Source organism: Martes martes (assembly GCF_963455335.1).
Source record: "Martes martes genome assembly, chromosome: 9".
NCBI lineage: Eukaryota > Metazoa > Chordata > Mammalia > Carnivora > Mustelidae > Martes > Martes martes.
Window position 1 is genome coordinate 6,044,099 of NC_137896.1, and position 71,851 is coordinate 6,115,949.

The following is a 71,851-nucleotide window of genomic DNA, read 5'->3' on the forward strand; positions in this document are numbered from 1 at the left end:
ATTTCCCTTCATTTAGAATATTTTTGGAAGTGCCTGTGCCCTGTTAGTAACCCAGTTGTTCTGCAAGCTGTAAATTTAGATTAGGTTAGCTACTGTTCTGTACTAATACAGAATGCCAAGGAAAAATGCAAATAAAGCCAAATGCAAAAATAGTGCACTTATTTTCAAATCCATCCAGCTTTTGTTTTTGACATCTTTGTAGCTGCACTTTGAACTCTGTTTTCCCCATCTTGGATAACCATTTGTGAAGTTTTTATTTTGGCATAAAATAACTTATGAAATTATCTTCTCATCAAGAAGATAAGAGAGAATTTCTTAGGCCAGAGAGAATTTGGCTTGGTGGAATAATGTCAAGGCACTTATCCTCCCTTCCGAGCACACTGTCACCTCCCCTTCATTCGTGCCCATTCCCCACTTATGGATCTATAAGAAAGTTGTAATATATGCATGAGGAGGCTTATAAATAATACCAATAAGAAATAATAGCTAGTATTTGTTGAATATGTTTCAGATGTTGTGATATGCATGATATGCACTCTATGTGTTGCCTCACTTAATACTTACAACAACATTGAGATAAAGTTTATATTGTTATCTATTTTATACATTGAGACAATAAGAACCATGCAGGGTAATTAAATTATTTATGGTCACACAGTTAGCAGTGGTTAAATAGGATATTAATCTTTATAGCTGTGATAGACTATAAGAATGAGTCCATAAACATTCTCCATGCTGTATCCATGTCCTTGCATTGTGACTTTGAAGCTCCTCCTCATCATGGGGAGGAGTCTGTTTTTCCGCTCTGAATCAGGGTTTGCTTGGTAATTTGCTTTGGCTAATAGGATATGATGGACATGACTATACACCAGTTCAAGCTTAGGTTGCGGGAGGCATTGAATACTTTCAACTCAGTCTCTTGGATCCATGCCTCTTATATGAGAATGAGCCCAGGCTACCTCCTCGAAGATAAATATCCATATAGAAAAGAGTCTTGTCGCTTCAGTTAAGGTCATCCTAGTCTAGAAATGTGTGTGAGAGCCCAGTCAAGGAGCACCACTCACCTGAGGGTCAGTTGATCTTAGAAGTAGAAGTAAGCACAGCAAAGACCAGATAAACTTCTGAGCTGACCCTTAGATGCATGAGCAATACTAAATGCTTGTTCTTTTAAGTCACTAAGATTTGGCATGGTTTGTTACACAGCAATAGCTAACTGCTACAAATATCAGTAAATTATAATGTTATTAATGGGGAATAAAGGTGAAACAGAGCTTATTTTCAAGATAATTTCATAAATCATCACAGGTAGATGATCCTATAAGTGACCTTGTCCCTGATTTGTGTTTAAAATTGTTTTACAATGCACAAATCTTGTGTTATATAGTCTTTAGGAAATAAGTTGTACGTATGCTATTAGAGCCATGCTCCTGGTGAAATAAAGCCCTTAAATTACCTGAGTTAATTTTGAGGATTGTCTTAATATTTAGTCTGACCCTTGGTTTTATGTGCCTTTTTCAGTTTCTATTTTATGTAACTCTGAACTAAAACTAAAAGAAACCTTTAAAAGAACAATGAATATATTGTGCTCATTTTTGAACTGCATTCCCAAATCATGGAAGTTTGAATTCTTACTATTTCACCCAAAATACTTAGAGCCAATAGGTAGAAAATTCCAGACACTTACAGAATGTTCAATAGCAAAGAACAGAAACCCAATGAGGTTAGTTGGAAAAACAAGTTATTTTATTTTATTTTTTTTTCAAGATTTTATTTATTTGACAGACAGATCACAAGTAGGCAGAGAGGCAGACAGAGAGAGAGGAGGAAGCAGGCTCCCTGCTGAGCAGAGAGCCCGATGCAGGCCTCCATCTCAGGACCCTGGGATCATGACCTGACCCAAAGGCAGAGGCTTTAACCCACTGAGCCACCCAGGCACCCCAAGATATGTTATTTTAAAGGCATGGGATACTTACAGAAGCCAGTGTTAGGGAAGAACTGAGAAACAGTTCTGTCTCTGATTCTTTCTCTCACTTGAGTACATGGGCTTCTATCTTTGCCATGCTCTGCTTAATTCTGTCTGTGCCAACTTCCTTTAGGCATTTCAAACAGATCCTGTAGTGGCTGAGGTGGTTTGTCATCTGGGTCCCCCTTTTGGGACTGAGGCATTTTTTTTCTTCAGCAACTGGAAGTGCTGGTGGTCATCGGCTCTCAGTTGAGTTGCTGTCTGGGTTTCCTTTAGCTTAAGAGAGATTCGTTGCCTGGGACGGGGCCCGATTCCAATGACTTGTTTTCAAGGAGGTATAAAGGCTTGGCTCCCTTTTCTCAAGGTGGGAAACTAAATGGGCATCATAATTTCAGAGCTTCCAGCAGTGAGTAGGGCCCAGAGCAGAAAAAGGCCCTGTAAGAGATCCAGAATTCAGTGCAGTTGTCCTGCTGCTGGGTCATATGACCTGACAGCCCATATGGCATTGGAAGTATTTGCTGTAGGGAAGGATGCAAAATGGAGTTTATGGCAAATGCCAGTAGAAAAATAATAATGCAGATCCCTAGGTTTCTGGAGAACAGCCAGGCTGTCCTCAGCAGAGAATGATACACCATTTAAAAAACAGCTCCTGACCCTGGTACAGATGAGGTTCCTGATCCTGGGATAGCAAGTGACTATGTGGTCAAGGCTACCCATTATGACCCAAGATCTATCAGGCTCAGCAGCAGTGCACTGTAAGATGTGCCTGGAATGTCTAGGATTGGGGAGGAGCAATGCCAGAGGGCACAAGTGAACTCCATGAACAGGTGGCCCAGTCCCCCATGTCATTCCCCAGGGCTGTACCATTGATCATCCATCACACCTGTGGCTACTTGGAGGTTCTTTTATGACCAGCTGATAAAGAACAAAAGGGACCAAATTTGTTTCATGGATGAGTTGGCCCATTTTTATGGGAGCAAGCTGTTGTATGCTCTCGGGTGTTCCAGAAAACTGTAGTGAAGAGAAATCGTCCTAATGGTAGAGCTTTGGACAGTGCACTCCATTATCCACTTTGTGTTCAAAGGACAGCATAGGGACTCTGGGGTGGTGAAGATTGGTTTGGATGGTTAGTTGGGGGCCTGGAAGGAGTAAGACTGGAAGAATGGGATCAAAATGATTTGGGGATATGGCGTGTGGATGGATTATGGGAGTAGGTACAAAGTGTGAAAATCCTTGAATTGTATGTTAATATCACCAGAGAGTAACCAACAGGGAAGAAGCACTAAATAATTGAGGGGACAGAAGAACTCAGCTAGTTGACGTCAGCCGGTATCTGTCATCGGCCGCCCTGTGCTGGCATGAGTGCGTGATGAAGTAGCTACGGTGGCAGGGATGGGGAGTGCATGGGCCCAACAAGCAGGGCCCTTTGATCAACAAGGCTGATGCAGCTGTTGCTGCTGCTGGGAGTCTACTCTGCCGGCATCAGGCCTGCCGAGCCCCGGATGGAGTCCCATGCCATGAGAAGCCCAACCAGCCACTTGGGGTAAAATGATTACATCAGTCCCCTTCCTACACGCAAGGCACAAGATTTCCTCTTAATTGACTTCAGTGTCTATTCCAGGATGGGTTTTCCCGTCCTTGCTCACAGGGTCTCTACCAGCACCATGTCCCAGGGCTTTACAATATTTGATCCATGCGCACGGGAGCTTGTATAACGTGGTGGCGGACCACTTTACAGTAGCAGAGGTATGGATCTGGACATACTGCTCTCTGCAGCCCCTCACGCCGCCAGTCTGATAGAGTAGAGAACACACTTTCGAAGATGCAACTCAAGATGCTTGAGATGACATCCTGAGAGGATGAGGTGCCATCATCGGGGGTCCACAGACACCCTAACTCAGGTCCATCATATGATGCTGTGTCCCCAGCAGGCAGAAAACAGGGTTTAAAACAAAGAGTAGAAGGATGAGTGATTCCCCTTGGCATGATTCCCAGTGACACACACGGGAGATGGCTAGCTCCGTCCCAGCTGCCCTGGTTCTTCCTGAAACTGAGTGGCTCATTGGATTTTGCATTGCAGACACCTTGTTTTCCTCATCCCAGCCCCAGCCCTCATTCACCTAATCTCCTGGTTCACATTTTTACTGTTAATGGAAAATAGCTCTATGTGACTATGAAAACATACTCTTTTCAAATTCCAAATTCCCAAGACCGTAGAATTGAGTTATCAGGAAGTAACCAAACCCGGTTCCTGTCTCAGCTCTCCTGCATGCAGACCACCTAATCTTGTACTTGTTACTTAGCTCTCCGGACTGTAGCCCACGTCCTCTAAAATGACAGTAACTCACAGAAAATCATTCTAATCTTCTAGGTTGGCTAAGGGCGGGGGCTAAATGAGGTCGTGTATGTAACGGGCTCCGTACAGTGCCAGGCACACTAAGTACACAGGGAGGTGTTATTCCATTCTGATTACCACTACAATTAGTACTATTATTACTAGTACAACCACTATTATTTCTCAGGGTTATTGGGATGATTTCATAAGCTTACTTATACTTATTGCATGCTTAATAAATGGTAGCTATTAAATTAAACATAAATGCCACCAGAAAGCATGGCACATTAGGCTTATTGACAACATGATTTAATTTAATTTATTTTTTAACACTATTTTACAAAGTTCTGAGTTCCTGACCTTTGCAGACAGATCTGCTCTTGTTCCTCTGTCACTATTGTCATGAGAGTTGATATTCTTTGAAATATATAAGGTGTGTCAAGTTTCACATGTATTAGCTCATGAGATCCTCATGCCAACTCTAGAGGTAGGTATTCTGATTACCCCCATTTTACATATGAGGAAACTGAGGTCGAGATTAACATAGAAGCAGTCTTCATCCAAGCCTCTGCATTTGACTGCTGCTCTGCTGTCTGTGATGTCCCCATCATCATTCATTAGGCATTTGCCTCGGGCAAAGAGGAGAGAGGGCTTTAGCATGGCTGGGGCAATACTGGAAGGAAGGATGGATTTTTAAACTAGTTCTAGAGGAGGACTATGATTTATCTAAATCCTGAATCTTAACAATAGGCCATTAACTTAGTATTGTGTGCGAGACCCTTGCCAAGCTTAAATTCATTATAACCTTGTCAGGTTCAATGTAGACCTGCCATCTTTCCACTCTTTATACTATTTATTTAACAACTTGGCCCAAATGAGCCCTTCTGCACTTTTGGGGTGGTTTGTTTTGTTCTGGAAGAAGAGTGTGTGATACTAAAACCGTGAAAGTTATTACCAAAAGTAATAAGAAGTAAAAGATAATTATAAATTGATATTAAATCTCCCTGATCCATGTTTTATTAGATGCTTGGTTGCGTAAAGCAGAGGTGAAGTGATTATCAGGAGTCTCTCTCTCATTTTGAGGCCCCAAATTTTAACTTACAGTCTGAAAATCTTATCAATTTTGACAAAATAGAAACGGTCACTTCACGGAATTGTTTCAGTGGTCAAATATGGATTGTGCAGATATTGTGTGCCTTAATGAAGTGGCAGAAATATGCTTTGATAAAATTTCAGAACATGTTTGTTCTGAAATTTTAATTTAATTTAATTTATTTATTTGACAGAGAGATAGAGCACAAGCAGGGGGAGACGGGCAAGAAGACCCCCCCACTGAGTGTGGAGCCTGATGTGGGTGCCCTCCCAGTACCCTGAGATCGCAACCTGAGCCAAAGTCAGATGTTTAACTGACTGAGCCACCCAGGCACGCCAACATATTTGGTTTAAACTATAAATTCTGGTCGTTTTCTGAAAGTCCTTACAGAAAGTCATTGTGGTGGCAAAATGGTGTTAAGTAACACCTAGAACTTTCTATCTAGTGCCCCATTTCTGTATTTTCTACACAGTGCATAAGCGTGAAGGGACCCATAGACTTTATAAGGTGAAGTAATCGAGTCTTAGAAGTGTATGATTTTCTGAAGTCATATAGTCACAAAATCTCATTCATTCATTCACAAATATTGTTGTCTACTCTGTTCCAGGCACTTGAACGAGGCCTTATGGGCCACTGTGGAACAAGACAGACCTGCCCCTTGACTTCATGGAAATTGCTGAATAGCAGGGGAAATTGAAGATAAACATAATCATACTAATAACATATGGAATTTGTGTGATAAATCCTTTGATTAAAAAGCATAGTTAATCTACATATCTTCCTAAAATTGAAGGGTGAGGAAAGGCATCTGAACTAAATTCTAGAGCTGCCCTGTCCAGTATGGCAGCCACTAGCTACATGTGGCTGTTTACATTTAAATTAATTAAAGTGAAATAAAATTTAAAATTGAGTTCCTTAGTTGCATTATCCGTATTTCAAGAGCTTCGTGGCTACCTGTTACGACCGGCTGCCGTACTGGACAGTGCAGATCTAGAACATTCACATGGTCACAGAGAGTTTTGTTGGACAGTGGTGCTTGGAAAAGTGAATGTGATTTAGACAAGTGAACGTTCAGTGCCTTCTTAGTGCAGTAGGCAGCGCGTCAGTCTCATAGACAAGTGGGCTTTCACACAAGTTTCCAGAGGTGAGGAGTGTGGTCCACATGGGGACCGGATGGAAAGCTGTGGTATTGCAGCATAAGGATGGAAGGTGGGCAACGGAAGTTGCAAAGCCTTGCAGTAGCGGGTTCAAGGCTTAATCTTTCTTATTCTAAGCATGGGAGTATTTGGCTTTTTAAACACTTTGTTTTTGTTTTGCAGCAAAGAGAATGGAGTAGAGGCAGCAAAACTGTGGAGCACATGTGGTGTCTGATTGAAAGTTAATCACAGGGCAGATGTTGACTAGATGTCATTGAATAAATGGCTCTTCTAAAATGAATCATGTGTGGGGGCACCTGGGTGGCTCAGTTGGTTAAGCAACTGTCTTTGGCTCAGGTCATGATCCTGGAGTCCCGGGATCGAGTCCCACATCAGGCTTCCAGCCCCATGAGGAGTCTGCTTCTCCCTCTAACCCTCCCCACTCTCAAGCTCTCTCTCACTGTCTCTCTCAAATAAATAAATAAAATCTTAAAAAAAATAAAATAAAATGAATCATGTGGGACCCAGACCACTCACATCAATGTTTTAATCAGCACTATCAATCAGATTTAATTAATGATCAGTATTAATTATAACAATCAAGTCATTTTTTAAAAAGATTTTATTTATTTATTTGACAGAGATTACAAGTAGGCAGAGAGGCAGGCAGAGAGGCAGGCAGAGAGAGAGGAAGGGAAACAGGCTCGCTGCTGAGCAGAGGGCCTGATGGGGGGCTTGATCCCAGGACCCTGAGATCATGACCTGAGCTGAAAGCAGAGGCTTTAACCCACTGAGCCACCCAGGCACCCCAATCAGGTCATTATTATCAGAATAATCAGCATTATCAGTTGGATTCAATGATTGAATCCCAGAACTTACCCTTTTCTTTCATTACTTCATCCAGAAACATTAGGAGCAACCAACCAATGTCATTATATTTCTTGGTTTCCCAGAAATGTTAGAAAGCGTCATATACAGAATCACTTGGCTCCTTGCTTCTTATAAGGGGTTGATTGAGCATATCCAGTGAAGATATTTAGCATGTCTCTATAAACAGTTCATGCCAAGGACTATCATTCTCTCTTTACTACTGGAGATAGAGTCTTTAGACCTAGTCATAATAGCCAATTCCAGAAACTCTGACACTAACCCAGAAAACTCATCTTCAGAATTCCATTCCTCTAGAACAACTCCTGGTGCCAAAATCTCTACTAGTCTGGGTTCTTCTAAGAAACAGAACCAAAAGAAATAATGTTTTGCTAGCTATCTGGTCATCCCACAGCCCAGTCAAGTTGACACATGAAATTAACCCCACAGTGCTCTAAAGTGGGAGATCAGGATTCCATTTCGCATGTGTCAGGCCCTGCACTCCTCCGTGTGATCGGAAGGAGATGCAGATTTGAACAAGATGACCTCAGAGCGTTCCCCGGCTGGCCAGAACACCCACGGGGGGACCGACCTGAGCCAGAGTGTGCTGAGTGCAATGAAGGAGGTGCGTGTAGGCTGCTCTCTGTCTTTGGAGGAGGAGGGATAAAGGAATCAAGCAAACCACAGGGAAAGAAGTCCATCCCTACAGGGCTCCTCAGAGCTCGCACGCCCCCAAAGGGTGTTTTGGGAATTAAGTGAACATTGCCCCAGTTTGAAAACTCTCCATTCCTGGATTCAGTTCTGAATCACTCGTCACAACCTCTTTCTCCACCTGCTATTGATACATGTGTCGTCCATTCTCCCTTATCATCCCTGATCTCATGCTGGACTTGAGCCCTGTGGTCCTTCTGCTCTGACCTTGACTGCCTTTGCCAAGGTCAAATCTGCTTTCTAACTCCAGGGGGATTCTTCAAGCTTGCTTGGCCACCATCTTCTCTTGACATGTCTTGGTGTGGCTTCTGGAATCCTTCACTGTCAGCTCCTAAATACATCTGCAAAGACAGTTTTTCCTCCTTGCTTGTTCCCTGCGCCTGCTCTCCCCTGCCTTCATCTTGACAGCAGAAATCTGGACAATATTTAAGTTGGGACTTAACAGATGTGTTTTGGACAGGTAGAGATCTGGCTCAGGACACTTGCTGTCATGCAGATTCATACCTGCACAGTATGCTATATACCACAGCAGGCTGAAACCAAGATGTTATCCCTTAAGGGATTTATGGCACGGGTACCAATTTCCAGAATCCATTAATTCACTCATTTATTCAGTAAAAACTATTGAATTCCTACTGTGTGCTAGGCACTGTGTGGAGTATAAGGATTTTGAGTCTGAACAAGACAGAGGTGATCACCGGTCTCGTGGAGTTCATCAACTACCAGAAAAGAAAACACACTGATTAATGGTAATTGTGACAGTTACCCAGAAAACAAAACCTAGTGGTTGTAGGAGGTGAGCGAATCCGGGATGGGGGTGGGGTCCCAGGAAGAAGTGAGATTTAAGCAGTCTGGAGAAAATGCAGGAGTGACTCTGTGGAGTGGCAGAGGCAGGAGGAGGGATTGTCTCTGCAGAGGTACCTGTGTGCACATGGGCCTGAGATGGAAGGGTTCAGAGTCGGATGTGAGGCGCCACTCGCAAGCTGCGGCTGTACCTGAAGGGTGGAGAGCAGAGGAGAGACTGTGCCAAGGCTGGTGGAGGCGAGCGGACATCATAGGACAGGGGAGGACTTTGGATTTTCTCTGTAGGTAACGGGGAGCTAGTGAAACATTTTCACTAGGGAATGATAGGGTCGAAGTTGTGTTTTTAAAATCCCTCTGGCGTCAGGGAAGAGAAAGGAGGGGAATCCCTCTGGAATCAGGGGTGACCCGTGGAAAGCCCTCCAGGACTCCGGAGATGGTGCTGCTTACCCCCAGTGGCGGTGGCGACCGTGCAGTGGAACTGGAGACCCATCTTCCAGAAGGAATTGTAGGGGATCCTTAGAGAAGTGCCCACTCCCACTTCCAGACAACTGTTCTCCGTTTCTGCCGACTTTTCACTTAAGAATTAGATGCTGTGTGGTAGAACCGTGATGCCGATGCCTATTTACTCCCAAGAAAGCTACAATTTCAGAACTTTCTGATGGAAGGGGGGCTTCAAGCACTTGAGAGGAAAGGGGAGTGCAAAGCAGTGAAGCAGGTATGGAAAACCCAGGAAGGGACCGGCGAGGGGCGTTTTTTGGAAGAGCGATGGAAGCTTTATGACCCTTTTCTCTTCCACATTTCATCGATCAGACAGGACCCCCTCACCCCGGACCAAAGCCAGATGATTGCTGTAGATCCTCTTGGTGAGGAGAGATTTTCAACCATTTCCTTTTGAAAAGGAAATGCACAGCTGCGGTAGGTGGGTTGGAGGCGGAGCGTCTGCAGGCTGCCTGGGGGAAGGCGGTGGCGGGTGCGGGCAGTGCACACCCACAGCTCGGAGAGTTGGTCTAGAACTTGAGAATGGCTCCTGCATATATGTGTGTGTGTGTGTGTGTGTGCGCGCGCACGCGCACGTGTTTTGTGTTTGACATGACGGTGTTTCCATAGCAATGTGAACTTAGAGTTTTCAAGAGGCTGTTTTGATGGAGCTTTGGCAAACCACGGAAAATCATTAATTGCGCTTCTTTGGCACCAGCTTGTTATAAAGGAAACTCTGGGGAGACTGAATTGGTGGGCTCTGTAATGACATCGTTAGGTCCCACATCCATCTGAGAGGGAAACAACACTTGTCTTTCCCTTCCCTCTCTGCGGCTCGGCTCCCTCGTCGGGCTGGTCCCGTGCCAGGCCGCAGAACGACCAGGGCCCAGGCAGCAAGCAGTGGCTTCTTCAGTCCAAGACCTGGGCATGTTATTGATTACTTAATTGTCTTAGTTACAGGCATTTCCCCCCAGCTCACTGGGGCCGAAGTCCTCACTTAATTGCCCTCAAAAGGTCACTTTGAGCCACTCAGCCCTTCCTTGTCACCGTATCCAGTCAGACTGGCTTCTTATTAACACTTTCTTCTACACTCAATCAAGGTAGCTTCTTGGTTAGAGCTAAGAATACTACAAAATTAGGAGCCAGGTGTTCATCTCATGGTGATTTGTTTGCCCCTGTATCCTCTTACTCTTTACTACTGAAAGCAAAATACAACTCCAGAGATTTCGGTTGCCAAGGACAGACGTCCAACTTGAGCCACTTTAAAGTTAATTAGGATGTACCGGATGTCAGGCAAATGGCATCTGTTTTCTGTCCCACTGCATCTTGGTAATCAGAGTTGCTAAGAAAAACACAGTGCCGTCGAGGACTGGATGGAGCACACTTTCCTTACATAGAGAAGAGACGGCGGGGTCAACTTCGGTCGGGTCCCTCCCGGGGGCCAACCCAGGGCTGTTGGCCTGCACGCACCCTCTCGTGTTCAGCAGAAGGACCCTGTCTTCTACCCGTAGGGGACAGATAGAGAAGTGGGGGGTGGGTCAGGGGCCGTATGATGTACACAAGCAGAACAAAGGAGTACACATTGCATCTGAAACAGGAAGATATTCCTGCTCAAGGAGATAGGCCCAGCGCAGGCTGTGAGGACTCTACCTCTTGGGGAGGAAGTGTTCCAGACCCATGACCAGTCCTTGTGAGGCTGAGAGGTTGAAGGACTCACTCATGAGACCGCCTTTCCCAGTGGGTTCCATTTGGCCACGTCCTGATAGGGAGCGGCTCATGTGAGTGGGCAGAGACATCGTAAGAACATTTTTATCTCCATCTCTCTGTTGTCTAAGCTTCCTTCTCTTGGCATCATTCTTTACCATTGCTGTCAAAGACAGCTGCCACTAGCCGGCTGTGATTCCTGGCCACCCAGGTGCCCAGCTCTGACGCCAAAGGCAGGGTCCCTTCTCCTCTTCTTCCATATAGAAGATCCTCACGGGACTCCTCTGCTTGGTTTTGCTTGGGTGACATGTTCATCTCTGGATCAACCACTCTGGCAGAGAGCTTGGGGAAGAATGGTTGTCTAGGCCAGGGTCACCAGCCCACTCCTGGGAACATTCCTGGCAATGATCAGTATTGCCCCTGTCAGTCGCAGCATTGACATGGAGGGGAGCGGATTTCCAGTGGAAAGACATATGCTTGCCTGTAAAAACAAGATGGCCACCCACCACGCTAAGTGACCTCCACTTAATCCAAGGATACTTCCTCCATCTTCAAATGTGGAAGACACCTGCACTAGGTGGATAAATTAAACATTAAACCATTAAACATCGATCACTATCACATTAAAATCGCCAAGGAAGCTTTAAAATATGGATTCCCAGGACCCCATCATTGGAGTATTTGATTCAGTGGGTCTGGACTTACTCCCTGGACCTATAAATTTTTTTTAAAAAAATTCATTTTTAAGTGATCTCCACAGCCAACATGGGGTGCGGTTTGAACTTATAGCCCTGAGATCAGGAGTCATGCGCTCTACATCTGAGCCAGCCAGGCATCCCTGAATTTATAGCATTTTAAAGTTTTCTTGGTTATTCTGGTAAAGATCCTACTTGGGGGACACTAGTGAGTACAACTGCAGTACAACTGCAAAGTGTAGAATCTTAAAAGAAAGAGGAAATCGAGCCAAGTATACTTTCAGAATGTCATATGTAATTTCACTTTAATTCTTAAGAAACCATAGTCCATTTCTGGTGGCTATTGTCTGATTCTTCCTCTGCTGATAGAAGGGGCAGGTGGGGAGTCAGGCTTGTGGGATAGTTTTGGCCACTGGCATAGAACCCCTCTGTTTGGGGAATTGCACATCTTATGAGTCTTGCCAAGAGGAAGGATCACCCCCCACTTCAAAAGCTGAAATTGCCAGGCTCATGTGTGTCCAGCCTCCCTTGCAGCTGTGCTTGGATATAGGTCCTGCCAAGGAGAGGCACTACCCTAAGACCTCGGCTTGGCGGACTGGGGCACTACATGGAGCCTGTGGCTAAGCTCAGACCAAGGCACCCAGTTATGGCACCAGGGACATCAGGAGATAATTCGGATGCTTTTCTGAGACAGAGGGCAGTATCTGAGGCTGCAGATTTTACATGGTTGGAACATTTTGATTGGCTGGTGGCTTGGTTCGGGGTGCCATGAGCATCTGTGGTCGTTGGACATTAGTCTTCGCTCTTCCCATTCACACCATCCTCGTCCTCCGACAATGTTCTATTTAAAGCTGTGACTTACCTGAGTTCCTGTGAAATGTGGAGCACAGAGGCGAAACAGGAAGCCTTTCTATGACAGGTAATTCTGAATACTTCTTAGAAGTAAAAAGTTGAAAGTAAAGAGGTTACACACTGGCCATCCTTGAGCTCCCTGTAGCTCACAGCCACATTCTGGGCACAGCTCACAAACATTTTGAACTAGTTGCTAACATCTAAAAGTGAAGCTTTCACCAAAATAGCCAAATTTATCTTTCTATTGAAAGATCATTGCCAGGTTCATCTGGTTCGAAGTTTACGAGCGGCTGCCTGCCGGAGAGGTGGCACAGGGCCTCCGGCTTTTTACAGTTCTCCCCTGCTGGGGTCGCACCCGCTCGTGGTTCCGGACCACCTTCAGGATCCTGTATCCAGCTGGAGTCTTATATTCAGGCCACCAAAGCTGACTCTGACTCATTTCGGTAGAAAAGGAATTTAGTAGAATTTATTCAGTGGCTCCTGCAGTAGAGAACGGGAGACGTGGGTTGGAGGTGATGCGGGTGGGGGTGATGCCTTGTCCTGGCTCCCACTGCAGGACTGCGGCCACCCAGATGGGGTGGGGGCTCCCAACCGTAGACCGTATAGCCTGCTGCTCACGTTGTCACCTGCTGTGGGTACGGGATGCTGGTTACTGCCCCAGAGCCGCTGCCCCTGCTGCTGCTTCTGTAGAAGTGGTTCTGGGAGGTCCCTGCTCCCTCACACACTTCAAATTCAGTGTCTGGGGCAGGTGTGTCTGATTTGCTGCGGGCGGGTCCCACGCTTGCACCCGAGCTGCGAGAGAAGCTAGACTATGAGAACCTGGCACATTCAGGTTCTGCGGTGGGAGACGGGCTCTGTTCCATAAAGGAGGAAGAGTCTGTGGATGTGGCGAGGGGTTTCTGAAACCCAGTAACCAGGAAGAACAGCGAGTACCCGCCACAGCCCCCGGAGACACTCAGGTTTGCCGCTCTCACCTAGTACACACCAGGCACTAATTAGATTTTGGTTGAAGGGAGTATAAGACTAGGAACTTCAGGAGAAAAAAGTGATAGGAAGGCAGTTAGAAAAGAAGAAGACAGGCAAAGGAAACATGGAAAGGCAAAGGGAGAGAGAATAAAATACAGCCACAAAGGCACAAAATTTAAAGTGACTCATGCCTTCAGAAGCTTTGCTCTAGAGCACAGCCCATCTATTCCCTTGCTCATTTGGCTTTTCTTATCTATTTTTGCTTTATAAAGACTCCACAAAGCCCATGGAAAGCTCTGTGAAATTCTTTTTTTTTTTTTTTTTTTTTGTGGTCAGGAAATATTGGACCCAGCTCAGTCAATCGCCAAAACACCAGCTGCCTAAGTGATGAGCTGGACTATCCAAGAGATAGTTCTTTAGCCAACAGACAGATGGCCAAGAAAGTCAAGTTAGCTGGTCTACCATTTGTCGTTCGGGATGCTCTCAGCCGGCTGAGACAGCCAGAAGCCAGCGGACTCAGAAGCCGCAGCCCGTCACCTTGGACTTGTTCCTAGAATCCTGCAGGTACCCAATTAGCAGGCAGAGGACAGAGCAGGGGAGATTTTGCTTCACTGAGGCCACAACCTAGCAAAGGAGGCATTTTCACAACCCGCGAGATAGATAAGAAAGAGGCTGAGCCGGTGGCGCGGCCAGGAGTGAGACGCTCATACCTCAGCTGGAGGAGGGCAAAACAAGGAACAGCTGTGGAAATGGGTGTCCGCGATAGGAAGGGCCACTCAGCAGTACTTTTTCCAGAAACATATTAAATTCCAAGTATGGAAGGATGGTTTCTTACACATCATCAATAATTAGAGAGAATTTGAGGAAAACCATACATTGATTTTTGCAACTATCTAGTGTTATAATTGGAAGTACACTCAGAGAAGGTAGCCAGAGTTGGATTCTGTGCCCCAAGACTTGATTCATGAACTTCCACGAGTATCTAAGGTGCCTGTGCTCTGCGCTGTGAACTGTTCTGGGGGAATCGATCACGACAGGGAGAAGGCAGCCCACCTGTGCCCTCGTGGAACGTCTGGCGTAGTAGATTCTCTGACTCACATAGCAAGAGCGAGGAACGTAAAACTCCCATTTTCATTCTAAATGAAAAGCACAGAAAGCTTGGAGAAGGTCATAAGATGATCTAACCAGTTATTTAATTATAAACATAATATTTCATATATGTTTATTTAATATATTTAATACATATAAAAATAAAAATATAAATATATTAAATACATATATATTTAACACAGTTAACATGTACGCATATGCTTCTCTACCTTGCGTTTATGGTTGGTAACTTTTATGAAACATTCTGTGATTTCAAGCCTATCTTCTTCCTCTGCCGTAAGGTTCATTCCCACATGCCCTCTACTGATATTAATAATTCTAGGAACACAAGCAATTTCTCTCCTGAATTTGGTGTCATTCAACTGGCAAAAAAATAGTTCTGAACCTACTAGAAGCCCCTTGCAATTTTGTTTCAACCTTTCTCGTATGCTGTAGGGGAACGAGCTCTGGGTGTGAAGACAGGCGTCCCGCAGTCCAGTCCAGCCCTGCCACTCACTGGCAGAGCATCCTCTGGCAGCAGCCACTCAGACCCTCTGTCTCCCCATCTGTGAAATGGGGGTCATAAGGTCTGTTTCCCCAATGAGTCATGGCAATTAATTGGGAGACATGATCAGCAATTTTTTTTTGAGGTTTGCCCAAACAAAAGAAAATAACCAAGGGAGTTATTATGTTCGAGGATTAGATTATATTTGAGGATTAGATTCTCAAGTTAGTGCATAAGGGAGAGCGACTGCTTGGAGTCAGACTTACCCTTGAGACTCTGTGGAAGGCTCACCGTGGTGTCTGAGCTCCCCCTCTCAGGGAGCCACCCCTGCCAGCTTTTCCTTCCGAGTACAAACAAGTTGCTGTTCCTTCCGCCGGGCATCAGATAAAGCGGTTGGCTGGCTTTTAGTGGCCATGGTGGCGGAAGGACTTCTCCATAAACACTAGAATCATTCTCAGTGATGCGGGATGCTCCTATCAGAGAGGAAGACATCTCTGCAGAGATGAGTGTCTCACCTCACACTCACTCCAGCAGGCGCCCCAGGAGCACAGTCGGTGGCGAGGAGAGTCGTCTTTGGGACTGAAACTCTCCCCCGCTTCCTCCCTGAAATGCACACCATTAAACCCAGAGCAGTTCAAAGTGTCTAGGACCCTCCAGTTGCTAAATAACTAGCTGGACTCCCAGCTCCTTAAGATACCTCCGTCCGGCTCTGAGGAGCCCGGGCATTTGACACCTGCAACGTTTCTCTGATCCCACTGTTGCTGCGATGACTGTTTCTGGCCAGCTCTTCTGGACTTCCTGCGTAATTTTCACTTCGGGGAATCTATTTCTGCTAAATGCTTCTTTCAGATACTCTGAGGGATGAGACCCATTGCTTAAGAGGATGGGGAAGAAAGACAGAAAAAGAAAATCGGGCTCTTTGTCCCTCGCTGGGAACTCTCAAACCTGCCTGGTGCCTTGAGCCCCACCGTTTGGCCTCATTGCCCCCAGGCTCCCGTCCCGTGGCCGTGCGTGGGTGCGCTGACAACTCGGCTTTGCTTCCCGTCTCTGTCCGGGGTGTCGGAACCTCGGGTCTCTCTCACAGGTGGGCATGCGGTGGCCTTCCCTGTTACAACGTCTGTGGGGGTGACTGGGGGCCAGGGCAGCTGGTGCACCTTGGCCCAGGGTGCGTGGTGCATCGCTCGCCTCTAGTCATTAATAGATTCCATAAATTAATGGTAATCGTTGCTACATCTCATTAAGTGCCTCCGGCATTCCCAATACTCTGCTAGGCGCCCTGCAACCATTTCCTTGTCCGGTCCCCACGGGGAGCTAGGAACCGGATATTATTATTATTATTTTTTTTAATGTTTTATTTATTTATTTGACAGACAGAAATCACAAGTAGGCAGAGGCAGGCAGAGAGAGAGGAGGAAGCAAGCTCCCCGCCGAGCAGAGAGCCTGATGCGGGGCTTGATCCCAGGACCCTGGGATCATGACCCGAGCCGAAGGCAGAGGCTTTAACCCACTGAGCCACCCAGTGCCCCCGGATATTATTTTTATGATGGAATTTTTCCCGGCTAAAGGAAGCTTTCTAACTTTCCCCGTGGACGTTGAACTAGTAGGAGATGAAGATAATTCTAAATACTCTGTTTTCAGCCAAAAGGCTAATCAGCCTGACCGCAGATGGCCCCTTGGTGGGTGCACCCCACCAGCAGCGTCTACAAAGTCAAAGCACCATCTGCTTCATGGTCACCAGCTGCTAGTTAATAAACATATTCCCAGTTCGTGGGCAAAAGCCACCATCTCAGCACAGGGACAGAGAGTCTGCCTTGATGATAAGCCTCCCGGGAGATGCTGACAAGTAGGGCCCGTTGGTTGGGACTCTACATGCAGACCTTCCTTAGGTATGCGGCAGAAACTGACGGCGGGCAGGCACACACCGTGCGCCGGGCTGGGGCTTCCCCTGCGTGTTCTAAAAAGAGCCGAGTTGAATCTGAAATGTGATCAGAGCTTTCTTCATCAGTTGCAATGTAATTATTTTTCTTAAATGTATACTGCGAGGCATTCTATGTCTGGGCGTCTTCCTAGATGTTGAGTGAATGATTTCTTAGAGTTGGATCAATATAACAAAATAAAGAAAATTTCTGTTCAGCCAATCCTGCATATGAGAAAGCATGTTAGTTCCTTTTCTTCCCAAACTTGAATTCAATTTAAAGGATTAAAAAATACGTATTTTAAATGCAAACCACAATATCGTGTATGTTTTCTGTGGCCGTTCTGGTAATAAACGTCTGAACCACATTGATAGGGGGTTTTCTTTCCTTCTGTCCATTCCTCGAAAGCCAACAGTTTGCTGTCTAGTTTTTCATATTTTTCCCTCTGCTTATTCAAGCATATCCATGCCTACACGGACTTACAGACCACTAATGTGGGATCACACCATACAGATGAGTTCGTATCTTTTCTTTTCCATGCCGCTACATACGGCTTGCACCCCTCCTATGAGGGAGGGTTTGTCCTCTCCCCAGGACGCCACCCCAGTAGCACACCTACTTGCAGGAATCAGGGGTGTGCACTCAAACTCTGCTTCTCTGGCCAAGGTGGGGGGGGGGAGCGAGCATTTGCTATCAGATGGAGCAGTGAGTCTCTTCCCTGGGATTCTGGAGCTTCCTCTGGGTAGATGGATCTGCTGTGTGTAAATTCGGGAGTGTTTGCCGTCATTGTCCATCATCCAGGCTTCAGAGGAAACTAGCTTGCAGTGAGCAAAAGAATAACACAGATGTGCTGAGGAGAGAGGGAGAGAAAGACAGGGATAGAGAGATGGAAGGAAGGGGATAGAGTGAAACGGAGGGGGAGGGGGCGAGAGGGAGGGCGGCGGGGGCAGGCAGTGTTTTGGGTTGTCTGTAAGGCTTCATTCCATTCCCAAAGCTCAGTTCTGCCCTTGGACTCTGTGGGGGTCTTTCCAGTAATCCTCTTTTGTGCTCCGTTGGCTTTCCGTTCTTACTACGTACAGGTGGATTAAACATTCTAAGCCCCTCAACATTTTAGAAAGAATCTTACTTTCCCTATCATACTTGTATCATAGACAGCGAATGATGTATCATTGCCTCCATGAGAGAGAGGGGCAGTGGTAAGTCGTTACTTTTTCAGTAACCCCCGCCCCCCCCCCCGCCCCCAACTTACTGACTCGCTGCCAAATCTGGGCTCCGGAGGAGTTGATCATGTATGGGTGCGTGGAAAACACAACAAATAAATCAACAAGTTCAGAAAATTGTGAAACGTATAATGAATGGCATGAGCACAGGGTATGACGCAAAGGCTGAAGAGAGGCCGTGGGGTCTGTCTGCTTCTGTAACCAGAAGCCTGCCTGGACCTTGTTCCTGTGGTGACTGGAGGGGACTGCAGAGATGAAGCGTCTCAGACAATGCTTAAATCGTAAACTTAAGTAGAAACAATTTTTTAATCACCCATCGACTCTCCCCCAGAATACCCTCTTCATACAAAATAAGTCAGTGGTCTGGCTTCTCCAGAGGGGGTTCTGAGGACTTCCTCAACACTGCTCCGAAACTTTCCGGATTCACGTCATACACATTATTCCCAGAGCCTTTTTGTCCTCAAGATACTTATTCTCCCTTGAAGAATCATGTTTGCTTGGGCTGATAACTATCACTGTGGAGAGTAAAGGGTAATTAAGTGTCCCGGTGGACCTTAGTCTGGTGATGATGTGAAAATCTCTCCCTCTCTCTCTCGATTTTCCACCTTCCGCCTGACCGAACTTGGGGTGCTGTGCGCGCCATGCTGCTCAGAGACGTCGTGCATTCAACCACGAGGTTCTTTTCCAGGTGATGTCCTTCGAGGGGAATACCCTGTGTCTACCTTTGCCTTCTTTGAGACATTTTCTTCCGGAACCGAAAATCACTTTTGATTTTTACTGTCTTGGGCTTACTTGGAACTTGGTTTCTCCGAGGGATGGTTAGACAATCAGTCGTGGAATTTACTGACCTCAGGAGCGGTCTTTCCTAGGGAAGACCAGTTCAGATTCTAACATACGTTACCAGTTTACTTCAAGTTGAGCCCAGCTGCAGAGAAATGAAATCATTAAAGGTCTAGGAACGAAATTTGTGGGCATCAAGTACAATCAGAAGATCTCAGAACAGGGACACTGAAAAAAAAAAAAAAAAAAAAGAAAGAAACAGATCTGTGCTGTGGATTTGGACTTGATTCTGCTTCTTTTCTCCTGGGGACGCTGGGCCTGGAGGCGAGGGTGAGGAGCAGGTGATGCTTCCTTTCTCCAAATGTTAGGACAACATTTCCCATAGGCAGGGGACTGGATTTGTTAGTGTCTTTTGGCAGGAGAGGCGGGCCGGACGTGGTATGATTGCTGGGATGTTGTTCTAACGGGGATTTGGGATGGCGAGGAACAGGAGTAGCCTATTAAAATGAGCTCAAGTGAAAGGGGTTTTATTGCAAGGACACAGGCTGTTCTCAAGGAACCCAAAGTTAGACGAACGTGTTGCCGGGCTCCTCGTGGGTAGGAATCAGGGCTGGAGATGCACTGTTCGCTCCCCCACACCCCGCGGTCCCACCCTGTGTCTCACAAGTGCGCAATCTCCCGAACCGGCCTCTGTCTCTAAGTGTGGTCAGCTCTTCTGTTTCTTCCAGCATGTTCCACTGTGTCAGCCTGCATGTGGCCCTTGCGTGGCTAGTTCAGGAGACTACAGTCCTCTCCTCTGCAGGACCCGGTGCTGACAGGAAGGCATCTCAGTGTCTCATTCAGATCCCAAAGAGAGAAAATCTGGCATCCCCGGCTCAGCACCTCAGTCAAGCTCATGGGCTTCTGGTATCAAATGGCTTGACAGCCCTAGAGCCCACAGGCTACCCCTGTTCAGTCAGCTGTGGCGGGAAGGGAGACAGGACCCTATGATTCACAACGCCAGATCACCTCTCTCAGTAAGAGTCAACAGGAAATGCAGTGTTCCTCCTCGTCACAACATCCTGAATAGGGGAACATCTTTCATAGAAAACCAAGATTTTCATCTCTGGTTATCTAGGCGGCTTAGAATTTTGAATTTTACTCAGAGTGATTCCTTTATACCCACTTATACTATAAGGTAAATGAAGGATAATTACATTCTCTCTGGAAGCATCCAGTCATTCCGTAATCGATTAGTGAGTCCGCAAGATGATCAGTCTGCTAGATTTGGGGGTTGTGAAATAAATTTCTTTTGGTGAGGAAGAGAGGAGGAACGGCAAAGGGTTTCTTTAAATCTGAGTTCTTGCAGGAAGGAAGATGCCCAGAGGAGAAAAAGATGCAGAGAATATATCGGGGTCGGTGGGGAAGATAGCGTGTGGGGTGTTTAACAATTCTGTCACCGACAGAGCTTTTCTTCTCAACCCCTTTCCAGCCGGAAGTTGAATAAACCAGGTCCCAGTCACCAAGCAGCTGTCCTGGAAAAGGAAGGCAGGGCACTTACCCCTACAGGAGAGAAAGAGACACCAAATTAGATCCAGCCTCTGCTCTCAAAAGACGGCCTCAAACGAGAGGAAATTGCAGCTGCTCTCCAGGCTGACTGTGGTAAGAGCCTGACGAGAGTTAACTCAGGGTAGGAAGGGTTGATGTGAAAAGCCGTGCTGGGCTTAGGGGCGGACCTCTGTGCTTGGGGAACTGGTGGCCGTCTTCGAAAGACCTTTTTGGTTGTAGCTTGGATTGGTGATAGTCAACATTATGACAAAGGGCACTTGCCAATCAGAACGGATACTGGTCCCAGTGGAGGAGCATGGGGGGGTCCCTTGGGCTGCAGGCATGGACTGTTCAGCTGCAAAAGGGGAGCATGGCCCAGGGAAATACCAACCAGTAGAAATAGTTCTGGCTTTAACAACTGGAGGCGCAACGTGGTGTTTGTGGCTCAACACTCAGCCCTTCTGAAGGACCTTCTGAGGGAGGAGACTGGAGATACAGGCCTGGCTTCTGCTGGGGAGGGGCTCGGATCCATGTCAGTGCAGATGCCCTCACTCCGGAAGGAACAGGGGAGCCCTCTGTCTGGGGGGCATTGTTCAACCAACATCCCTTCGATCAATAATTAGTCAGGAATGGCAGGTGGGGATGCTGTATCCATTGAAGACGCGGTGCCTGTCCTTTGTCAGCTGGAGTCTGAAAGGCATTTGGGAAGAGAGTGACAGGCCCCCGAAGCATGATAGAACTGGAGGGCTGACAGGACTTCCCATAGTGGAGTCCTGCCTTCACAGATGGGGTCAGTGACTTGGCCAAGTTCACGCAGCCAGAGACAAGCCCTTCCCACCCAGGGGTGGCTGCGGAAGGAGAAGAGAAGTCTTGCCAATCAGAGGCCAAGATGGCAGTGGGGTGGTCCAGAGGGGCGGGTGGCCCGTCAAGAAGGTGCTCTATTCTCAGCAGTGGAGTTGTTTTTTCGGGGGGCGGGAGTACGATTTCAGAGGACTTATTCCTGCCGGGTTCACTGTGTCTCACTCTTCCCCTGGCCTGGCTTGGGGTGGCTTCGCGCTGTGGGTGGGAAGGCGCACGCCCCTGCAGCTTCCGAGGCTCATCTTCCCCGAGCGGAAGGCATCAGGCACCTCCTCCCGGCGGCCCCGCCGGCTTTGGTCCGCCCCGAGGCTCCCCAGAGCTCGCCAGGCGCCAGGGCTCCTCGGGGCCGGCTCTGAGCCAGCCGCGGTCGGGACTCCGGCGGGTCCCCAGGTCCTGGGCCGCGCGCCGCCGCCCGCTCGGCTGCACCGCTCGGCCGCGGAGCCCCGCGCTGGGGAGGGGCGAGGAGAGCCGCAGCCCCCTCTGCCCGCCCAGACCGAGGAGGGGCGAGCAGGCAGGCGCGGAGCTGGGCGAGCGCGGGGCTGTGCGCGCGTCTCTCCGGGCACACACTCTCCGCGCCGCGCGCTCCCCGGGCAGGGTGGCCTCGGACCTCGGCAGACAGCAGCGGTGTGCGCCGCGCTGGCTCCGGGGCCCGTTCACCGCCGGGAGGGAGCCGCTCGCTGGGGTCACTCGACTGCTGCTCCCCCTCTCCCGGGAGCCAGCGGGGTGAGCTGGAGGCCGACCCGGCCGGACGCCGCGCTCCTATAAATAGCACGCGTGTGCTCGCCTGGCGCCCTCCCGGCTGCGCGAGGACAGACAAAGTTGTGCGCAGGGACTCGGGGCGCGCGGCAGCGGCTGGAGAGGACCCCGCCGCCGAGCCGCCTTGCGCCCTGGAACCGATCCCGCGACTCGGTACTCTCCGTGCCCAGGACCCGGCCGGCTGCTGCCTACCTGCCGACGTCCGGGAGGCGCCGAGGTGTGGGGGATTTTTGACGAGGCCAAAGTGGGAGTCGCTAGAGTCCTGGCCATGAACACAGCCTCGCGTTCTTCTCAGTCCGGGAAACACCTTCTGCTTCTGTAATCCGTCCCTGTCGCAAGCCGGACGCTTACCGGACCGACATCCGCACCGCTCGGCACCCACCTACCCCCGAGGCTTTTCTTTGCGTCTCCTTTGTTTTTCCTGCTCCGTCGCCCACCTGGGGGTGCTTGGGTTTGGGGTGAGAATTTACTGCCGTTTTCCTGTTTGAGGTGTGAATGGGAGGGTTTGCGGACTTTTAGATGTCCAGGAACAAGGGTGGGTGCAGGGGCCCCGGGCAGGGCTGATTCTTGGGCGGAGGAGGGTGGGGTAGGGGGTTCTGCATGAGCTCCTTAAAGGACAAAGGTAACAGAACCAGCGAGAGAGCGCGAGCGGAGACTTTGACTTCAAACCACGGAATTGGGGGAAGTGTGCGCGCCGCCGCCGCCGCCGCCGCCGCCGCCGCCGTTCCCGCAGCGCTGTCGATCTAGCCGGTGGCAGCTTCCCGAGCGCCGGGGTCCCGGGCTTGGAGGCGAAGCGCGCGAGCAGGAGCGCAGCCGGCTGCGGCTGCCCACGCGGCTCACCATGGGCTCCGGGAGCCGGGCGCTGTCCGTGGTACCGGCCGTGCTGCTGGCCCTCACCCTGCCCGGGCTGCCCGTCTGGGCGCAGAACGACACGGAGCCCATTGTGCTGGAGGGCAAGTGTCTGGTGGTGTGCGACTCGAACCCGGCTACGGACTCCAAGGGCTCCTCTTCCTCCCCTCTGGGGATCTCGGTCCGGGCGGCCAACTCCAAGGTCGCCTTCTCAGCGGTGCGGAGCACCAACCACGAGCCGTCCGAGATGAGCAACAAGACGCGCATCATTTACTTCGATCAGGTCAGACCCTGAGGGACGCAGGGCACCCAGTGTGTGTATGGATGGTGGTGGTGGGGTGGGGGGTCGATCTCCCTGCAGCCCAGACCCAGGCTGCCTGCTCAGGCTAAGTTGGTCTGACTGGGACGTGGGGTATCATTTTGGCACTCGCCTTCCCAAAGATGTCTGGGTCTGAAACTTCTGTCTCTCCCACCACCGCCCCTGCCCGCATTCTTTCCCTCCTGGCCTCTGGAGAGAGATGACGGGGAGAGGCTGGGAGCGCAGAACCCAGCTGCAAGAGGTCCGGACGAGTTTCACAGCAACAGGTCCACTGGAGCTGGCAGGAGTCTGGTCCCTGGACCTCGCAATCTCTTGGCGAGTGCTTCCCCCCCCCCCCAGACCCCTCTGCAGGTGCCGCCCAGGCGGTTCCCGGTGCGGTCCCCTCGGGGTCTCCTGATAAATGATTTGTTTCCCCCAGGTGGAGAAGCTTCTCCCCAAAGAGAGCTTCGGGGGCCCACATTCTCTGCAGAGGTCTAGCAGGTGGCCGCAGACAGTGGGCAGTGATGGCGTGGGTTGAGTCGCGCCCACCTTTCTGCTGCCAGGATCCCCACACACGTTGCAGGCACCACTGCAGCGGAAAGCCTTCCTGTGGTACTTGGAGAAAAGTTGTGGAGGGAAAGGAAGGGCAGCTGCGGGGAGCTCCCTTTGGGAAGCGCAGGGGGAGGCTCCGTGCTCCCAGCCCCTGCTCTGGTCCTTTCAGAGAATTGCAAATTACTGGGGAAAGACAGACTTTGGGGTTGAGGGTAGGGGGTGGGAAGGAACTGATGAAGTCTATGGCTTCTTTTGAGTGACCTGGAGCTCTGGGGTTTGGCTGGTGAGAAACCCCAGAGCTATCAGCTTAGCTTTAGCGGGGAGTCTTAAAACTGGAAACTGATTCTGGGGTTGTAATTTCAACCCTAAGAGCACCCAGAGTATTTTAAATTACAAAGTCACTTGTGTAGTTCACAGTTGTATGCAAAGCCACATGTGTAGGAACACAGGTTAAGTGGTACTGCAGTGTGTGCCAGGGAAGGGAAGAGATGACATTTCCATTCCTTACTTAATTGTTCCTAAGTAATGCACTCTCCAGCTGACCAGGCAGAGAATGCTTCTCTGGGGCTTACTATCAGATAGCCATAATTTTAAAGGAATGAAGCAGTCCCTTTGGGGTTTTGGTGCAGTGCTTTCCATCCTGATGGAAATAAAGTCGAGCACCACCCCTCGTTTATATTTCAGTGCATTAATTAAATGTTGGACCATTGTGGACATGGCACTGTACAATGCCTTCTTTTCCATGACCTTTCTGTCAATTAGAAGAGGAGAGGATTTGTTCTTCTGTTTGGGAAGACATGCATCTCAGAGACCACAAGACACATTTAGTTATAAGTCTCTATGTGCCTGGTTGCTCTAATTACAATATAGAGGCAACATCCAGCCTTGTGTGTAGTCAACACTAATCAGACGTTTCCATTATTGCTAATGAATTATGCTACTCGTATCCGAGTCAGAAAGTCCCCGCTAAGTACCTCAAATTATTTTAAATATGCTTGAAAAAATCTTTGTAACACCTCTGCTGGGGATTATTGCAAAGCTGGTGATTGGTTGTTGAAAGATCATTAATCATCAGGTCAGAGAAAGAAATCTGAGGATTGTTTGGAAGAAGGTGAAATCTCAGAATGAAATCATACACATACATGTACTTAAGTCGAGGGTTGAACCTGGTACATTAACTTGACCCGCTATGATATTCTGCTGCATTGCTCAGAGGTGATAGTATGTTTTTAGGGAATCATGCAAAAGGCCTAATATTGGTGCAAATGTAGAGTTTGCAAGAGATGGTGGCAGATTGCCATTGATACAGTGGAAATGTATCCTTACCGGGACATCTGATTTTTTTGAATGCCAGTTACAGATTTATTTCTTGGAGAGAAATGGAATAAACCCCAGTTACTTTACAAACTTCCCACCCCCAAACTTTCTCAGTCTCCTTCTCATAGAAGGGACTGACTTAAGTGACATTTGCAAATTTGGTTTAAGAGGTCACATATTGAAATTCAGAGTTAATTTCATAAGCAGTAGAAACAGGCTGCACATCTTGGAATACAAAATGCTTTGCTGCTTTCTTAGGAAATAGTACCTTATTTTACTTTTTATTTTTGACCCTTGAGTTTAAATAAAGAGCAGGTGATTGATAAGAGAATAATGGATAACACTGGCAGGAACACAAGAAAGCCACCAGTTTCACAGTCCGTCCTTATTCATGCTCTACTTTTTGGCAGCCTGCAAAGGCTGAGTCATTGCCAAAATATTATAATTAAGGCCTAGATGGCACAGGACTGAAAAAATGGCCATGGATCTTAGGAGAGGTTTGGCGGAGGCTCAGGGGAGGGCCGGGTATTCACATCAGTCTGTTCACCGTTCAGTGTCATGGATTATGTCACAGGGTGGAGGGGGTGCCTAGGCCTCTGTGTGATGTGTCCAGGAATGACTGCAGAGAGCCCACGGATGCCGATTGGCTGTCTTGGAAACGTCATCTCTGGACATTGCAAAGGCTTATAGAGGATGGAAATATAAATACAGGGCAGATGCCTTTTATCTGGCTCTCAAGGTAAAGCTAATATTTATAAGCCCTCCGTGTTACCTAGATGTTTCCAGAGCCATCAGGCCTTGCTGGAAATTGAGGCATGAATACAAAGCAGTTATTTTATTTTATTTTTTTCCCCATACCATTTAAAAGACAGAAAAACCTTCCATTCCACAAATCTATTTCTGAGTCACTAAAGAGGAAAAGAGTAGAATTCAATGTTTTATTCTCTATGGTTTCTTAAGCTACTTATGAAAGAAATAAAGAAAGCTAGAAGGAGAGATGGAGAAAGAGACAGAAAAAGAGAGAAAGAGACAGAGAGAAAGAGAGAGAGAGAGAGAAAGAGTGGTGGGGGAGAAGCAAGCGAGGAAGGAAAGTGACTTACAGAAGAGACTATTGTAATAATTTACTGTTACTTATTATTTTTATTTGTAGATCCTAGTAAACGTGGGCAATTTTTTCACCCTGGAGTCTGTCTTTGTAGCACCAAGAAAAGGAATTTACAGTTTCAGCTTTCATGTAATTAAAGTCTACCAGAGCCAAACGATCCAGGTACGTGTTGTGAACCTGTTCCTTCTCTACCCCCGAACGGCAGTGTTTGATCGGCAGTGGGTTATGTATTTAAGTGTTTAGCCAGAGATGTGTTTTCATTATAAAAATAAACAACCATCTTTATAGTTTATTTTTAAAGCACTTAATTTCCAATTTTCTTCTTTATTACATCCGTTAAAGCCAAGACAAGAAACATATAGAAAAATAAACGGTTGAATGTATTACCTTCATAACAACCAACCATTTAAAAAACATGTCTTAGTAAAAACTCAGTAGCACCAATCTCTTTATAAGATCTTGATTTCATTTAATGCCTGTGCAAAAATTATTTAACCTTGTAAGGAAAAAACTTCTAAGACTAGCAGAACTTTACAAGTACATATTAAATAAAACAAATTTGCCATCATTGTTAAAAATTACAAGCTACCCTAGCCATTAGAACAAATTTATGAAGGAATAACTACTTAACATACTTTTTACAAAAGGGTGTTCCCCTGCATATGCTTTAAATAATTTATGCTCAGTTACACTGATCCTAGTGAATTCTAAAAATTTCAGTTCCACAGTTAGCAACATATTTTGTGTTGTCCTTTCTCAGGTAATAGGCTTGACCTTACACTCAAAGACTAGTTCCTATACTATTCAAATATGCTAGAATGGAATTCTAGCATTCTTTTTTATCTTATGCTCAGTGTGTGTGTTGTAGACTGTGGCCATAGCGAGGGGGGATTACCCTTCTACCACTTTCACAGATCCTAGCGGATGGGTAAATTGATGATCCTCAGATTTAATTTAGGCAGTACTTTTTTTTTGACATAAAAAGAATGAATATCTAGTAAACAAATTTACTAGCATGGAAAAGCTTTTCCCAAGCTCTGATATTTAGAAATTTATGTAATATTTAACATAGTAAAATCAAAATTGTAGTGGGGAGAAAATTTTGAGTTTATGATTTGTTAATAATTTTGAATTTATTAATTGTGGCTTCTTTGCTAATTATTCATCTTTAAAATCTTCACTAGCGGTGGTGATTATTATTTTTAATACACATTTAATGTACATTTATTATTTTTAATGCACATAATGAAGGAGAACAGAAAAAGAAAACACAACACCCCCCGCAACACACATAAACACATTCCGTAGTTTCAAATGGTCTTCACCGCTATGACTGTGGCAGCCAACCAGTAACCTGAAAAAGATGTTGGTATAATCATGCTGTATCTGGGTTTATCAGAGTCAAGGGCCCTGGGCTTCTTTTTACTAATATACTGAGAAGCCTCAGACTTGCTTTTTTTTTTTTTTTAAGATTTTATTTATTTATTTGACTGACAGATCACAAGTAGGCAGAGAGGCAGAGAGAGAGAGAGAGAGAGGAGGAAGCAGGCTCCCTGCTGAGCAGAGAGTCCGATGCGGGGCTCGATCCCAGGACCCTGGGATTGTGACCTGAGCTGAAAGCAGAGGCTTTAACCCACTAAGCCACCCAGGTGCCCCTCAGACTTGCTTTATTACCAAAAGATTGCTACTGAATGTGAGAAGTAAATAAAACAGTGAGCTCGATGTATGCGTTGAAGGGAGGCCAGTTTTCCCAGGAGGCTCTTCATGGATAGATTTCTTTTGTAGGCATTTCAGGAATTTCTATGGGGGAAATTAAAAAAAAAAACAACAACAAAAAACCAGCCCAGTGGACCTACTAAGTGTAGCCACTGCTATTGGCAGTAGACCTACTAAGTGCAGCCACTGCCACTGGGATGAATTTACTGAACATCAAATATTTTATCAGGTCTGTCATCTCAGACATTATTCATTAGCCATGGTAGATGTTTTCAGTGATTTTTTTTTTTTTTTTCCTCATAGGTTAACCTGATGTTAAACGGAAAGCCAGTGATATCTGCCTTTGCCGGGGACAAAGATGTTACTCGTGAAGCTGCCACTAATGGTGTGCTACTCTACCTGGATAAGGAGGATAAAGTTTACCTAAAACTGGAGAAAGGTAACTTGGTTGGAGGCTGGCAGTATTCCACGTTCTCTGGCTTTCTGGTGTTTCCCTTATAGGATTTGATTTCTCCGTGACGTTCCGACCCCTGAGTTGTTGGAAGATCATTCTCTCATCGTCCGATTGATGTCTTTGATCGGTTTCTCATGGGTGAATATGGATTCTCTTTAAGGATTCTAGGCCTGTCTGAACCAATACACAGTCTCACCGATTATCTTGTGTGTGTGCGCGTCTGGGTATACTTGGATGGGGACTCACAGCAGACATCGTATGTACCAGTGTTCAAGTGTAACGGTTAAAAACTGTCTGCAAGGTTTATTCTGAATTTAATTTCCCGGGATCACTGAATCCGTTGCAGATGTGGAATTTTATTTATTTGTTTTTAGAAGATTGGCAACCGGGTCTAAGAATTAGAAAACTCAAGTTCTGACTTCAATCAACGGTTCGTGCGATCCTGCCAAAGAACTCTATGCTGTGTTGGTGTATCGGTTATACTCTTCTTTATTCCTTTGGAATTAGTTTGTTCTGTTCTCTTACAGTAAGTGGGGAGTTTTTTTTTTTTTTTTCAGTGACTGGCTTTGTGTCTTCTCTACGAATAGGGTAATGGATGGCTCGCTCGCAGAGTTACCCTCCGAGATCACCAACATGACTTCCCTTTACAAAAAAGAACGCTTCATAGTTGTATTTTAATTATATATGTGAAAGAGTCATATTTTCCAAATTATATTTTCTAATAGGAAGAATAGATCATAAGTCTGACAAGGAAAAAGTTGCTTACCCGAGTTCTAAGTGCTCAGCCCCCAAGCCCCCCCCCCACCCCACCACTGCCAAAATGCCCTCCTCTTTGGGAAATCTTATACTTTCTTGCTCAGCTTGAATTAACATGATGGATAATAACCACATTATTAAAAACCTAAGGGATTTTTTTCCCTCGGACGTGACCACTTTATTAAATGGAGATGGGATGCCCTTGTTTTTAATTATACCTATTTTTCAAGCCTTCTGTTGTGTTTGAAAGTATCATCTGGTTTTGCCTTAATTCCTTCAATTGTATATATTTATCTGTTTAGCTAATATTAAATCCAAATATCCCATATCTAAACTTAGTGCAATATCTTATTTTGTCTTTTGTACAGGTCATATGAATTCATAAAATTATTTATGTCTCTGTCATAGAATAAAAGTTCATATATGTTAGCTGAATTGTTTTGTCCTTTCAGTTTGGGGAAATATGTATTCTCCGTGGTTTATTTCCATACCTTCTCTCCTTCCCCTTTCTCGTTTCCGTTTCCTGGAGTTTACGAAAAGCTTTCTGAATCCGGGGTGCGGGGGGGATGGGGAGCCTTCTCTGAATTGGCCTAGGGAGCCTCCCCTGTGTTTAATCTGTTCAAATCCAGGAGTTGTCGGCCTGCCAGAAGAGAATTGAAGGACATCGTAGACTTCTTTCAGAAGGGACTTCCTCGGAGGTAGTTAGGTGAATTGGTTAAAATCTCCGGAGGGTGCTCAGTGCGTGGCCATGGGTATAAAGACCACTGTTTTCAGTATGAAGTCTTGTGTGTGTGGGGGGGAGTTCCACCCCCTTCACAATGCTAAAAGACAAATAGAAGGTCACAGGTTTCGTTTGAGGAGGAACTGTTTCTGTCGATGTCTCATCTGGAGCTTTGGCTCAGTTTCCCGGTCTGTTGTCAACTAAAGCAATTTGGGAGAGCCCCTCCTGTAGACGGTGGCAGCAAGGAAGGTGTTAGAGGACCCCGTAGGAGGGGACCTGTAGGCAGGGCTAGCGTAATTGCGATTAATCACCAAGTCAAAATATTCCTTCATCACAGAACACTCTCCTTCCGCCCCAAGAAGAATTATCTGGAGATGTTGGCATTGGATCTTCAGTGTTTTGCTTGGCAAGTTATTCGTTCTCCAGCTGGCTTTCAGTCAGAAACTTTCCTCCTTGGTGATTGCGTAATGTGAGAAAACAACATTGCAGAGGGGACTTTCATCTAAATAAGAATGGCAGCCTCTGCAAATATACGTGCTCTAACATAACCTTCCCCTGGCTCTGTGTCTATATTCAGGGTTTGCGTGTCTACCTTGCAGCAGGATTATACTTGGATAAAGACACTACTAGTCATTTTTTGGGCAAAATGACTCAGGGGTATTGGAATTATTAATAGACACCTATGATGGAACAGAGAAGATGTGGGGCTTCACACCATAGACCAAGGTAGAAGTGCCTTATATAAACATGCTTTGGCCTTCCTTTGGGGCTTGCCCTTATTTTTCTTGATTTTTTTCTGAACATCAAAGAACATTGGCAAAGGGCTTGACTGTAATTCCTAAGCTTCTGTGTATATATTTTGGAATGCAAAATCCATTCAAAACCTCCCTGAAAAATTCGATATGAAAAGGCACTGAAGCTGTAGCTATCAGATGTGGGAGGGGCCTTGCAGCAGGGAGGAACCCCAGTGGAGAGACGAGACATCTCATCATTGAGGTGCGATGAATGGGTTCTTCTTCCGGACTGGGTCTAGGAAGTCAGAGCGACGTGGACCCAATGGCTGGAAAGGTAAGGTTGAAGGGAGGGAACAAAAGGGATAGAATGATGTAGTCCGGGGAGTCTGGATTTGGGACAGACATAGGATGGAATGCTGCAAACTTGTCTTACCAGCTCTGTGACCCCGGGCAGGTTCCCTCACCTCTCTGAGCTTTCGTTATTTCCTTTGTCAACAAGAAATTGCTGTGAGAATTTAACAAGACACGTGAAGTGCCTCGGACTCTGTAAGGAAGGTCAGTGAAGGGTTGGCTGTTCTTCCTAACGTCTGAAGCCCTAGTGCAGTAAAGAAGCAAGAGAGGCAGGAGCAGGATGTTAAGATTGGCATGACGAAGGGGCAAGAATTGATCGGGAGGGGAACCGGGTGGACAGGCGGAGGCGGGCGTCTCAGAAGTCCTTCCAGAAATGGAACCAGGTGCTCCCTGTGTATTCTATGATGTGAAAATAGTTTCCAGAAATTGCTCGGTCCACAAAAATGCTAACTGAACAGAGTATTTGCATCGGCCCTGTCCACATTCATCACTGCCAACGCCGTCTCTTCCGAGATGTTCACCATCTCCTTTGACTGTTCCTTGATCTATTGATCAACAAATACAAGCAATTGTCTGTGGCAAGCCGAATCCCAAGAAAAACACAGTTGAAGGAAAGAAAGAGCTTGTGCATAGGATCTCACTGATTGCACCGGCTTTTGGGGTGTTCCCCGTGACCCCAGATTCTGTTAGATGTGATTATCTAATTAAAATTTTGTTTTAATTCCTCGTTTTTGAATTAAGTCTGTTTTCCCCTTCCTTTTTGGTTTCTGGAGACCTATAGCCGCGTGTCTTCTTTTGGCCTCTACCTTTTAGCAAACTACTGTTTTAAATCTCGAAATAAGTCTCTTCAGCCAGCCTGGATGAAATTATCCTTCTAATGTGCCACACACTTTGTTAAGGTGCTGAGTTCATACAAGAGGTGACATCTGCCCTTTTCAGACCTCCCCAAACATTAGACACAGGGTCTCTGCAGGGAGCAGCAGAGGTTTCAACGTGTGGTTCCATCTCGCCTCCTGACTGATCGTACTAGGCTCTATCAGTCCCCCTTTATTGTTGAATCTACCTGTCCTCAGGACAGTGGTAACCCACTGGTCACAGCACGGTCCCCAGGTTGTTTGACCTAATGCCCATAGAGAAGTGATGAGCAGAGGAACGTGACAGCTTATGATAGCCGATCACATTCAGCGTGTGGAGCTACAGTAGAATTCTTGTGCTAAGTGGTTCCCTTGGTAGGGAGAGGGTGGGGTTTAAGAGGCTGGTTTTTATAGGTTACTCTCTCCCCTCTACTGCAGGCCTACCTTTAATATGGGTTTCAATGGCTTTAGAATAAAAAAGATGCATTTTTTTTTTTGCCCCCATGCCCCGGCCCAAACTGACCTTTCTATGGAGAACAGCTCCTTTGTGAATTTGATCCTGAAGTTGTCTTATGTCTGCTTCTCAGATGAATGTGCTTAAGAACCATCTGGGAATTGGGATAAAAAAATGTAGGTTCCAATGTAGTAGGTCTGGGGTGTCTTTTGACAAAGCTCCCAGGTGACGCTGCTGGTCCTGGCCCAGGTACCACATGCTGAATGGCGGGACTCTCTGTGGTTGTTTGTTAAAGGCTCATTAGTCACTGTGTGGTCTTTGTGTCCGCGTCACCTGGGGCTTGTTGGAAAGCCCAGGCGGGGTCTAGACTCACCCAGACCCACTGAGTCAGAATCCACCTTTTTCAAAAGGTCTTCTTGCCACTCCCCATCGTTTTAGGCCCGGGAGTGTTGATGAAATCTTGTCTTTAAGTAAAACCTGAGCCCACCAGCTTCAGTCTCTGGTGAGCTGGGCTTCGGGCAGCTGTGTTTTCGCCACGTCCCCAGGCGATTCTCTGAACCTCAGTCCATCCAGGTGCAGGCATTTCTTCGAGGTGCTCAGAACTACAAATGCTCCTGTGAGTCTCCCTGTTTGTAACGCAGCCGCTGAAGGCCGTGCGCCCGCCGCAGCTCCCGTGCGGGTCCACACGGGGCTCTTCCCTTGCGAGGGGAAGGGGCTCCGCACAGGCCGGCAGCCGGGCCCGGAGCCCCTTCCCAGGGCTTCCCTAGAGCAAGACCTTCCCTAGAGCAAAGATGTGGGAGACGCTTGCGTGGAAACGAAGGTAAGTCAGCCACAGACAGTGGCTTTCTGGTGAAGAGAGAAAACCCTTAGCGACTTTCCTCATGTGGTCAGCATTTGTTCTGAAATAAAGATGTAGTTACCTCGCGTTTTTCTCTCTGTAATTGAAGGGATCCTTCTCCAGGGATGGCCGTGCCTTTAAGCACACGTGGTGTTTGGCTTCAGAAGACACTGCTCCATTGAGTAAAGGGTGTGTGTGTGTGTGTGTGTTTGTGACAGAGATGGTGAGAGAGAACGAGCGAGCGTGTGCTCAGGATGAACAACATGTTTCCAGCAGGTCATTCAGTACATTTAAAATTCATCCAAGGGCAGAAGTCTTTCCCAACAATTCTTGGGACCCATTGGTGATATTTACAATGAGAAACACATTGTACTGAGCTAAGGAAGTCTCCGTCTTTATTTCCCCCTGGGTTACCTTGAGAGCATAAATTGTGACCCTCTGACTTTCCAGGAAACCCTGGGGGGGCTTCGGTCTGGCTGTTCTCGGGGAAGCTGAGGGGCTCACGGAGATCTGCTCCGTGCCTGCGGTTTAGGCGTGGAGAGAGGCTGCGGTTTGTTATTATTTATTTATTTATGTCGTCGGTCATGTTTCAGCTTCACTGCCGAGACCCGCCAATAAGAGGGAGAAGACGTAGGGACATTAGTGCAGATCAGCTGGCTGTTGTCACATTACCTCTTTTTGTCCCCTTGGGCTAGGACAACATGGCTTAAAAGGACCTTTCTGTCCAGTGGTTTTCTTTCAGAGGGTTCCAGAGAGAAGGGGCATGGAGAAGCAGGGGCAGGCCCCGGGCCCATTTCAGGGTGGGAATACGGCGCTCTGCGCATTCCATGTGGCCAAAGATCATTAAGCTGGAAACCGGTTCTGGTGGGTGTGGAGACGGCTGTGCGATGACAGGGGACACGACTGTAGCCCGTGGTTAGGGTGGCACTATATGGGAATGAGGGCTGCTCCATTAGGGAACAGGTTGAACGCTTCCACACTGCATGTGTAGGTCAGAAAATATCTCTAGGCCCCGAGTGACACAGCAAAACCCTTCTTCTGCAGTCTGTGGCCCCCTGTTGTGACGGGGCACTTATCCCGTGTGACCCAAGACGACGGCCCGTCTGCATGATTCAGCGTCCCGGATGGAGTTCAGGAGCTTTGATCCTTTCCTGGGTTTACACGACATGGGTCCGGCTCCCTTTACAAGCAGTGTGGGGCCGTGTTTCTTCCAAGTTCCTTAGCTATTTAGCAATGAATAGTCAAGAGTGTTTCTTCTAAAATAGCTTGGCTTTTACTTGGAGTGTTAGCATTTTTAACATCAGTGGAGAAAGCGTCATGCCCCACCCCCCCATGTAAAAAAAAAAAAAAAAAAGGAGCAACCGCTGACATGAGAAGCATTCCAGCAAAGAGGTAATGCACAGGGATAAAAACAGATTCAACGACAAACTAGGAGAAAAGGATGATACAATCTCATTGATATCTGACATGAATGGCAAGTGAATGAAAAGGAGTCAAATTGATTCTGGTTTCTGTTCAAGTTTTGTTTTTTTCTTTTTCTTTCTCTCTGAGCGCTAAGGTCAGTTCTCGGCAGGTAAAAAGGTGCCGTCTCACCAGCGAGGATCTCAGCTTCTCTTCATTAGGGTGACATTGTGAACCGTGGCTCAGAAAGTGTACTGGATTCTGCCCTTCCATTTCTTGGCTAGCCTGATTGGAAGGAGAAATGCTGTTGAAGGAGGCTGGTAACTTCTCTCCAGGGAGAGGAACGCCCCACATTTCAGTAATTCAAGGAAGCTGTGTCTGAGCTTGGAAGGAAGCCACGTCCAGCGCTCTGCCCGAGGAGAGCTGCTCAGCGTGCGGGAGACTTGAAGATTTAAGAGCAGCACCAGAAACGCCTGGGGCTGGTCTCTGGGGAGATAGGACTTTGCCCCTTTTCCCTCTCATGAGAAGATAAGACAATATTTTATAAGTATCTGTAAAGGGAACGATGGAGCCCAAAAGCCATTTAAAAAAAGCCCTATTTTGCAAGATTTTCTTTACCTTGACTGACTTGGTAGTTAGAGATTTAAGAAAAAAAAATATCAAGTCCTCCTTTTTTGTCAGAGATTGGTGCAAAGTCATGAGTTGAGTTTGGCAAGAATCACACAGTTATCCATGACTCTCTGAGAGTTAGAGACCCAGTCTGTTAGGAAAGTAATAAGGCAAGAACCTTCTCTTGGAGTTTGGATGCTTTTTTTTTTCCTTTCTTTTTTTACTGACTAATCGATCACGTGCTTATTGTACACCTACTATGGGCCCCACATTCTCTAAACTCAGAATCTGCTCTTTCATCTTTCTTACAAGTTCCAAACCTCTGCAAATGCTTCTTTACTTTATGGGTGGAAATTCTGCAGTCTAGAAAGCAGAGCGGGGTGTTGTTAAAACCCTAACGATAAGGGTTTTAAAACAGCAACCTGGTCTGGAGGACCTTATCACTGCTTTCACCATAATTGTCTTTCAGAGTCCAGCCTTGCTTAAAACAAAGAGTGATACAGGGGTGCCGTGTACAGTTGTGGGTGTTGTACACTGCACTATCTCAGGGGTGTGCCACTTGTAGCATAGACATCATAGAACTGTTTTTATATTACTACAGTTTTCTAGCAGAAGGTAGTAAACTATCGTATTCTAACAAAAAGAATGTTAAAACAATCCTCTGACAGATGAGAGTAACTTTAGTGAGAAGGTCCTTTTCTGAATTTGCATGAAAGTGCCTCAGAGGTTAGTGGTGGCCTGGGGAGAAGGAAGTGGCTTGCTTTCCTAAATGGGGCCCATCATCCCTTATTTCTAAAGAATGTCAGGTCATGAGAAGTCAGGACAGCAGGCCTATATGCCACTGCCTCTGTATTAGATGACCCAGTTCCCATCCAGACTTACCTAAACCAGTCTGGAGCTCAGGTCTCTGGTCCGATGGAGTCCGGGGGAAGTCCCTATTGACACTAGAGTCAGAAGGTGAAGGGGACTCTCTCTAGGAGAGCCAGGCTGCTGCTGCTGCTTATGAGCCAATAAACACAGCTTCCTTGAAAGTGTAGCAGGTTAAATATGAATCTATAAATTTAGTTTTGCAAGGAAAACAGAAATCTTCCAAAATATTCTATAACTCAACTTTATTTCTGCTTTTAAGACATCCCTCCAAATTTAGACTGGCTGGTAGAAAATTTGTTTTTCTTACCCTACCCCATTGGCCATGGATTTAGCCCGTGGTTTGGGGCCTTGTGGATTGTGGGTGGGGAGTGACCTACTTGGTCAGAGGGCCGGGTAGATCATGGCCCGAAGTCTTACAGTCTGTCTCCTGCCACGGAGTGCGCTTGAGGAAGTGAGGAAGCGGTGAGTCATCTGCTTGAAAGCTGTAGGAGGGAAAGAGAAGAGCACAGGAATGTGTTCACTGTCCAGATAATACACCGCCACGGGCGGGTGCCCAGCCTGGGGAGCTCGCTCGGGAGCACACGTGGTACGTGACTGCCCACCGATCTCTCCGACTTCCTGACCCCGTTCGGAGCTCGGGGACCCGCCGCCGTGCTTCCTGCTCTGTGCACGTACATGTCTTCCTAACTGCTGGCGTCTGGGCTCACAGCACAGAAGTGATGAAATGTTAGTTGCCGTGGGGAGCCGTCTCACAAACCATTCCCGTGGGGCCCTGGAAAGGCTCTCCCTCGTGATTCCAGGGGAACATAACTTCTAGAAGGATCTGGCTCCTGCTGGGTCAGACGGAATCTGCTTCCTTACCTCCCTCAGTAAGTGTTTAGTCTTCTGTTCCTCTGGGACCTGCCTCCAGCGCGCTCACAAGGAATTCTTCTTCCCTGTGGCCTTGCAGGTTCTTGAAAGGGGGTGCCGTGACCTGGGGCAAGTGACCCATCCGATCTGCCTTGCCTACATAAGAGGGTTAGAGTGCTCTTCAGTTGTTTTTGAATGTAAGACCCCCCCCCCCCCCCGGGGTTCTTGTTGAAAATGCTGTAATGTCTTTCCCTGTCCTCAAGAATTCTGAGTCCGGGGGCCGGGGACGGAGCCCTGGAAAGCTGCGTTTTTGACCAGCCCCATAGGGGATTCGGATTCTGGTTGTTTCTATACTACCCTTTTGAAGAGGTAAATGAAAATCCATCCTGGGGTTTTACACACCATAAAGCGCCATGCTACATGGAGTTTGTTCTTGCCTCTGTGATGTGGAACGTCTGACAGATCATTGCTCGTTGTCTTTTGGATGCAGTTACTCAGTTTACACCAAACTGATGAGTCTTGACGTGTGAAGCTGCTTTTTGAATTCCCAACCCAAGCAGTCTGCTCCCAGTCATTTTCATGACCGTTTAATTTTCCCTCATGTCTTCTGAATGACCAAATGAAGCCATGTCTGCTTAAAAAAGTTGCAGACGATGCTGCGTGTGTGGGGGCAGTGATCAGAAAGATCATTCTAGGTCTCCCTGCTGACGCCGCTGGCATCTCCGACTTACTGGGGTCCGTGGCTCAGGGGTTGGAGCCCACAGATCTGTCCTAGTTTTCAGCTTCTCCAGTGATCAGCTAGATTTGAAGATGCTCCGGAGTGACTTTTCAAATATTGCCATCCTTCCGTCCGGAACAAGAGCTCAGCTTTAACCCGTCTTTTTACTTCCAGTTCAGAGAGAACCTCTGCTCCAAATTGTACAAACTTGCCACAGTGCTGTCGCCAGAAGCCTCTTGGTGCTGATGGGGTTGGGCTGTGTGGGTGGCAGAGTGAGGGATGGGGCTGCGGCTCTGCAGTGGGGTTGAGGGGGACCAGCCAGACGTCTTGCTCCTTGAGCCTCTTGGGGTGAGCGGGAGGAGGAGAGAGGAAGCGTGGGGTCCCCACCTTCAGCCCCAGGGAGCAGGGTGGAGGGAAGCCCTGAGAGAGCACCCAGCATCCTGGCTTCCTCTGTACTGAAAACGTCTGTGGATCATGTAGAAGCCTTAAACTGCTCTGATGAGAGCCAAGATTGTCACTCTGGGCTGCCAGTGACTGGTGCTGGCGGTGTAGACAGGGTTCTACTCACGGGGAGCTCCAGCGTTGAGGGGCTTCTCCTGGGGGGGATTCTGGAGAGACCTGGCATGCACCAGACAAACCTCTGCTCCTGCAGAGGCCCGCTGTCTCCTGTGAGTGACTCGGTTCTGATACTACTGTCCCGGTGTGCCGCTGTGCGCCCCGGGAGGCCATGGCTGGCGCCTCCAGGTGCAGGGAGAACCCAGATGAGCTCTGAGAACAGCCAAGCCCAGCAGCCCCCGTAGCACCTGCTCATCACAAAGGGAGCGCCTGCTCGTGGCAGTGAATCGCAGGTGTTTTAGAGAAACAACAACAAAAGTTCTAGATCTCATCTCACCACCCAGGGCGGATGACCCGGCACACGTGTGTGTTCCTTTTAAAACACAAAATGGGGGTCCTCCTGTTCAGCTCTGTAACTTTCTCTTAGTCTATCACTGATGCCTTTTCTTTTTAATAAAACTTTAAATTTTTTTTTGTTATGTTGAAGCAATAAAATCTTATGAAAGTTGTATGTACAGCGCTGAATTCTTTTTTTCCTGGCCCGCTGGAGCGTGTGTCCCCTTGCCTCTAAGTACTTTCCTATGTATTTCTTACAAATAAGGAAACTCTTTTACATGATCGTTGTGTAACCATAAAAAATCAGGAAATTAGTACCAAGGCATTACCACCATCCTCAGATTCTGTCCCAATTTTCACCCGCTTTCCCAATGATGTCCTTTACAGCAAAAGCTTCTAGGTCGAAATCCTATGTTGCATTCTGTCGCCATGTCCCTTTAGATGCCCTTACTCCAGGACTGACAAGACAGTCTGTGACTGATTCTTGTGACCGCCCCCCCCCCTTTTTTTTAAATAGGTTCCATGGGGTGCCTGGGTGGCTCAGTCAGTTATGTGGCTGTCTTTGGTTCAGGTTATGATTCCGGAGTCCCGGGATTGAGCCCCACTCAGCAGGGAGCCTGCTTCTCTCCACCCCACACTTACGCTCTCTCTCTCTCAAATAAGTAAAATCTTAAAAAAAAAAAAAAGTTTCCACATCCTATGAGGGTCTTGAACTCATGACCCTGAGGTCAAGAACTGAGCTGAGCTCATGAGTTGGACACTTAACCAGCTGAGCCACCAGGTGCCCATTTATCCTGCCCACGATTGAGGCGGACAGGCCCATGCTATATTTTGTCACATGTGCCTCATTTTGGGTCTCTCAGGTACCTCCTCATGATTGGACTCAGACCACACATCTTCGCCAAGTTTATTGCAGAAGTGACGCCACCCTCCATCATAGCGGGCAGCACACAGTTTACCTTTGTCTCTTTATTGACAATGTTCTTCTGATTGTCGGATTATGGTGGCATCTACCAGGCTCGTCCATTGTAGTTACTCTTTTACCTTTTGGAATAAAGAGGATTTGAGGGAGAGGAGCTTTGAGACCTTATACATATCCCATTTATCACTGAACTGTCTTTTCATCTGCACTTGTATGGACTCTTGGTTTCCTACTTAATTCATTGGGTTACAATCCATTGCTATCCTTATTTACTTAAATGCTCAAATTGTCCTCAATTAGGTCAGAGGGAGCTCTATTTGTATGGTTTCAGATTTTTAAAAAAAATCCGTTTCTATAGTTCTTTGAACACATTCTTGCATAAAAAGATGTTCCAGACTCTTGTACTTTTTCTGCCCCACACAGGAAACCGCCCTTCCTCCAAGGCTCTGGTTCCTTTTAGTGGCTATGGGTACTTAGAAGCCAAGATCTGGAAACTAAGTGTGCTCACTGCTGGTGCTGCTGCTCCTACCCATTCTCCGTGGACAAGCTAGGGAATATACATGTAACGTACATACAAACACAGATCTGCCTGTTTATCCAACATCCATCCATTCGTTTATCTGTCAAAGCTGAGTTTATCCTGGTAATCTCTAATTTTAGTCCAACAACACTGGTTTCATTTTCATTTAGAAATTGAAATTTCTGGGATGCCTGGGTGGCTCAGTTGGTTAAGTGGCTGCCTTCGGCTCAGGTCATGATCCCAGCATCCTGGGATCGAGTCCCACATTGGGCTCCTTGCTCGGCAGGGAGCCTGCTTCTCCCTCTGCCTCTGCCTACCACTCTGTCTGCCTGTGTTCGCTCTCTCTCTCTAACAAATAAAAAAAAAAAAAAAGAAATTGAAATTTCACAGTGTGGAACCAATCTCTGTTTTCTACATTTGTTCCTTCCCCTGTGTGGATGCTCTCCTTACCTCACTTAGGATCCAACATCTCATGTCTCCCCTCCATGTACCCCATGTACCAATGTGGAAGCTTTCCTCATCCCACCACATCCACACCTAGGATCAGGGTGGTTCCCCTGTGTGAATTCTTTTCTCATCCACTTGGGCTTTCATCATCTAGAGGCAGGTCACCTGTCTATGTGGATGCCTTTTTCACCCTGCTTAGGCATCAGTCATGCATTGGCCCATTACATGCACACACACACATGCACACGTATGCACACCTACAACCTGTCTTGTATATATGCTTCACAACACTTTTGTTATGGTTTATTTATTTTCAGATTTATTTTTTTCTTTTGCTTGTCTCCCTCTTTTGAACGTAACTATCATCATTAAATGACTTTGTTTCTTTTGTCAATGCAAGTCTTGACATAGTCGGGAATCAATAGATATCCACTGATGGATGACAGTATGCAAACAGTGATTTGTCCATGTTCACAGGGTCCTGTTCTAATCATCAGGTTGCCTTTGAGATTGTGGTTGGCCATCTAGCATTGCAGTAGATTTCTTCCTTGGGGTAATCATTCTTGGTGACCACAAAATATTTCCAGTTCTTCTCACTTCCAGGCACCTGGGGAGGCCATATGATAAGCGTATGGCTAAGTGATATGCCAATAAGATGAGAGAAGAGTGATGTGTCACTTCCATGATGTCATTTGCAAAGCCCATGTGCAATTTGCTTTGTTCCCATCTCTTCCTTCTGGTGACTGTGGAAGAAAATGTTGACCTGTATCAGCCCAGGACCTCAGTCATGATAAACCTGTCCCCTGCTGACTTGGGTTGGGTGTGTAGTGTGAGCCACAAAGAAACAGCTGATGTTTATTTGTTTGGGATTCATATTTTGTTGCTGTTGCATGCCCTAGACTGTCCCAATGATGCACTGTTTAAATAAAACTAAAAAATGACATTTTATTTCATAATAACTCTTTCTGCCTGCAAGAAATGGTTTGCAAATGAGCAGAACAGAATTTGGACTATGACCTTTGTAGGAGAGAGAAGCAAAGGAGCACGTGTGAACTGACCCCGAATTTTCTCTAGACAGGCAAAACATTTCAGTGAGCAGTGCCATAAAGTCTACAAAATAGACACTAGAGATGCACTTGGTACGGCAGGTGATAGGCTGGGTGACCTGCCAAGCCTCTCATTTCCTTCTCTAATTTCTGTGATTATCAAAATGATGAAGTACAGTCAGTTCATTAAAATCCCTCTTTGAAGGCTGACCCAAGCCTCCCTGCACATCTCTGTTTCCATGCTGTCTTAGTGAAAAATGCTGAAATCATCCTTCCCGTGACTTGGCTCGGAGGCCACATGGTCACACCTCATGCAAGTGGCTTGTTTGACCAACTCTCTAGCTTTGAATCTTCTCGGGTTTCTTTCATTTATTCACATATTTACATACCTGACATATAAAGGGTCTGGAGAGGGGAGACCAAGGAATGTGGAGTGGCCTGTCTGATGGTAGAAATGCCGCCCTTTTTGGTGCGAGGGTGGGAAGGTCACAGTGGAGTGAGAAACTGCTCCGAGATGCCCGGCAGCTGGGTGGTTCTGTCATTTTCAGCCTTTGAGTGTTGTGCCTTTTCTCCAAAATGGAAGATTCCCACTTCCTAACCAATAGGGTGAGAACCCAAAGGCTTTCTTCCTTTCCTCAACCTTTCTCATCCCGCACCTAAAGGAAACTCAGACAGCAGGACTAGGTCTTCACGCTTCCCTGTATGCTGGGGCAGCGGCTGGCAGCCGTGGGTAGGTCGTGATGACTACAACAGCGCTTAGCACCCTCCATGTGGTCTTCTTCACAGTTCACTTTCTACCCCGTCAGTCTAGGGGAGAGGCCCAGACTCCACACTACGAGTGAGATCCACTAGCAGACACTGACGTCGTTGGTCTGCAGACCACACTTTGAGTACCAGGAAAGAAAGGAGACCGTCCCCGCTCTGGCGGGATTGGCCAGCTTGAGGAGAAGACAAAGGCAAGCCAGAAAGTAGGGACAGAACCACACACATGGAAACACACATGGAAGCAGACGCTCTGCTGGGCTTGTTGACACAGTGTCCTGAGGAGTCAGGTTTTGGGAGGGTCTCTAACGGTGATGTCACAGCCAGGGTTCTCAGGAAGTGGAGGGTGAGACAGAGATGGGTGCAGACAATCCTTAGGAGAGATCAACATATGGAAAGGAAGGGAGGAAGGAAGAAGGAGCAGATGGAGAAGTCCAGCTGAGGTGCAGGCCTGGCCTCCAAGCTTCGGGTAAGTCAGGAAGGAACATTGGAGCAAACAGAGTTCTTTGAAGTTCTACACAGGGCTGATGGTCCAGGCCCTCCACATGCCCACACCGCTGTGCTTGGATGCGAGGACAGGTGTGGCCTCAGCCAGGCTGTTCTCTGCAGCCGAGGCCAGGCTTGAGGGGGTGGACAGTGGAAGTCTGCTGCCTGTGCGTTCCCCTGAAGCAAATCCTTCCCAGAAGGAGGGGTCTGAATGCCACATTTCCGTACCCACAGTGCTGGTTTCTTGAGAGCTCAGGCAGAACTCTTCTCGTTTGATGAGAAACTGAAATATTTCAGGGTGAGTTTGTGTGGCTGCTTTGGAGCTGATCACAACAGTGACTGATAAATGAATTTCTGGGGTGGGGTTTTCCCACAAGACGTGGCTGCTCAAAACCTTAGTCCGGCGGATCTCTTGGAGGATGAAGGACCTCCGCTTATTTGTGGGCAGTAGAGGAGGGAGCCAGGCAGGTGGGCCCCTTGGAGGTGAGAGCTCACCTGTGGGGGTCAGTTGGGCGGGGGGAGCAGCGGCCATTGTCAGGGCTGCAGAACCACAGCTACAGAAGACTAGCAGCTTAAATAAAATCCAGAAAAATAAGGATGTGCATTAAGCATTCACAGAACGCTAATCCAGAGATGATTTCCTCTTGGTTGTTTTAGGTCCTTAGAATTTTAGGAAGGTAGTATTGGCCTGGTGAGCAGTTACCAGTGAGTCACTTGGTGGGACCCCACGTTCATGCACCTGTGGTTCAGAATCACCAATATTGGCTTAAAACAACACACATATTTTTTCTGACCGTTTCTGCCAGTCAGGAGTCCGAGCACGACTTCCTCCGATGCCTCTGACTTGGAGTATCTTAGAGGGCTGCACGCAGGTGTCACCAGAGCCCAGGGTCACATCTGAAGGCTTTACTGTGGAAGAACCCACATCTGAATTCACTCACATGATTGTTGGAAGGATTCCTTTTCTGGAGGGCTGCTGGATCAGAAGCCTCAATTCTTTAGTGGTGGTTGGCTGAAGGCTGTCTTCCCTCCTTTGCTATGTGGGCCTTGTAGACAAGGTGGCAGCTTCATCAAAGTGTATGATCTGAGGTGGTTGTGGAGAGACTGTCCAGAAGGCGAGAGTCATGTGTTTTGCAATCTGATCTCAGAAGGGACACCCCATCATTTTTGCCATTTCTATTTATAGGGAACAGAATAAAAGCAAGCGATTGATCCAGCCCTCCCTCAAAAGGTGGGATGATGTGAGAGAATACGAGGGGATTCTTGGGAGATATTAATAAGGAAAAAGGATTGATTCATGAAGAAAATGAGTGATAAAGATAAGTAGAGATTTTAGGAAACTAGCTACATCCAAGGTACACCATCAGAAGGGAATTCTGATGGGTTCAAGGGTAGTGGTAACTGGTGTAATGAAGCCAGTCTTCAGGGTTAACCAGATCTGAGACTTCACGGCAACAAAGGTAATAAAAAGCATCTTACACTCTGGGGTGCTGAATTTGAACATTAAAACTTACCAGTTGTTACCAGTTGAGAACATTTCATTCATGAGACATCACTCAGGGACAGAACTCTAGATGTTGGGAAGAAATACTTTGAAAAGGCACTGGCATGAGAGATTAGGCTCAGGGTAGTCCATGGTGCACAAATTGCCTCTGGTTTGAGGTGACTTTGTTTGGATGAAAACAGAAATGCAAGTTTGGGTGCAGAGTGGAATTGTTGAGGATAAGAACATAGAGGGAGGTCAGTGTGGTTGTTTGCTGGGAGGGACAGCCATCCTAAGAAGGCTGTGCAGAAGAGGGATCGGGGGGAGAGTCATTTCAAATATCCATTTCCTTTTATAAAGCCATCAGGAAGTCTTATATGATCATGATGTTTTTGTGGAAGGAATCTCCTGGGGGACTTAAAGAGGAGGACAATGCGACCGCCTCTGAGGAATGTCAGATATTCATAAGCGGGAAAGTAGTGGAAATTGAGTTTTGCCTCTTCTTTGTTCATCTATGCTTTAATTCAACAAATATAATGTTATTCACCAAGCCACTGAGTGCTGGGGATGCAGAGATGAACAAAGACCAATACATTTGCTGCCCAGAGTTGATAAAAGTGTGAATAGGTTTGCAGTGAGGCAAATGCTTTCAGATAGTCTAAGTCATGACCAGGGGCAAGGTGCGATGTATGTGTGTGTGTGCAAATAAGTACCTGGAAGAGTTTTTTGGGACAGAAAATGGCTTATCAAGCACCCAAAGTGATTTTTTCAGAAATTGTTACTTGGGAGCCTAAGATGAAATCATATGAGTTGTAAAGGCCATGGAAGTCGACTCTGGATCTGCCCCTTTCTCTGCCAGACTTAGTGGCTGTTCTTTCCCAAACCACGGTTAGTAAGGTAATGAGATTCCTCAGTTCGCTTCTGCTGCCTCGAGTGTTTGTACAACCCAGCGTTGACTTTTGGCCCCTCCTCTCCAGAAGACCAAAGTCATGCATTTTTAATTGGAGTTTTTCAGCCAAAGAGCAAACTGGCTTGCTGCCCAACTGATGGGTGAAGATGTCGAGAGAGAAACCCTCACCTTCTGTCCTGCTGGCAGCAAATGAAAACAAACCACTTTTCTCTCTTTCCCAGCTGCTTTCTCTCCTCCACAGGCAAGACTCTGTTTAAAGTGCTGACTCTTTCCCAGTTCTAAGCCAAGGGATAGAAATCTACTGGCTTAGCCTTTGTCTTTCTCTGACAAATTTAGGCTGGCAATGCTGTGGTATTCACTGTCCCCTCCCTCTGTCCCCATGCCATTTCCCACCTCCTATCCCTGGCAAATTCAGCTTACAGGGGTGGTGGTGGGGTGTGTGTGTGTGTGCGTGTGTGTGTGCGTGTGTGTGTGCACGCGTGCGCGTGTGTGTTGGGGGGGGGTGTTAAGCCTCCCCCAAAGCGATAAGTCAGAGTCATTGAAAACCACACTTGCTAAAATTTATTTCTAATTCTTCAAAGTCATCTTTAAAGGAAAATAAAGCCTACAACCTATACAGCACCCCCATTGGGACAATCTTTCTTTGGCTCCGTTTGGTAATTCAGTTGTGATAGGTAAAGCAGTGCAGCCGTAGCAAAAGCAAGGAGGAGAGAGAGAAAAAAAAAAAAAAAAAGGAGGGAGAAAAGAGCCTGCCAGCAGCTGTCATCTATCTTGTGAAAAGTAAAAAGTGCTTACCCGTGCCCAGATAGTAAATTCTACCTGCTTTATTAAATAAATGTAATATTTCACTCAGGGAAGGAGACCTTTGGAATATCTGGAAAATCTTGCAGGCTTTGAAATGGAATAAAGATTGATTTATGTGGAGGTTCTCTTGTATATGTGTTTTTCTTCCTCCTGACACAAAGAACGGTAACCAAGACACAAGATTCATTTTAAAAGACCAAGAGAAGGAGTTGGGTTATTGGGGATTTGGGTGTTTTATTTATCTTACTTAAAAAAAGAAGGATCAGAGGGTTTATCAGATAGCTAGATTTTATGATATGGGTATTGTAGAGCTATTTCAAGAGCTAATGCTAGTGTGTGAAGGGCCTGGCCTGGAGGCTGTCACATAGTAGGTGTTCAGAATGGTTGCTATTTTGTGTAATTAAGGATTTACATCCATTGTTTTGGCTTTTATTTTGCTTTGTGTCCTGCCTTGAACCAAAGGTCGTTTAAGACAACTCTATCAGGATCATTTCAATTACTGGTGATAGAAACCCAAATCAAACTGGTTTAATTAAAGAAAGCTGCCCACAAAACTCAAAAGCTCATGGAGTGATGGACTCAGGTATGGCTGCATCCAGGCTCTTAAAATAATAGCAGTAGGATTCTTCCTCCATCTCTTGGTTCCAGTTGCATATTATTGGTTTTAACTTCTAAGGCTCTCTCTTGTGGTGGCCCCAACTTTAGGCTCCATCCTGTAGCTCTAGGCCATCTGTGGCTCATCTCCAGCACAGAAAGTGTTTTTCTATTAAAGAATATCCTTCAAGCTTTAGGATTCACTTCAGCTGGGTTAGCTGAGCTCGGGAATACAGCCTGCATGAATCATGGCTGGTGGGATGGGATCATGCCGACAGGGGCAGCCCTACCAGGCTCTGTGGGCTGAGAGCAGAGTAGGGGTGGCTCCCTAGGGAAGGAGGGGGACAAAAACAGTAGATGTCAATTTCAGTGGCTGGAATAAACTCTGGGAATGAAACATCATCATCTTCTCCTCTTTCCTTTTTGCTCTTTTCTCCTCCATTTATTCAGTGACGATCTAAAGCTTTCCATGGGTCAGTTCCGTATTAGCAATACAACACACTAGTAGTGAAACTGATGTTTTTACTCCCTCAGTTATTTATTTGATAACAGAATACACATTTAGTGAATGTGGACTGTGCACCCACATATCCAGTGTCCACCTTTTGGGTCGAGCGCAGGATCAGGCACAGAGGGAAGGGAGGAAGAGGGAAAGAATATTTCAAACTTGGCCCCCCGGGGAAGAAAGGTCGTGAACACCATGTGGGCGCTTGCTGTAAATCAGACCCGTGCCGGGCACTTGGGCATACTGACTTCAATCATCTTCCCTGTGGAGTGGCCACTGTTATTATGCCCATTTCTCAGATGAGGAGGCAGAGTGTCAGTGGCTCATCCAGATTTAGCCAGCTAGAAAGTTACAGGGCCTGGGACCCAACTACTCCTAACTGCCACCCTACTATTGGACAAGTAGCTTTTAGTCCTTCTGCATCAGTGATTTTTGTTGAATGAGCAGCATTCATTAATTCAACATACATTTATGAAGTTGCATTAGATACCAGAAATCCGTGCTGGGCGCGGGATCACAACAGTGAAAAGGATGGGCATGATCTCGTCTGCTGACTGGCCCCTGCTTGTGTGTAAGTGCCAAACCAGCCCCTCGGGGGCCACGGAGCAGGGCAGGGGAGCGCAGGAGCGAGGGTGGGAGGGGACGCAAGACCTGCCTGGGGAGAGACGGCCCTGGGCAGTGACTGACAGATCTTTGTGCAACACTGGGCTTGCAGGTCAGCCAGGAGAAGGAGCTCCCTCTTCGGACATTCCACTTTCGGGAGCTGTTTTTCCCAGCACTGCCTTGGAGCATCCTCCAAATGGTTTGCAATGAGTCTGGCTCCCTGGAGCCCAAGTCTGGGGGCTGCGGGGCACAGCCTGAGGGGAGCACCCCAAACAGTGTGACTTCAGTGAGAGGGGCTGCCAGGGTCACATCTGGGGGTGTGAAGAGGGGCAGGCCCCCAGGGAGGCCGAGGTCGTCTGACGGACTTCCCCGTGGCATGGTGTGCTGCTCAGGAGGGCTGCTGGCTGGCTGGCTGGGGTTGCCACGCCAAGTTCCACGCACCTGGTGGCGTAAGCAGGAGACGCATGTCTTCTCGCAGCCTGGAGGCTGGACGTCTGCGATGTGGGGGATTTCCGCTTGTTTCCTCCTGAGGCCTCTCTCCTTACTTGGCACACGGCAGCCTTCCTTTTCTCTGGGCATGTGCCTCCCCACCCCTTCCTCCTGCTCTTAGAAGGACACTGGTCTTTTTGGATTATAGTGACTACTTTAAAGGTGATTTATCCAAACACAGGAGCACTGGGGATATGAATTTTCGGGGAGGGACCTCATTCAGCCTGTAACTGATGGCATGTGGGTGGGGACCCCTTGACCGGTCTCAGTGGGGATAGGTTAAAACATCGGGAGTCACATGATGTGGTCTTGATGGCATAGCAGTGAGCCATGTGTGGCCCCTGGGGTACCGATCCCAGCAGAGCAGACCAAGGCCAATGTGGGGTCTTGGGGCCAGGCAGCCAACAGGAACATGGAAGGAAAAAGCTGGGCATGAGAAAAATCGGGCTCGCTTCACCTCTTTCATTTTCTGCCCTCTGCTAGAAGCGTAGCTACAGAGAAAAATCTCACTGTAATGAACCGCAGAACAAGCACAGTGACCAATGGAAATGGACCTTTGACATTGGTTAGTGATGGGGAGCGTTAGGGCTGCTGAGGACGGGCAGACTCAGCCATCCTGCTGTCTCAGGGGGCGGCTGTCTTGTAGGAATGTGGAGTTTCTCTTGTCAGATCCTCTGATTTAAAAAAAAAAATTAGACATCTGAATTTATTTATTTATATTTATATATATATTTGGATTTATTTTTTGATGAAACCTCTTGATTTGTAAATATTGGCATTGGATTAAAAAATTTTTAAGACTCCTGTGGACAGATTGAACATGTCTGTGAGGCAGCCCTTAGGAGATTTCTGGACCAGAAACTTCTTAGCGTTCTGTAGCCACATAAATTAGGGGCACAATACATTCCTCCCTGATCCTGCAGATGGACAACATTCGCTCATGTATGAAATGACCTGGAATAAACACACTATTAGTTGGATATAATTTTATATCTCTTAAACATTTATTTTTTCATTTTATTTTTTTAAAGATTTCATTTGAGTGAGAGAATGCAAGAGAGAGCATGACAGGGGAGGGGCAGAGGGAGAGGGAGAGGCAGGCTCCCCACCGAGAGGGGAGGTGGACACCCGGGGCTGGGTCCCAGGACCTCAAGATCACGACTTGAGCCAAAGGCTGATGATGCTTAACCGACTGAGCCACCAGGTGCCCCGTGCGCCTCCTAAACATTTAAACCAGAGGCCCCACTGCACCTTCGCAGCATCCTATGGGACTAAGTTTGGGTGGATCCATGCCTGTTGCGGTCCCAGCATCAGGCACTAAGGGTACCATGTAAACCCTTTGTGGCATGGCTGGCTGGCTGCCGCCCACCACTCCTGCGCACCAGCCTCTTCAGCATTTCCTGGTGGTGGCTCCACCCTTGCACGAGGCGTGCTGCTTTCCCCTGCATTCTTTCACTTTCTCTCTGCTGGCGCCAGCCGCCCCCTTTAGGATCCTCAGGAAAGACCTCACCTCTCTGTGAGGACTAGCTGGAGTCTGCAGCTCATGGCCAGGTACCCGGGGCGCACACAGGAGGAGGCTGTAGCTCCCAGAGCTGGAGCTGCCCCTGTCCCTGCCAAGCCTGAGGACGAGTACCACCCAGGTGCCCCACCTGCCGCACCTGGCCCAGACCCAGGGTCTTCCCATCCCCCATCGGTGCTCTGCATAGCTGATCAGGGAGGGCTCTGATTACCCACTAACCTGGGTCTCACCCCAGTAACTATAAATCACCTTTTGGGGGGGGGAGGGGCAGGTGGAGTTTAGGGTTAAGAAAACACCGAGGTGGTTTGGTATCTGGCTTCCCTTTCAGAACTAAAGTTCCGTGCTGCAGAAGGAAAGCCCCCAAGGCTGAAAGTGTTCAATGGGGTTAAAAACAGGCAAAAAAAAGTTTTCCTTAAAGCCAGGACGTGTGGTGCGTTTATATCCTCCTGTCCTTGTGTTGTGAGTCACTGGTGAGATGGTCGAGAACATAGAATTTGGAGTCACACACTTGATTTGAATTCCAGCCTAGGCATTTATTAGCAACACGACTTTGATAAGTTTATTGAACTCCTGACTATTAGTTTCTCAGTCTGTGAACTTTATATCCACTTTATAGAGTTGTTGAGGGGATCAGATGGAATTTGGTGTTCATAGAGCGTGTCAGATAATACCGTACCTTGTGCACTAAGTACCAACAAACAGTCATTCAACATGCAGTGCGCACTCGCCGGGCATCCTTACATGGCATGCTTGTTGGATCCTCTAGGATTACGGTTGATGCGAAGGTATAGTCACTGCCTCCAGCAGCCTATAGTCTGATGGGGAAAGAGGGGGTATTAAGCTAGCAAGAATAAAGCTGAATACATAAGGGGGAATATGGACATCGGGGTGGTATAGGAAGGGTCTCTAATCTGGCCTGGGGAGTTGGGGACAGCTTCCTGGAGGAGGTGGTGTTTCCTCTGGCTTCTAAGGTAAGCGTAGGTCAGCCAGCCAGGAGTAGGACATGTGCTGAGAGAGGCGGGAGCAGGGATGGTCCAGGCAATGGAGAGACAGTAGATCAGAATCTAGTGACAAACCTTATTGTTTTTTTCCTACTTGAACCCATGGAGATGGTTCATTTTCATTTCACTTTAAATAAAGCTGCTAATCACAGGTGATTTCCAAGTGTATCTTCCATGAGGACCTTTTCAATAGCACTATTTGACCTGATGTTTTAGAGAAACAGAGAGACATTAGCATATCTAAGAGAAATTCCTTTGGGAGAGAGTTTGGAAAAGTCATTAATAGAACAGAGAGGAAGGAAAAGACATTTCTGAGCAATTTCTGATTTCAGATCCCCATTTCTGCTAGCAGTATTTTGACCTTTCTGTTCTATTTATTTAAAAAATTAAATTTTCGACTGAATTCAGTCCTTCGCTACAGGGAACTCTATTACTGCTGACCCAAGTCAAAGCATAATTCAGTCTTTGCTCTTTGTTCTCTGGAAGTTCATGTGACAGAGGCACAGAGCCGGCTTTTGGGGCTGCCGTGGGAACTCCACAGATGGGCCCGCAGCCTCCCAACACCCGTAACCCAGACTGGAAAGCTGTGTCTGTTAATGGGTGGTTTTCCCCACTTCGAAGTAACACTAATGGTATTAACAAGAGCTAGCACTTACTGAGTTGATTAACTTGCTCCCTTGCTTCTGGTACCTTCCAGGCCATTCTTCACCCAGGAGCTGGGGTAAACTTTACAAAATCCCACCTTGGCTCACATCGACTGCCTGCTTCAAACTGTTCAAGTTTCCCTATCGCTCACTGGATCGAGAATGCATTTCTTTTTCTTTCCCTCCCTCTCTCCCTTCCTTCCTTCCTTCTTTCCTTCCTTTTTCTTTCTCTCTCTCTCTCTCTCTCTTTCTTTCTTTTAAAAGAATTTATTTATTTATTTGTCAGAGAAAAAGAGAGAGAGAAGGCACAAGCAGGGGGAGCAGCAGGCAGAGGGAGAAGCATCTTCCCTGCTGAGCAAGGAGCCCGATGCGGGACTGGATTCCAGGACCCTGGGATCGTGACCAGAGTCAAAGGCAGAGACACTTGATGGACTGAGCCACCCAGGCCTCTCAAGAACACATTTCTTAATGAGGCCCAAGAGCTTCTGAAGACAACTCTCCTGTCTCACCTTCACAAATCCTCATGTTCTAGCCACACTGGCTCTCATTTAGTTCCCAAGATGAGCCATGCTCCCTCCTGCCTCAGGTCTTTCCACCTGCATGTCCCTTGACCTGGAGGGACCAGCTGTCCCAGTTTTCTGGGACTGAGGGGTTTCCCAGGCTGGGAGGACCTTTAGTGGTAAAACCAAGAACGTTCTGGACAAAGCAGGACAGGTGGACGGTGCTGCCTGCCAGAGAATGCTTCCCCCCTGCTTTCCTGTCCCTCTTTACTCAGTGAACTAGAGCCTTTCCTGTAGCTGCCAGCTCAGGGGCCCCTCCTCCAGGAAGTCTTCTCTGACCACTTGAGCTCGATTAGAATGCACAGTCCACCAGAATGCTATTGCTTTTCTTCCAAGTGTTTATTTGGGTTTTTGATCTCACGGTCACACAAATATTGGTAGAATTAAGGTTGTCTTCCTTGGTAAGGGGAGGCTCCAGGAGGGCTGGGGCCGTCTCCAGGTGTCTTCACACTGAGCAGACAGAACAGCATAGCACTTGGTACGTGCTTGGTGCTCGATAAATACATGTGTAGCGGATGAGATGGGAGCCAGGCTCAGGGCTGTGTGTCTTACGTAGATGATCTCATTTTAACCCCATTTGTCCCTATGCCATCGTCTCCATTTTGTAGATGTGGAAAGGGAGGCTCAGCAGGGTGAACGATGTATTTGTGGCCACCCAGCTTGGACTTGAACCATGTACTTCTGACTCCAAGGCCCAGAGGACACTTAACAAAAAGCTATGTGGTTAATGTTTTAACGTAAGTTGTCTGAGAGCTCAGGTCACTGGGGAAAGGCATTATCCATGCGTTTTATGATACCGCTGTCTTCATGCATGGAATGTGCGTGTGTGCATGTGTGTGTGTGTGTGTGCATGCACACATTTGTGTGAGTGCAGAATACTTCCAGCCATGATCACTCCCTGGCTTTCTTGTAGAACTGACAGTGACCGGCTTGAACTGTCGAGGAGCATTTTTTTCCTCTTTTCTTTCCCATTGGGATGGGTGTTCATAGGTGTTTGTTATATTATTCAAAATAAACACAAACACACAGGGACCAATGATGAGAGCAGGCTATGAGCAAAGAATTATAAATGATGGAGTTCTCTGTTCTTGTTGGGAGGAGCGTTTTGGAAATCGCCCCCACTGATGGTGGTTTAGGGGGCAGGGACCGGTGCAGACAAGCTGGAGAGCCATCAGTGGTCCTGGGTTCATCTCAGCATCCCAGAGCCACCAAAGCTCATCTCTGCAGGGGGCTTTCTACCAGGTGATATCGGCTGGCCTAGAATTCGGAAAGCAAATTATCGGGAAGTTTGATGCCCAGCCAGTGCAGATGAGAGGAAGCCCCCATGATGAAGCGGGGTTAGGACTTGGGGTCCTTTCAGAAGGTAGTTAGTTCCTTGTTTCTTTGTGTAACACATATGCACTTAGGACCCACGATGTGCAGGATGGAAATGATCGAGTGGACAGAGCTGTGTGCCCTCACGAGGCTTCCTTTTCAGGGGGCTGATTCGGAGATGGCACAGGTACAGGGTTTTTCTGGGTCTCCGTGATGTGGCAACCAGGAGGAGGGGAAGGGGGGGCAGGCTGTGCTCACGGAGCGCCCGCCTGCGTGTGTGTCCATCGGGACAGTGTGATGAGTGCGATCGTTAAAGGCAGGACTGGCTGGGCAGATCAAGCATGAGCAAGAGTGAAGGCGGCCACAGAGGGAACCACGTGGCTATTTGGTGGACGAGCTCCCCAGACGGAGGGAGGGCCCTGAGGTGGGGGCGCCGGGGACAAGATCCGAGGGCAGGAAGGAGACCAGTATGGCCAGAGTGGAGGAAGCAGGGGAAGGGCGGGAGATGCGGGTGCAGCGATGCGGGGGTTGGGAGGGGGACGACCGCGGGACACCGCGCAGGCCATTGTCAGGACCGTGGCTCCTACTCTGAGTAAGGCGGGCCTCGTTGGAGGATTTGGGGCCAAGGAGATGTTTGTTCAAGTCCCCGCTTGAAGGGATGATGGCGAGTCCATGCAGGGGAAATTCGCCAGGTGGCTTTGGAGTGAGGAGGGTGGATTGATGTGCCGTGCTCTGGTTTGCTGGCTCGGCTGACTCACTGGTTGTTCGAGCAAATACTCACATGCCCCCTAGGATGTGCACGAGGCACGGGAGGAGCGCAGAGGGGTGACCGAAGCCGGCGGGAGCCGAGCTCATGGGGCTTTCGGTCTGGTAGAGGGACCACAGGAGAGACAAGTTGGCTGTAAAAACAGACGAGCCAAATAATTCCACTCCTCGGTCTATGCCCCAAATAGCCGAAACCGGGTATTTATCTGAATGTGTAGGACCGTTCACAGCAGCGATATTCACAGCAGCCAAGGGGTGCAAGCAGCCCAGGGGTCCATGGGCGGATGAAGGCCTGCACGACATGGGGTCTGTCCCCAGGACAGAATCTGGTGCTACCTCGCGGGGCAGCCCTGAGAACGTGGTGCTGAGTGAGAGAGGCCAGACCCAAAAGCCCTCATATCGTCTGACCCTATCTATATCCAGATTAGGTCAATCCCCAGAGATCGCGGGTAGCCGGGGACTGGCAGGGGGTGAGGGGAGAATGGGGAGCAACCGCTTAATGGGTACCCAGTCTCCTTTTGGGGTGATGAAAAGTTTTGCAACCAGACAGAGGTGCTCTTTGCGCAGACTTGGGAACGTACTAAATGCCTCATTGTAAAATGGCTAATTTTATGTCCCGTGAATTTTACCCCAATTAAAAAAAATCCAAGTAAATCTTTGCACCCAAGAATATAGATGTTTGCCATGAAGGAAGTGAAGAAGAAATGTGATATAAGAGATGGGGATGGTGGGAGCTTGCTGCCCCTGGGTGGCCTGGGGAGGCACCTGGGATACATCATCAGTGAGAAAAGCCAAGGCATGAACTAAGGGTTAGTTGTTTCTATTTGTCCCGTGGATATCTTCATTTGTATACAAATGGAAATTTCTGGATGAATAGCCCAGAAACAACAGTGGTTGTTTTGGGAAAGAGAGTTAGGGATCCCATCTGGGGACCGAGGAGGAGAATTTACCTTCTTTTTCTACATGTTTCTTTATTTCAAGAGAATCGTGTAATATGGAAAAGTACTAAACACACTCAGAAAGAACTGTGTAACAAATCCCGAGGTAGCCAGAGCTTGACTATTCCTTCATTTCCATCCATGTTCCTACTCAGTCCCCCTCCCCCATAATCTTTGGAAGCAAATTCCATTTTGTTTATACGTATTGTAGTATGTCTTTCTAGGAGGTAAGGATTTGTTTTTATAAAATGTAGTATTTTAAGCTGGAATAGTGTGGTTAATACTATCACTTTCTATCGTGTATTTATGTCATTTTAGTGTTTGATTAAAAAATTTTGTTCATCATGATGAACACCGAGTAATGTATGGAATTGTTGAATCACTATATTGGACACCTAAAACTAAGATAACAATGTATCCTAACTATACCGGAATTTTAAAAAATTTCTAAAAATATTTAGTTGTTTTAAAAGGGAGATGGGACCCTTTTTATTTCTTTTTTCCAAAAGCAGTTTACTGAGCCATCAAGTGCAGTGAGTCAGCTGTTCACCGGCACGCATCCTACTGTCCTCAGTACTGTGGTTAAGAACACAGGAGTTAGCGTCAGATAATGCTAGGTTCAAACACCTCTCCCACCCCCTCTTGATCTGACCTTGGACAAAATCTTTAACTTCTTTGATTTGTACTTCCTGTCAAGCGAGCATAATGAGTATCTAGCTCCTAGGGAGAATCCAACGAATTTTGCAAGGAAGGATATTAGTCTTTATCCTGGTGGTGAGACATAATACACGCTCAATAAAGGTTACTTTTGTTTCTAAGTGGTTGTCCTGTAGTATTCTGGGTTCAAGTTCAGACTCCAGATCCCCTATCTCTATCCACTAGTTGGGTGACACTTTTTTTAAGGGGTTAAAAGGTACACATATAATGTGTTCAGCTCCAAATATGGTCACTATAATTATTACTATATACTTAATATATAACAGTTTTGTATCCAAAAAGCATAGATGCCCCCTAGTTCAGGATGGGAGAGCACCAAGTTCCCCAAAGACGTTGAGGTTCAGTTCCCACAAATAGTACTGTCAGATTGAAAAATAGGGACATACATTCACTCTTGACTGGACTCTATGCTTGAACTCATAGTGATAGGAAACAGAAGAGGGTCAGCCCAACTCCCACAGCATCCTAACTGGCTCCCCTTTCCTTTAGGAGGAAGGGTCAGCTCAGGCAGTAAATGGAAGGGCCTTGTTCTGTGCCTTTGTTGTGCAGAGGATGGAGTGATAATGCTATCAGGGCTGAAACTTGTAGAATTCTTTTGAGCAGTAAACTTCAGGGAGAACTTTCCCTCATCCCTTTTATGTCTGAGCATGGGGATTCCTTGGCAATTAGGGGATAATCACATTACCCATTGGAGGCATGTCTTTAAGTAAAAAGTTGTGTGGAAGCACGTAGTGCTACATGTGTTCCAGAGCACTCATGCAGAAAAAATTAGCTGTTGTAATTGTCGTCATGGCTTGTGTGTAGATAACTATGTCACAAGTCAGGTGACATTAAGCATATTAAGAAAATACAAATCAGGTGGCATGGGAATTTAGAGAGGAAAGGGTTTGCCTCCAACTTGAATGTAGATGGCAAGGGTCTCGAGGCAAGGAAATAAAAAATGAGACCATGTGGAATTGCAAATGGGCCTTGAATGATGGGAAGTGGATGTGATGAGGTGGGGAGGGTGGAGGAACCCAGTGTGAGCAGCGGTTTTGTGTGGTGTGTGTAAGAAGTGTGGCTTAGCTGGAGTGTGGATTCTATGAAAAAGGAATTGTAAGAATTAAGTGGGAATGACTGACCAGGACTGAGCCACAGAGTGACTTGAATGCAAGGCTAAGAGATATGGGATTTCTGGGTCAGTGGTTCATAAACTTCTTTGGTCTTGACATACTTGATGGATGATATTCATATACACATCTCTCCCCTATGGGAAGAGCCAGGGTTTTGCATGATCTGATGTAATTCCATACCTTCCTCTTCCATTCGAGGGAGTATATCGGAAGGCAAGGGAGTGAGGACAACTTTTTGTAGAGGTGGATCCCATCTGATTAATTTTGAACAAAATCATTCCCTGACTCTGGGATTCTAACTACAATTTAGAGGTGGTAGATTATATAGTGGTTGAGAAGATGATCTTAGGGGCCAGATTGCCTGGATTTGATTTCTGACTCCTCTGTTTATTACCTGGGTGATGTTGAGTATATTACTTAAGTCCTCTGTACCTTTGTGTCCTTATCTGTCGAATGGGGAAAAAAAATTTAGCATCATCACCAGGCCTTTGGGAGGATTAAATGAAGTTTGGCACATGAGATGCTTGGCATATAGTTAGTGCTATGAAAGTATGAGCTATTACATTTTGCAAGTCTCTGACATCTCATGGGTGGTGGAAGCCATTGCTCTCAGCTGACAGATTTTGAGCAGAACAGTGGCAAGGTCAAAAGCGCAGCATGGACACACTTGCCCATGCTTTCACAGAACAGAGGAAGAGAGTGTGGACTCTGGAATCAGCCTGTTTGAGTCCCGACTTTCCCTCACTGACCTCGGGACCATAGAGTAAATTCTCCAGGCCCCATGTCCCTTCCTTATCTATACAATGAATGTAATAATAATAGCACCCGCTTCACAGCCTGCTCGTGAGGATTAACAGAATGATGCGTATAGAGTGCCTACACGGTCCCTGCTGAGTCTGTTAGCTGTCTACTACTGGTAACAAGTTACCACAAACTTTGCAGCTTAAAACTCAAAACTGTCATCTTGCAGTTTCTGTAGGTACTACCTAGCAAGGTCCTCTGCAAGGCTGCCATCAGGGTGTCAGGTGGGGTTGGATTTCATCTGAAGGTGTGACTGGGGAAGGATACATCATTGTTGGCAGAGTTCAGTTTCTTGATGGCTGTGGGCTGGACCCTAACCTCAGCTCATAGCTAGTTACTGACTGGAGGCCAACCTTAGTGCCTTGACACATGGCCACCCCCCAAAACAACTGCACGCTTCATTAATGTCAGCAAGAGAGGTGGTCTCTTCCCAAAGGGGCATTGTGGTCTTTTACAGGGTCATTGAATCCATGTCGTCATGTCATTCTGTCACTTCTGTCATATTCTCTTGGTTAATAGCAATTCACAGGTATTGCCTGCACTCCAGGATAGAGCTCACACAAAGGCGTAAACATCAGGAGGTCTGGGTTGTGGCAGCCACCCTAGAGTCTTGCCACCATATACATAGTAAATACCTAGTACATTCCTACTATGAGAAATTAATTTGGCAAGCAGAATGCACCTGGAAGATGGGAGTTAACTCATTTTATCTTTGCACCCCAAAGCACAGTGCTTTGCATATGGTGGGTTCTCATTAACTACCATCTGGATAATTATCAAAAGTAAATTTCCAAGGATGCTTTCCCTGCCCCCAAACTGGGCCTGTACAGATCCAGATGGGGGTATATAAGTCAGTAGAGGCTTGGTATGCTATAGTAACAAGATAGCCTAAAAGTCTCAGTGGCTTGAATAATACTGGTTTATTAGTTATTCTACATATCCACTGACACGTGGCCGGGGCGGGGGGAGGAGGGAAATCTACTCACCATCTTACCTGGGGCCCCCTTCTGGTGGGGTAGCCATTATCTGGAATGCTGCTGATCACTTTGGCAGAGGAAAAGGAGTCTTGAAGGGTCTTAACCTAGTAAATAAGTGATTGGTCCCAAAGGGCCTCACATTACTTCAATCCCTGCCCATTGGCCAGAAAGAATCCCCTGGGCCCACTCATACCAGGAGACAGAGCAGGGCAATCATGTCATGCACTTAAGGGTCAGAGAGCCAAGGGTGTTTGGTAACTAATGCTATCGACCATTTCAGATGATAATGTACAGATAAATCAAAGAACAGTGGTTGTATTGGAACTATACGTAAGTGGCCTGGATATTTGCTGACACCCCAGCTTAATCTTCCGTCCTTCTCTTTTGGCCCTGGGCCCCAGGATAATGGCCACAGAATACACCACCTGGACTCCTTCCACCTCTTGCTTCTGGGTGAGTAGAGTTGAGAGATGTGCTTGTGGCAAACTGGAGGGTAAAAAAGAAAAAAAAAAACTAGGGTAGTATCTTTTCTTTGTTTCCTTTCTCCTCCGTCCATCCACAGCTCACATTGGGTGGCCTCTCCCCCAGGTAAAGATTTTGGGAGCACCTGGGTGACTCAGTCGGTTAAGTGTCTGCCTTTGGCTCAGGTCATGATCTCAGGGTCTGGGGATGGAGACCCGCTTCGGGCTTCCTCCTTGGCGGGGAATCTGCTTCTCCCTCTCCTTCTGTCCCTCCCCGCAACTCATGTGCTCTCTCTCTGTCATGCTCTCTCTCTCCCTAGTAAATCTTTGAAAAACAAAATAAAGTAAGTAAATCTTTAAAAAACAAAATCTTTAAATCTTTAGTAAGTAAATCTTTAAAAAATTCTTTGAAAGTAAGTAATAACCTTTAAAAAACAAAAATAAAAACAAGTAAAGCTTTCGGTGGCTTCTGCTAACAGGTCCCTTTATACGCGTTGTCAGGTGGCCCAGCCCCACCTTCTGAGCCTTTGCGTGGGGGCGTCCCTAGCTTGGTGGTTTCTGAAAACTCCGCCCATGGTTTTGTTAACAGTCTCCTCGTTGATCTGTCTTCCTTTACTCCTTTGAATGGGGCTGTTCTCTACTCAAATGAATCCGGATAAATCCAATGTGCTGCTGCGTGGCCCTGACAGAATGATAAAAACGCTGTGTTTTCCGTGGTTGGATTTTAGGCATGCGGTTTGCTCTAAAGTCACGTGGAACTACTAGAAAATGATGATGCTAGAGATACTCCAGAAAACTGGCTGGACACTGAGGCCTGCTCGGTCTTAGATCTAGTGTTCCTTGCGGGTGGATTCCCGTGGAGCCTCTCTCACCCATGAGCTTCTCGGATTGTTTTTGTGAAGCACCTGTTTTCTTGACAGTAAACTCTACATTTCTAATATTTGGACTATGCGTCTCCCGTCTCCGAGCTTGAAGCGGGTTGGAGAGAACTAAGAAGGTGAAGGCAGCTGGTCGATTGCTCGAATGGCTCCAAGGCCTCCTTTGACCTGCACTCACGCATTCTGCAGCAACTTTGCCGTCCTTCTCTCTACCTTTGTCTGTCCCCGGACCTTGGTCTGCTTTGGTGAATGCATTATTAGGGGCGTGGTGTGATCGAAGTCCTAAGAAATGCTTCCGTGATTTGCCTGGTCCTCTTGCAGCTCAGCCGTCGCCGTGACGGTGACATCCTGGGCTGGCCTGCTGGTCCGGGTGGAGGATAAAGGACGTTGGGACAGAATCCGGCCTGTCATCGATTCCAGTTCCGTTCTGCTGACTACACACGTGTCCGCGAGCTCAGCCGAGGTCAGCGGGCAGCAGAGTCACCTCGCGGAGCCCTGCATCTGTGGTTTGTGATGCAGAATTTCGGTGGCTGACGGAAGCTGTCGAAATGGGGGTGAGAGACTCACTGGTGTTTCATACTTTCGTCTTCTGTTTGTTCCACAGGTGGGTGTTAAATACATGCTCTGTGGAAGGCACTGGGGAGAGAGTCATGAATTAGCCGAGATGGTCCCCAACGTCAAGTCCGTCCCCTCCGCTGGCTCGCTGTCACTCACACTTCAGACGTTCACACAACAGTGGACGAGGCCCAGGCTCGTGTTATTTGTTCTCATGTTATCCTGCACTTTCTCCTTGCAGCTCTGTTTCATGAGGGTGTTTTTTTAAAAAAATATTTGATTTATTTAGTTGAGAGAGAGAAAGAGAGGGAGAGCACGCACAAGCGTGGAGAGGGGCAGAGAGAGAAGCTGACTGCCTGCTGAGCGGGGAGCCTGAAGCAGGGTTTGATCCCAGGACCCTGAGATCACGACCTGAGCCGAAGGCAGACGCTTAACCGACCAAGCCACCCAGGTGCCCCTCATCAGGGTGTTCTTTATTGAAAGTGAAAGAAATCCAATCAAATTGATTTAAGCAAAAAGAAAGAAAAAAGAGAGAGGACTCACTGACTCATGTTCACAGTAATTCTGCTGTAACCATCGGAGCAGTTGGGGGGGACATGACAGGCACAGCTGGGGTCAGGTGTCTTGAAGAGTTGATCCGGGCCCCGTGGCCAGGCTGCTCTCCTCTGACTGTTCATCAGTCTCCGCCCGGCCCAGGTTTCAGGGACGGCTTCGGCAGAGTGTCTCCGCTCCACGGGCTCCCACAATAGTCTTGTGGCTGGGTAGACATGGACCGCCTGCTCGTTTTGAGACATGCCACAGGGGCTGACAGCCATGCCTAGACAGTGTGTGTGGTCCGAGAGCCCGGGCAGGGTGAGGTCAACCTACCACACCACATCCCCTAGGAGGGCGTGAGCAGAAGAGCAGGCGCTGCTTTAGCAAAGAGGGAACGGGCACTGGAGATGTAAAGGCAACAGAAGACCACTAGAGTAGAACCTGCGGCGGACACATTACGTGACAACTTGTGTATTTCCCTTTGTTATGGTTGGCCCTCCCACTAGACTCTAGGCTCCATGAAGGGCAGACTGTGCATCCGTTTTGCTCATCTCTAGACTTCTAGGGTCCTATATAGGCTGGTACATAATAGAGGAATCAATAAATATCTCTTGAATGAATAAAGGAAACTTACAGTCTGTTGGGGGAAAATGAAGATGCAATGTAGTTAAACAGAATGAGTTGAGTTTAACTCAGGTTCTGAAAGGCAAGAAAGATAGGAAATTATGTTTATAATTATAAACATTATAGCAGTATACTAGGGTAAGGTTTATATATGGCCCTTTAAGAATCTTTTAGCTTTGGCAAAAAGCACTCTCCACCCCAACTCCCCATACCTCCCTCTTCATATTGTATGACAGCTTTCGAGACACACAAAATGAATGTCCTGAGACCCCTGGGATTTGTGTATCCAAACACACACACACACACACACACACACACACACACACACACACGGCGATGCACAGAAAGACACAAGTGGTATGGAGGCTTTTGTAGAAGCATCTGGGGGAAAATAACCGAGTTCATTTTTCATCGATTCCTCTCAGCCTGTTCTTGTTTATTAGGTCCACTGTGATGTGCCAATACTATATGTTTTCAGACGAGTGGGCAGTCCTTGTAAACAGCAGGAAAGCTGGGCTGTCATTGGAATCCTGGAGGACATCTGATGGCCTTAAGAACATGGGGAAGGACGGGTGCTGGGAAGATCTGGGATTTGGAGGAAAATCTGCTCTTGGCATTGGAGAGATTTTGGTGTGTGAAAATCTGAGTTTTTGCCCAGGGGTTGGTGGGAGAGAGAGGTCTCCATCAGAGGACCGGGACAGGTCTCTCCCCCAAATGAAAAATGACAACAAACTTCAATACCATCTCCCATCTTTATTCTTTGCAGCTTTCTTGATAGAATTAAACTACTTCTGGAGCAGAACACAAACCATTTTTTAATGGATTTACTAGAAATAATTCCTTAAAAAGAAATTATAGTGATTGATTATGCTCTTAAAAGTAATATTTGGTCTTCAAAATAGCTTTTTGTCCTGCTCAAAGATGTGGAATACCATATCATGCATCTCCCTCAACAATATCATGTCCCTCACCAGTGAGCTGTCCAGACTGACTGACCACTTTATATCAGGAGGTGGGAAGGGGTCCATTAAGAGGGCAGGTTCTAGATTCAGAGTGGAATTCAGTTCTCCCTCTTACTCAATGCATGATCTTGGCCAGTTACTTAAACTCCTGTGCCCTAGTTTTCTTATCTGCAAAATGGGAATAAGTCACAGAATCATCATGAGGATTAAATTGGATCCTACAAATAAAGCCCTTATAATAGCACTTGGCAGGTACAGGACATGAGGTGTGGTAGCCGTTATTACATCAGTACATGTGATAAGAGGAAACACGTTGAGACTTCCATCTTTAACTTTTGATCAGATTTGATCATCTCTTCTTCAAATGCAAGATGTGATGGGAAAGTGGGTGAAAATGAGACTTGGAGAGGAGGGAAGCCGCAATGAACATTATTTGCATGAGAAACAAGCGAGTTACTCTCTTCCTTTCTGGTTCTCTTCCCTTACGATTTGGTAAGTTACCTGTCTTCCCCTTTATGGACGTGGTCACCCAACCAGTGTCCCTGCTTCCAGTCTTACACTCTATTTATATCTCTTAACTTTCTATTATAGGTTTATTTATCAAGCATTGTCATTACGTTGTCCCACTGAGTTAAAAACGTTCAGTTTCCCTTGCATCCATTGATTGAATTCAAAGTGCACAGCCTGGCATTCCACAATCTTTGCAAAATGGCCCTGACACTCTTTCTAATGCTGTCCGCAGCCGTCCTTCTCCGTGACTCACCTGCCCTCGCTGTGCTAGAAATACTAGCCACTTCCTAACGTGTATAAACTCATTCTTCCATTTCTTTGCTTTTGCTGTTTCTTTTACTTGGAATGCCGTTTCCAACAACAACAACAACAACAACAACAACAACAAACCCAACAAAACAAACCACTCCCCAACCCCCATCCTTATAAATCACAGTTTTTTCTGAGGTTAGTCTCAGCCGTGCCATCTTTTTTTTTTTTCCCTAAGATTTTATTTATTTGACAGAGAGAGACATAGCGAGAGAGGGAACACAAGCAGGGGGAGTGGGAGACGGAGAAGCAGGCCTCCCACTGAGCAGGGAGCCCGATGCGGGTCTCGACCCCAGGACCCTGGGATCATGACCCGAGTTGAAGGCAGACGCTTAATGACTGAGCTACCCAGGCGCCCCTCAGCCATGCCTTCTTTACTTTGCCTTTACCCAAAAGAATCCTGTTTGAGAAAATGACATATACCAATATCTAAATAGAGAGGTACCAATTACGATGAGCGGTTGGTTCCTACTTAAGCCAAGAAAATAGTTCAAATCTATAATGATGACAAAAGCAAGAGTCCCCCCCACCCCCCCGAATGCTTCCTGTGTGCCAGGAACTATACCAAGGTTTTCTCGCGGATAATCTTACAACCTCATGAGACAGCTACGGTTTGGTCTCATTGCATTTACAGTTCCCTACCAGAATTCAACTGTGACGCCTCCACGGGGTGCATGGGGAGAGGAGGCGAGAGAGAGATGGAGAGAGATAGCAAGAGAGAGAAGCAATTTAAATTATGTAGCTGATATTGCCAGAAATTCTAACGAGTGCATTTCTGGCTGGAATAAGCACATAATGGAAGAAGTTCATCTTTACTCCTGGTCCATATTATCGTCTTCAAGTATCTCATACGGTTGTTCTAGAATTTAATGATTTATGTAGTTCATACAGCATGGCCACTATGTGGGAGCGGCTGCTTTATCTGGGGCTCAGCTAAAGAAAACAGGAGCTTATTCCAACACTGGGGGGAAACTCTGCATCAGACGTGGGGAGAGAGATCCCTCCTGGGTGGGGATCACGTTATTTTTTTGTGCAAACCAAGACAGCTTTGGCAGTGAGAGAGGATCCTTCCCATAATTATGCCGGAACACAAGGCGTAAAGTTGGAAAGCCCAGGCCAGTCAGACGGGGGCTTCTCTCTCTGCCCCCCGCCACGTGAGGACACAATGAGAAAATGACCCTCTGCTAACGCGAAAGAAGGTCTTCACTAAGAGCCCGGTCTCCCGGCACGTTGCTCTCGGGACGTCTCTTGGATTTTTCTCAGAATTATGAGAAATCTGTGTCTGTTGTTTAAGCTACCTCATCTTCGGTTTTGTTGTTGTTGTTGTTTTGTTTTGTTTTCTTGTTACAGCAGCCTGAACAGACTGAGGTCGTTGGGAACCTCTTCCCGAGGCGAGGACTAAGTGTAGCAACGTGAAAAGATCGGATTGCCTTACTCCCTCGCTGAATGTTCTTCCGGGGCTGCCTGGGTCCCGCCGCACGTAGCAAAGCCCTGTGAGCTCCTTCCCCAGAGCCGCAAGACCCATCGAGATCGGGCTCTGACAGACGTTCCAGTCTTTCCTCTTCATGCATATTTCTGGCTATCCTGGACTTCTTTTGGTTCTTCCAATAGATCAGAATTTTTCCTGGCCCGGCACCTTTGCTCCTCTGTACGGCCAGGACGGCCTCCCTCGCCCCCCCTTCTCGAGAAGGCCTGCGGGTCCTTCAGAAATCAGTCCGGCCTTTCCCGTCTAAAGTGCAGGACCCCCTCCACGCCCACTGCTTTCTGCAGTCCACACACGCTCTTTATCTTCTAGCCCTGAACAATGTTTGTTATTTAAATTTTCTGCTTATGTATCCTCCATCCCCCAGCTCTGGCCCATAGGCATCCTGAGCACAGTGTTCGTGTTTTTACTCATTGCCTGGCGTAGAGCTTTTTCATAGTCAGTATTCAGATACTCAACGTGTGCTTGTTGAATGAATGCCCAAGATCACATCAGGATTGCCAGTCTGTCAAGGAGAAATAAGACCGCACAAGTTTAAACTTTTTATTTTTTTACTTAATAACTGATCATTTAAGATCTTTCTTCAAAGCGGGTCTGGAGCAGCCAGCTACGTCTCACACCTACTAAAAGGAAAGAACCCATGTGTCATTTACAATTAGAATTCCAGATGACGGGAATATGACTCTTCCAATCCCTGCCCCTCTGCCTTGTCCTCCTACCATGAACACATGGGACATGACGCCTCGGGACATTTGCATGTGCCATGCCTTCTGCCTGTAACAGTGTTCCCTCAGATATCAAAATGTCCTGCTTCCTCATCCATGTGAGATCTTACCCCAGAAGGTTCTCCTAGCCACCTGTAAATCTCTTTGATGCCAAGTTCTAGTTGTGTTCTTCACAAAAGAGAGAGTCTGAAGGAGCTGGAATCCAGCCCATACTCCGCCTTTCATGCACTCCTGGTATCTGGAAGGGGAGGGAGGGACAACTTTTTCTAATTGATCCACCCAGAACGGGGCACGTTTGTGTGATTGAAAGGTTTGTGCCGGCGGTAGCCTGCCTCTCTATGTCTCTCTAAACCCTGACACGCCACCCTTGTTACCTGCATATTTTTAAAAAGACTTATTTATTTATTTGAAAGAGAGAGTGAGAGAGCATGTGCGTGAGTAGGGGGCAGGGGCAGAAGGAGAGAATCTCAAGCAGATTCCCTGCTGAGCATGGAGCCTGATGTGGGGGCTCGATCTCACGACCTCTGAATCATGACCTGAGCTGAAACCAAGAGTCAGACGCTTAACCAACTGGGCCCCCCAGGGGCCCCTCTCATTCCCTGCATATCTTTTGTCTATTTTGTTTATGGCTCTATCCTCAGTATTATTAATAGACTTTTGTCTATTTTGTTTATGGCTCTATCCTCAGTATTAGGAGTTCTGTCTGACCCATGGTAGGTCTCTAAAAATATTTGTTGTATGAATGTGTGGATTTACATATTTTGAAAAGCAACAAAAGCAAAGCAAAGCTTTACTTCTTGGGTGTACAGTCTTCTCTCTCCTCATTTAGTTTTGTTATTTGTAGTTTAGCTACTCGACCCTTGAGGTCAGTTCACCAGGATCCTGGGAGTGATTGGCCGCATTTTGATTTTCATCCCTTCACTTTCCTTTAGAGATATGAAAACTGCCTGTGCTTTTCTTCATTTCTTCTTCTGAGGCCTCTCTTTTTTCCCAGCATCCAAGTTAATGGAAACCCTAGTAATGGGATGAAAATATTGCCAGGTTCTATTATGAAGCTGGAAACCACATAAAAGCCCCAAACCCCCATATAACTAAGTTAAACCTGAAATTCCATTTCAGTGCTCGGTGTGGAAAATCATTTCTTTTCTGAGGCTTCCTGGAGGCTCCCTCTTAAAAAAAAAACAAAAAACTATGCCAGGAATATCATCGCTTGAGAATAAGTGTTTTCCAAGCAGGTTTTGGTGCCTGGCTTGATTGACTTTTCCAAACCTGCATGACCCTCAAGAAACCCAAATTCTTCCGACAGATCTTTATGCAGCGGTTTCCACGTGGCATTGACATTTTTGTTTCTGCATCATTACAGCAACTCACATGTTTAAATATCCCGGTGTACACTGGGGTTGGGGAGATGGATGACCCTTTAATTACTGGGATTCAAACCTCCCTAAGACGGAGGAAACTATTAAGACTGAAATTCGGTGCCGGCCTGGAACCATGCTGCCAAGGTTGGAAGGTGACTCCCCGGTCTGCCAGCCTTCCCGTCCCCAATAAATTCCCTCCCAGTGAAAAGAGGTGTCATTCTCAAACCCAGCTGACTGGAGACTTACAATTGCCTTGCAAAACCAGATCTGGAGCCCATGTGGCCTAAATCCCCCTGAACTGATTACGTTGGTTGGAGTCTTTTAAGGTTTTCGCACTAACTTAATCGACTGCTGTTTGCAACCCCAGGAAAGGGAGTAAGAATCCATTCAAATCCTCCCTGTTAAATCAACCCTCCAGCAAATTACCGGCAGCGCATCGGAGGGGACTTCAGAGCCAGGAACACCAGCAAAGACCTCATTCAAAGTGTTTGCACCCCAATCCCTTGATAAAACGAGCCCTCTTTGAGCTTCGCCATCGGGTAACCCAGTTATGTTGGGCTGTCAAAACGCTCCCGGCAATTTTTATATGTTTTAGTTCAAAACAGTGTTTTGCAGCCGTCGGATCTGCTAGCCGTTCATAGGTGGCTGCCTTGTTGGACTCAGTCGATGCCATCGATTTCCTTTTAAATGCAAAGATTGCACAGTTCAGCTTTAATTGTGGATCTGGCTGCAAGGGCCATCGCTTGGAAGCGGGTTGTTCTCTTTTTTTTTCTCCTAATGAATCACCTTTTCCTGATGAACATTGGCCGGGTTGGGCCTCCTTTTGTTAGCACGTCCCCCTCCGTGCCGGGCACAGAACGTGTGAGCCGGCCGGGGACAAAATGTGCCCGAGCCGCTGACGGAGCAGGCTTCTCTGCGAGCCTCTCCTATCTAGGTTAGGTGTTTTACTATGTCTTAATAAAGCAGTTGAAGAGAAGGTTAAGCTGAAGTGCCCTGGGGAGTCATTTTAATTTTTTAAAAGGGCACGACCACGTTGGAGGTTGTTACAGAAAACCAGCTGTCTTAAGGGAGGGGCGCGCCGGGGCCCTTCGTGTGTGTCTCCCACTCAGGGTCTTTCTCACGGTTTCTCAGTGCCCTGCTTTATTTGGGTCTCTTCGTTCACTGACTTACACATTGATCTAAAGCCAGAACCAAGGGAGTTTAAATACCGGCTTTGAGACTCGTTAGCTGTGTGATCTTAGGCAAGTCTTCCTTCTGTATTCCTCATTTACGATAACTACCTGCTGGGGCTTTACCACCGTTGACTCAAATTGTGCGTGTAAAGGGCTTAAGGTGATGTCTGGCTAGTAGGGAGGACGTGATAGAGATTAGCTCTTATTACTACAAGGTGTCCCGGGAGGGGGGGACAGGTGACCAGTGGAGGTTCCGTCCCCGAGTAGCCATGCGTAGTGGTTCCTGCGTCTTGGGCACCATCGTACTATTTTATAGATAAGCATTCATTGAACCCTCATGGCAGTCCCACAAGGGAGGTACAATTCCTATGATTAGCCCATTTTAGTTTTCTATTTTTATCTTTTAAAATGTATTTCTTTGAGACAGAGAGAAAGAGAAAGAGAAAATCCTAAGCAGACTCTGTGCTGAGTGTGATGCCTGACCCGGGGCCCGATCCCCCGACCCTGAGATCATGACGCTAGGCAAAATCAAGATCCTGAGGCTTACCTGACTATACCAGCCAGGTGCCCTGTTATTAGCCCGTTTTAGAGATGAGGGAACTGAGGCTCTGAGAGTAGAGACCTGCCCAAGTGGTCGTGCCTACTGAGATGGCCGGTTGTGGTAGGTGGCATTGGGGGTGGCCGCGGCCCAGCGTCAGTGTCCGCTAACCATGGTGCCCAGGGCTGCAAGGCCTTGCTCCCTCCAGCCTGTGTGTTTTGTGCGTAAGGGAGCCCTTGAGGCCTGGGGCCCTTTGGAGTCCTAACATGGATGTCGTTCACTCACTGACCTGTGGAGGGTCGTCTGGATGTGGCTGGTGGTCGAAGGCTCATGCCCAGAGACGAGGGACGCTGAGGGAAGGGTGGCCTTGATCGTCAATGTCCCCCCCGCCGCCCCACGGCCCTGCCTTGGGGCATGTATTTCTCCCCTGGTGTTGTCTCCCCCTGGTTTTTTTTTTTTTTTTGCACCTGAGCCATTCTGTTTTCCCTCCTACGGAGTCTCACACTCAGAGAAGCGTCCAGAATCTATTTCCTCCCCCTCCTTCCTTCCAAATCTGGTTAGGGAGTGCCTATTTTGGGCCATGCGGTTTTCTCAGTGTTAAGGATGCAGCTCTGAACAAAACACACACTCATTGGACTCTCCGGCTACCTGGGAAGTTCAGGCTCTGTTCTGGGCGCTGGGAGCCCAGCTCTCAGCACGGCAGGCGAGCCTCGCTCAGAGCCTGCGTCTGTGAGGCTGCAGATGTTACCGGGGTGGGGGACAAAAAGTAGCACTTACTAGGAGTAGTGTCAGTGGGACAGAGTGAGAGGAGGACCGGTTAGGGGCCAGGGATGGGGAGGGGTGCTCCCTTTAGATGGCCTGGTCAGGGGAGGCGTCTCTAAAGGAAGGGCACGTAGGCAGAACTGTTGTGTGATTCTTTGCGTGATGTTCCAGGTGGAGGGAATTGATAATGCAAAAGTCCCAGGGTGTGAGCCACGAGGACCTTGATTCTTCAGGAAATCGCACAGAAGCTGGTGTGGCTGGAGCTGAGCGCCCAAGGCCAGTGTGCCTGGAGCCAGGGAGTTTGCACCACGGAGGGATCTTGGGGTCATACCAGGTTACCATGAAGCGGGGTCTCAGTGGTTGCCCTCCACCCTAATTCAGGAAGGTCACTGATTGTGGCTGTCTGTTTCTGCACATCTCCACCAGCACTGGGTGTTGCTAGTATTACCCAGCAGTTCTCAAACTTTTAAAATAAAAAAAATTTAATTGTTTTTTAAATTTCCAACTTGATAGAGAAAAAAAGGACACCTGCCGGCTGACTTTGCGATTGCTGTGATGTTGCGTATATTTCTGTGTATCTGTTGGCCATTGGTATTACCTTCGGTCCAGTTCTCTGTGTCTGTCCGTCTTTCTGCCTGTCTTTACCCACAGGTGCCCGGAGATGGGTTAGTCAAGGCCTTCGACTCCCGGTACATTCTCACACCCACACATGGCCTGGTTTCCTCCCTCCCTCCCTCCCTCGTAACACAAGCCTCTCTAATCCCCGTGCCGTGCCAGGGTCTGTCCTCTTTCCTGCATACAAGCAAGGCGAGGTGGCACTTGCCTTCTGCTGCACATTAGAATCGCCTGGAACGCTTTCGAAAATTCAATGTCAATTTAATTCTGGTCTCTAGGGAGAGGGGGAGGGCATCGTGGCCTGTTTGTTTGTTTGTTTATTAGTTGCTCATTTGCTTACGGTGTGCAGCCAAGGCTGAGAAGCACTGCGTTCTGCCAGCCCGATGTCATCGAGGTGTGAAAGTGAATCTTGTCAGCTTCATAGAATTGGTCCTGCTTCCCTGACCCTCTCGTCGGGCGTGCATGCAGGCCCTGAAAGGCCTTTGCCTACTCTGCCAACAGATATGTATCGGATCTGGACAGTGTTAAGTCCTCGGGAAATGTCCACACACAGGACAGGTCTCTTGCCTTTTTGCAGGTCTTACATTTTCCTAAAAAGAGGCAGAGAAAAATCAAGCAGATGAAGAGACGGACAAGTTCGTTAGGGCCTTAGGATAATTCCCAAGAAGGAAATAGCGCGTTTTGCTGGAAGGTGGGTGGGGGGTGAGGGAAGTCAGAAGACGTGGTGAGGAAAGCCCTTTCTGGAAGGGTGATGCGTGGAAGCAGGAGGAACAGGTGCAGTGGCCAGGAGGCAGGGCACGAGGGGCCGCCAGAGAACTGGAGTGACTGGAGGCTGGGCATGAGGGGGAGGTGATTGGGGTGACCTCTGGCCTGACCTCGCAGTGGCAGGGGAGAGACGGGTGCCCAGCCCGCACACCACGCCGGGGCTCCTGCTCGGCAGAGATGCTGGTGGGACACGGCACCCTCTGCTTGAGACCTGAAGGGGATGGGTTTCTATAAAAGGTGAAAGGGGAGTGGGGTGAGAAGTTTGCTCTGATAAAGAAAATTCTAGGCAGAGGGCATATTGTCTGCAGATGTACAGAGCTTGGGAGGACCCAGAAGACCCTAGGACAGGGGGTTTGGGGGTGCAGAAGTGAGCAGTGTGTGAGGGCAGATGATGTCAGAGAGGAAGACTGGGCTTGGGCAGTACAGGCCATGCATAGAAATGGGGAGTCCGCTTTCATCCTGGAAGGCACCGGAAGGCTTCCGTAAGGAAGGTCACCTTTGTTATTTGGGAAGGTAACTCAGGCAGCAAGGGTGGCTGAAAGAAAGTTAGCGTCTACCAGCTGTCAGCAAACTTTCTTCGTAAAGGGTCAGACAGACCTAGTAGATACTTTAGACCAAAGACCATCTGGTCTCTGCTTTGACTGCTCGCTTCTGCCCCTGTAGTACAAAAGTAGCCACAACCAATGATAAATGAATGGGTGTGCTGTGTTCTAATAAAACTTTATTTATAAAAATCACCAAGGGGCTGGATTTCATCAGTGCACTGCAGTTTGGCAGCCCTAGTATTCCAATAGAATATTTAAGCATGGCCATTAATTATAATTACATTGGGTCTGAAATAAGCAAAAATGGGATACAAAAGATTTGGAGCTGTTCTTCTTTACTCTTACTAAAGATGCATTCATGAACTCAGTTTTGGAATCGATCACAACTTTGAATTAAATAACAATATCTGGCAGGGTTGGCTTTTGCCAAAGTCGCCAAGAATTGGAATAATTTCTCTCCCTTTTCGTTCTCTGCTCCTTCTCTCCTGATTGCTAGGTCTTAAGAATTCTCAAAATTCTCCCAGTTTGGGATAGCTGAGTTA

General features: G+C 47.3%; 1 protein-coding gene across 1 annotated transcript; it reads left to right on the forward strand.

Moving 5' to 3' along the window:
• Positions 1 to 23,095: 23,095 nt before the first annotated feature.
• On the forward strand, positions 23,096 to 28,592 carry CBLN4 (cerebellin 4 precursor; the record flags this gene model as incomplete). Its single annotated transcript, XM_080814438.1, has 3 exons — positions 23,096 to 23,386; positions 26,421 to 26,537; positions 28,395 to 28,592. 3 exons carry the CDS (start codon positions 23,096 to 23,098, stop codon positions 28,590 to 28,592), a joined length of 606 nt encoding a protein of 201 aa, XP_080670564.1.
• Positions 28,593 to 71,851: the final 43,259 nt, after the last annotated feature.